Raw genomic sequence first — 63,799 nt, forward strand, 5'->3', positions numbered from 1 at the left:
GCGTCGCTCAACACTCCGCTGTTGCAGCGGGCCGCCCTGCAGGCGATCGACGACGTGAAGCTCTTCTCGCTCCACCTGCCCGGCGTGCTCGGCAAGGTGGAGCCGACAGAGGCCGACTCGCTCCTCGGCCTGTGGCAGCGCGCGGCGGAGGTGCGGGCAGCGGAGGCGCGCCGGCCGCAGCGCGGCCGGCCACGCCATCGCATCGAGTTCGCGCTGCGTCAAAACATGACGGGTAATCGTTACTCGGCCGCCCTGCGCAAGGCCGTGTACTTGTACCGCCACAAAAGCGGTACGGAGCGCTCAATCTCGATGCGCGGCGCTGCGTCGCTCGCTCGGGATGGCGCCACGCTCCTGTTCGACATCTCGGACGACGATATCGCACGCGTGCATAACATCATTGTGCATAACATGCAGGACCTCTCACCGTGGGCCGACAGCCAGGACGTGCAGGCGAGGGCGCCGATCTCGGGGATGACGATTCGCGCCGGATCGCTCTTCAACCGCTTCAAATCGGGAGCCCCCACCGGGTGGGTGGCGAAGCTGTTCGCGGGCGAGGCACCGACGGAGCGCAAGCTGGTCATGCAGCGCTTTACCGACGGCAGCGAGTTTGGCGGGCACTGGCACCAGCTCCTCTTCTTCGTCGACCAGAGACGGGTGCTCTACCACGAGCCCTATGGCGGCGCAATCGACTCGGGCATCGCGTCTTGCTTCCACCGGAGCCCCGGGCCTGCCGCCGGCTGGGCGCTGGAGGTGGTGGATGTGCAGCTGCAGTCTTGCACTCACGAGTGCGCGCTCTGGGTGGACTTTGTCGCGGAGGTGGCTGTCGACTACGTGAGGAGCGACCTGACTCGCTCCTTCAGCGAGTACCTTCGCGGGTGCGCTCTCCCTGTGTGTGTGTGTGCATGCCTGCGATAAGGCTGACCGGTGTCGCGCCGCCCCCGCAGGCGTGAGGAGATCACCCCGCTCAACGGCATGCGGCGGACTTGCACGGCGATGAAGACGGCGAAGGCAAAAAACAACGCCTTCGTCGCACAGCGCCGAAACGACGTGCGCACGCTGTTACGTCTAGCCTATGTCCAGCGCCAACTGCCGCACACAGGCTCCGCAACGCTGACCGCCTTTGGCGCAGCGGCGGAGCAGGAGCCTGCCGAGGACACAGACTCGGACTTTGAGATGTTGACCTAGACCGACGTGTGATTCAGATAGTTGTCTTCAGATGTGTGTGTGATTCAGATGTGTGTGCGTGTGATTTTCGGCACGGGTATAGATTAGAAGGAACGTATCGTCACACACACCCTCTTTGAGAGAGGGACACAGCGTGGTGCCACAGTAGCGGGCGCTTCTACAGAGGCAACCGGTCCGAGGGCGAGCGTTTCGCTCGCCCTGATGCGCATGAGCGACGTGGAAGCTCTCGACCGGCGCAGATGCCACGGGCGACACCAATCCCAGCCTCAAAAGGCGAGGAGGGCTGGTGGAGTGCCCAGACGGCAGTGGCTTCCGAAGAACTTTTTGCGGGTGACGCAAAGGATCCGAGGAGAGAGCACCTCGGCTGCCGGCGAGGCATCCGCCCCGCGCCCACACATCTGATGGAAAGTGCGATGAAGCGGTGGCGGCAGGCTAGCCACCGGTGGGGCACACGGAGCGATATGGCGTTCGGCTGCGATTTGAGTGCAACCGGGTGACGCATCTCCTCCACAGAGACGCGGGGACGGCGTGCCTGCGAGGCGCCCGATATGCGCCAACGGACCCAATGGAAAGTGCGAAGCGAGCACTCGACGGCTCGCAGCCTGTGGACGGAGCACGAGAGCTCGAACCTCGCACTCGCGTGCAAAATCGGCACCTCGGAGCGCCATTTTCACACCGCATTCGAGCCCATGAAAACAACAATGTACCCCAAGCAGCACGATCACGCCTCGCACCGGTGCGGTGGTGCCGGGCGGCTCTAGGGGGTCAGGCTGGCTGCATGGCACCACCCGTAGCCCGTTTTGCTGCCCTGGCATCACCCGGAGGGGGGATTGAACATAGTAAGCGGCCAAGGGAGGGATGGGAGGACGGCACGCCGCCACCACACAGGGATTTTAAGGAGAGGTGTGTGATGCGCTAGCCGTCGCCCACCCTGTATATGGGTTATGGCCAGCACTCGCTTTTTTTTTCGCGCTCCACCTCCAGCCCTGCGGGTCTTCAGTAGTACTGGAGCACTTGGAGCACTTGGAGTGCAGTCGGTAACCTCACATCCAGGGCCGGTGAGCTGAGAAGCGCATCCAGCGGGCCGGATGATCGGGATCGGGCTACGGGCTAGAGAGCCCTGACCCCTAGCTAGGGGGGTGCGCATTCGCAGGGCAAGGGCCTTAAAGTAAACACGGGTCTCCGAGGGTTAGTTCTGCGCTTTGGGTGTCCCCTAGCGGCGGAACGCCCCCTCTACTCGGAGCTAGTAAACACCAGACACTAGACACGAGCATGACGTACACTCTCACCCGACATCGCCACTCAGGGCTCCTCCGCCCGATCTCCCCACCCCCCATCCGAGGGGGCTCCCCTCTCCTCCCGGTCCTCCCTCCTGTTCGATTTCCGATGGTTCGGCGTCGGCTGCGGAGCCCGCCTTCCCCTCTTATACTTCTTCGACCGCGGCCTCGCCGCCGTCTCGTCTTCGGGGGCTATTCTTGTTGCCTCCGTCTCCGGCGATCCCGTGCCCGACTCCTCGGGCGAGGGCGGCGGCATTCGATCGCCACGCCGCCCCTCCCCGGGGGGTGGGGCCAGCTCTCTTCGGTCGATGACTCGCGCCCGCCCCCGCGGTCTCTCTATCGTCCTCGGCTCGTCCGTCCGTCCCGACTCTACTCGCAGAGGCCGCGTCAGCTCGTCTCTCGCCTCCTCCGACAGCTGACCCCAGGCCCCCCCCGGGGCCCTCCGGTCTCGGCCCTCCGGCTCGCCGGCGGGTTCGTTGTTGTGTTGCGGCAACTCCCCCCTCCCAGCTCCTTCGCCCGGGTACGCCAGCCTCCGGCGGGGCGGTTCCGGATCCCCCAGGTTATTCCGAGCGGGTCCACACGGTGGCGGCCCCGCCGGCGGCAGGGGTGGAGGCGGTGGCAAGGGCGGCGGGTATGGTGGCGGCCCTTGCGGTCCAAACGCCTGGTGTGGAGCCGCTGGGGCGGCCCCACGACCCTGCAGCCGTCCCAGTGGCGGGGGCGGAAGTGGCAGTGTGGGTGGCGGAAACGATGGCAGCACTGGCGGCTGCACCGCTTGGTGTGGAACCTCAGGGGCGGCTCCTCGACTCAGCGGTCGCTCCGTACTGGGCTGGGTTTTTAGGCATTGTGGGGTTGGCACTCCCATCGACCCTCATGACCTCCTGCGGTCTCTGAGATGGACACCAGTGGGTGTGGGACCACAGCCAGGATACACTCGAAGGCTGGGTAAGCAGTAGAGGTCGATACTCGACGCGTCCCACATGATCTGTGTCGCTGTCGGCACGCTGTCGACAGGACGTCGAGCGACACCGGTGGCAGTGCCACCCAGGAGTGGTCGGGCGGTCTCCCGTCATGAGAGAGCCACCATGTGATCCGTATGATGATTCCTGACAACCGCCTCAGTCAACTTTCGTCACAGTTCCCGCTCTGAGAGGAGCTGCGGGTCAGTTCGACAGCTGGAGCTGTGTCGCCGGCGTGCGGCGGCCTGCCTCCGGAGGTGCCTCTGAGGTGGACATTTTTTGGTCACCGTGAGAGAACGCGTTCGAATTTTTACTCCGGAACTTCAACTCTGCACGCGCACCGGCCAGGGCTACAACAGCGCCAGTGAGGCGGAGGCGCGGCCGCGACCGTCAAGTGTTCCCGTCATTTTCCTACAAGCGCTGTGAACCCAGCCACGTAGGACACCGGAGGGCTACGAAGCCTTCAGCTTCACACTCCAAGGCGCAAGGGGCTGGGCAATGGCTGCTTGAGTCTCACGTTGACGGAGAGAGATGTTCACGCAATATACTAGCCCTGCTCTAGAGGGAATCTTTCACAATATCGCAACCGCGATACCGCGCGATATTTGGCGATAAAATGCGATAAATGGCGATGTTGTGCGATGCCCGATGCTCGCGATCACGCGCGTCCGAACCACCGCGTGTCCCGGTCCACCGTGTCCCTCCCTCCATTCACACTCTCCCAGTCCTTTCTGGTCTAGTGCCCGTCTTCTCCGCCCGCCGTCGGGCCGATTCCCCTCTTTCGTCCTTTAGACGTTTCACCTACTGTTGTAGCCTAAAGTCTGTGCAGGTTGCGGAGGACACGATCCCGGCGTGAACACGACTAACTGACGTATCTGCTCCTGACAGTGGCACGCACCGCGCTGTGGCGCGTGCCACTGTCTTTGTTTGAAGTTAAAAGTCGAATCAGAGCGGCGTCGGCGCTGTCCTCCATTTTCATCCCACGGACCGCCCGTCCGGCACCGCTCCGGGACGCACGCCGGCGAAGCACCATCAAGCTGCTGTACGGCCCTGGCATCGCCTTCCCAGGCTTAGCTAGACTGAGAGATATTGTGCACATGGTTGGTCTCTACAATATATACACTGACACTTTACCTCCCAGAGCTCTGTGCATTGTATGGCTTGTGTGGCGCCGACTCCGAGGGCGCGGTCAGCACCGCGCCGGATCTCTTCTGAGAGCCGGCGCGGATCGCGGATGCGGCTCAAGGCTCTGCCGGCGGGTCTGTGGCCTGGCGCCTGCCAGACTGCGGGTCCAAAGTACCCCGGCGCTCGCGCGCGCCACCGCCCCCGGCGCGGGGTGGGATGTCAGTGCGTGAGTCCTGTGTCCCCGTCCCTGTGCTCCACCTTCTTCTCCCGTGTCAGTCCCTGAGAACCCCACTACATAGCGCCACCTCGTGAGCTGTCCTGTGAGCTGTGTGCTGTGTGTCCAGCAGTCCGGACCCGGTGCTACGGCCGGTGACTGTGCCTCGTGCCAGCTCCCGAGCCAATCGTGTGCAGCGTGTGTGTGCGTGTGGGCCCGTCCTCCATGCTAGGAGGCGTGTAACACTGACTGATTGACTGTGGCGCAGTGGCGGGGTTGCGGTTGAGCGTTGAGGCGCCAAACTCATCAATTTACAGCAACTACCTTTTACAACTTTGACAGAAAGAAAAAGAAAGATCGCAAACCCTCAAACGGACCCCGCGGGCTCCGCGCCGGGGCCCCGGGGCGTGCGAGCCCCACCCCAGCTCTGCTTCAGGCATCAGAGGGTACAGGGAACAGGGTGGGAGGCTTAGGCTCGAGGGCTTAGGTTAGCGCGGAGTGAGAGAGTGTCCACACAGGGATTTTAAGGAGAGGAGTGTGTGCTAGCCTCGCCCACAGCGGATTGTTCCAACCAAGCCGCGGTCGATTCTTCTTCCTGCGATTGCCGCCAAAAAAGAAATTCTTCATGCTCCCTCAGGCGAACTTCTCTCGAGGCCAATGTGCATTGTCTTCGCCGCCGCGCCGCCTCGCCGCCTCCACCACCGCCGCTCGCCTCGCCGAACACGCCGCCGCCCCCGCGCCCGCCCGCCTCCTCGACCTCTCCACGGAGCTCCTCGCTCGCGGCGCGCCCTGTTACGTGTTAGACCTAAAGGTTGGCGCTTCGACCAACTATAGTATACTCTATAGGCCACCTTTTGCGCGCAAAAGGTGGCCTACAGTTGGTCGAAGCGCCGACCTTTAGGTCTAACAAAACAGGAGCTCCTCTCGGAGGGCGCACCCTCCTGCCCGCCCCAGTCACCTCAGGACCTGGATGAGCCGGTGGCCTAGTTGGTCGAACGAAGCGCCGACCTTTCTTTACGCTTTAGGTCTATCACGCCCTCTCTCGCTGCGACCCCGCCGACAACGCTCGTGTCGCGGCCGTCTCGCTGCTCTTCCACGCCTCGCTCGCACGGGAGGGCATTCGCTTGTGGGCGCGAGAGCGCGGCTTCGAGCTGCCGGCGCTAAGAAATATAATCTGCCGGGCGGCCCTTTGTGTTTCGGCTATTTTCGGTCGCCCCGCGCAAGCGAGCGCGCCCCCTTTCGTTCGCAATATTCGGCCCACGCCGGGTTGCAGGCACCGAGTCCGCGCTCTCACACCAATGCCTGCGGTCAAGCGGCCCAGCTCGGCGCCGCCAAGCAAAGAATACCTGAACCAGATGCGCGCGCAGAATCATGGGGCTTCCGATCAGGCTGAGCCAGCAGCACTGTGCAAATGGCTGTCGGAGCTGTGCGGTGGCGGATCGTCCACCCGCGACACGACGCTCACCCAAACCTCACCTGGAAGCTTCGGCAACTCTCTCTGGGCGTCGTTATACCCCTCTGCGGGAGCCGCCGCCAAAACGTGTGGGTAAGAAGGGGGAGAAGGCGGAAGCAGATCTGGAGAAAAGCTTGACGCCGTGGTGAAGTTCTCCTGAAGCATGAAAAAGTTCGTCCCCACGGCAGGCTACGTCCCCTGATGAGTTGCAGGTCTGAGACGGCTGGCTCTCTGTCCTCAGTCTGTCGCTTGACTGCTGCATGCAGAACACGTCAATGACTCAACGTGGGTTAGAGCCGGAACAGCAATGTTGGGGCTCGACCCCGGCGACCCGATTCACGCATAAAGTTACAAACCACGGGGTCCAATCGCGCCCCGCACCCACGGACCCATGGCGCGACGAGAAGGGCGACCGAAACCGTTCCCCCCACGCCACGTGCACGACACAGCTCACAGGTGAGAAGACGAGGGGCCGGCCACGACGCGGCGAGACGGCGGCGCCCGGCATGTGGCGTCCGCGGGCGGCCATGTCGAGAGTAACGCGAGAGAGAGGTAGTCGCGCCCGGCCAGCGCATCCAGAAGGATAGACATAAGAAACTTTTTCGCGCAGTGGGGCAGAGTGAGTGTGAGCTGTGTGAGTGAGAGAGAGTCTGCGCGCCTCCCCCTGAGCCCTGTGTGCTCTCGCGCCTGGCCCGTTGAGAGCTAGACAGAAACAGACACTTGAGCATCGTGCAGCTCGGGTTCACACGGCTCAACTCACCTCTCACCCGCCGCCGCCCGCGGCCGCACACGAACCGGTCGCACACCGCCGCGCCCCCAGAGCGGTGTGTCTGCTGAAGACCAACGGCACCTTCCACAGATGCGGCTACAGCTACTCGCCCCGCGCAGCCTCGTGCTCCGGCGGCGGCCCTTTCCGACTCCGTCGGCTCCGCCTCCTCCACTGCGGCGGGGCGGCGCTGCCGCGCCCACTGCCACCACGCGTGCGGCCCCGACCCCTGCCGCTGCCTCCAGCCACCGCGGCGGCGGCTGCCGGGGCCTTGTGCGCCGCCGCCGCCTTGGCGTCCCACAGCGGGCGGAAGCGCCTCGCGAGCTTCTCCCCCGCGGCGCCCGACTCTGCCAGCTCTGCAAGCAGCGCCAGCCCGTCCGCCCGGCGGCCGGCACCGTCGCAGGCGCGGAGGGCCGTGTGCACCGCCCGCTCGTCGGGGTCATGGTCGGCGCAGAGGGCGCGGAACACGAGCAGCGCCGGGCGGACGTAGCCGGCGGCGCTCAGCGCGTTCATCACGGTCGTGTAGCCGATGAGGGAGGGGCGCACCTGTGAACGGGCGGAGCTTGGGGGAAGGGGGGAGGAGGCAGCCACGGTGGTGCGCGAGGAGCGACGGGCGCACGTGCGCTGCTCGCATCCGGCGCAGCAGTCGGAGTGCCGCGCGTGCGGCGGGTCGACCACCCGCGCGGCGGCAGGCGGCGATAGCGGTGTGAAAGGAGATTGCGTCTGGTGCTGCGGCCTCGTCGAGGAGGGCGAGTGCGTCGCGCCACGCGCCGCCAGCCTCGCAGGCGGCGAGGGCGCAGTTGGTCGAGACGGTGTTTGGTGACAGGCCCTCGTCGCGCGCGTCCTGCAGGAGCGAGCTTGGCGGGGGTCGTCAGGGGAGGGAGAGGGAGGAGGTAGCAGGAGGCGGCGAGAGAAAGAGAGGGAGAGAGGGAGAAGGAGGGAGAGAGAGAGAGAGAAAGAGAGGGAGAGAGAGAGAGGGAGAGAGAGAGGGGGAGAGAGAGAGAGAGAGAGAGAGAGAGAGAGAGAGAGAGAGAGGGAGGGAGGGAGGGAGAGAGAGAGAGAGAGAGGGAGGGAGGGAGAGAGAGAGAGAGAGAGAGAGAGAGAGAGAGAGAGAGGGAGAGAGAGAGAGAGAGAGAGAGAGATGGGGAGAGAGAGAGATGGGGAGAGAGAGATGGGGAGATCGTCCTGCAGCATCGACGCGGCGATCGGCCAGTGCGCTGGCGTCGCGCACGCACGCATCACCGCGTGGTAGTGCACGAGGCCTGGCCGAGGCACAGCCGGGATAGGGCCGAGATACAGCCGAGAGCCAGCCGAGACACAGCCGAGACGCAGCCGAGATGCAGCCGAGAGATGGAGCGCGCGAGGCCTGGCCGCAGCCCCTCCGACCGCATCCGCTCGAGCAGCCTCAGCGCCTCATCCGGCTGCCCTCCTAATCTCGGGGCGATCTCGGGTCACCTCGGGCGAGTCTCGAGGAGCCACACCGCCTCCTCCCCCCTCCCCGCCTCTCTCGCACGCGGAGAGAGCCGCTCCGTAGCTGTGTGCGTCCGGCGTGTTGCGCGGCGGAGGCACCTAGCTAGCGGCGAGGCAGGTGCGGCGGCGGGAAGAAGAGAGGCGGGGAGAAGTGCGCGGCGCCGGCGGCACCCGCTCCGCCATCTCGCCGAGCAGCCGCAGCGCCGTCCGCCACTCGCCGCAGCGCGAGCAGGCGGCGATGGCGGTGTTGTAGCTGATTCGGTCGGGCGGCGCGCTGGGCGAGGCCTCCATCTCGGACAGCAGGAGGAGGGCCTCGTCCGACTGGCCGCCGCGCTCGCACGCCGCGAGCGCCGCGTTCAGCGCGACGGTGTCGGGCTCGATGCCCTCGTCGCGCGCGTCCTGCAGCAGCGAGAGAGCCACCGGCCAGTGCGTCGCCGTCGCGCACGCCCGGATCGCCGCCGTGTAGCCGATCAGGCTGGGCGGCAGCGAGGAGGCCTGCAGCGTCTGGAAGGTGTCGAGCGCCCGCGCCGGCCTACCCAGTGCACCGTGCGCCCGGATCGCCTCGACGTATACGGCGGCGTTGTGGGTGCGGTTGCCCAGGGCAGCAGTGGCAGTGGCAAAGATCTGCAACGCCGCCGCCCAGTCGCCGCGGCGGTTGTGTGCGGACATCTCGCGGGCCGCGGCGGCGCCCCGGGACGAAACGCGGCCGCCACCACGGGCCCGGGGGGCCGCTGGGGACATTACCAGCGATCACGGCGCGCAGAGGGTCTGCCCCCTGGGTTCCAACTTTTCCGGGGTATGGTATGGTGCCTCAAGGCTAGCCCTCGACAGGGGTGGGGGGGTATGGTCCCTCGGCCCTCCCTCTACTGCCGCCGAGCCCGCAGCGCCATGAGGCAGGAACAGGCGCCCGTGTCGCAGAGAGAGCTGCTGCAGCTGCTCCACACTCCACTCGCCGACACCCTTCTGGCTGAGGGAGGGTGTAGAGGATGTAGAGTGTAGAGCGCTGTAGAGCTGTAGAGATACAGCACACAACACCCTATAACTGCGTCATGACCAGCCTGCCATGTGTCGCCGGTGCCGCATTCGTCGCTGTGCTTCTTTAGCAGGCGGTGGACTGTCGGCTGCGAGGACGGTCGCATTTGCGCGAGGCGAGGCGAGCATTCAGACGCGTTGCATGCGCCATGACTCGCGCCAGCGCGTGCGGGAGCTCCTGGCTGAGCGTTGAGTCCAAGCGAGTTGCGCTGGCCACTATCGCTACGCCGAGCCGAGCTGACGCGCCGAGGCGCCGGCCAGTCGCAGCCGTGAGGCATGCCATAGCAGCAGAGGCACCTGCCACCCATTGGGCGGGTAGACAGAAGGCCAGGGCAGCACTGGCAAGTGCAACGCGCCTCATGTCGGAGAGCGACCGTGCCTCGTTCGCCGCTTATGATGTAGAGTTTGTTGTAGAGATTTCACGTTGTAGAGCGCCTCTACATCGCTCTACAACGCAGGCGCCTCGTCCCGCGGCGGATGTAGAGCTCTACAGCTCTACAGCGCTCTACAGCGCTCTACATCTCTACAGCTCTAGTACAGCGCTCTACACTCTACATCCTCTACACCCTCCCTCAGCCTTCTGGTTGCGGAGCGCCTCAATGTCGCGCGAATCAACATAGCCGTCGCCAGGCAAGATCTCGAACGCCAGGCGCAGCCGGCCAACCCGCTCGAGGCGACCACCGGCGAGGCGACCACCGGAGCGGGCGCGGCACCCACCGGAGGGGCACCCGCCGCGGCACGGCGATGCCCATTGAGGACGGTGTGGCGGTGCGGTGGCCCGCGGTGCGGTGCGGTGCGGTGCGGTGGCCCGCGGGGCGGCCGGCGCGGCGGCCACCGGAGCCGCCCGCACGAGTTGGTGTCGAGGTTTGGTGTCGAGGTGTCGAGGCCAGGGCTCAGCAGGGTCCCAGGGATTCCCCTCTCGTGTAGGACAAAGTTGCACCCGGCGGCACGGGGGCAGGCGCGGGCCTCCTACTGGTTGCGCTCTCCTAGTTCTCCTGTGCTACTGCCAAAAGGGACAGCGACAGGTTCCAGCACGGTGGACTCCCTATTCCACTGGCGATCTCTCTCGACTACACGACTAGCGACCTTCCTCCGGCTTCTCACTGGCAGTCTCTTGAGCACTTGAGCACTTGATAGGGTCGATTCCGCATGGTACGGGACCCCTCGATCGTCTCGCCCTCCCTCACTGGTGTGTTCATTGGGGGGGGTCATAAGCTCATAACAAACACGGTACAGGATCGAGGTGCACGCTGCTGAGGGACCCCAGGGGGTAGATCGAGCAGTGTCGTCCCCCCTCTCCATCATCTCCCTGGGAGACGTCGGCGGCGATGGCGGTGTGACCGATCGAGCTACAACAGGAACTTGTTCAGCACGATCCGGGTACCGGGTGGGCCGAGCAGTTCCTCACTTCCTCAATGGGTGAGCTTCAGATCTCGTTGCCCTCACGCCGTCACGCCTCGGCTCATGTGGAGTCGAACCACGGCCGGGATGGAAGTTTCCTGCTTCGTGTGTGTGTGCATGTGTGTGTGTGTGTGTGTGTGTGTGTGTGTGTGTGTGTGTGTGTGTGTGTGTGTGTGTGTGTGTGTGTGTGTGTGTGTGTGTGTGTGTGTGTGTGTGTGTGTGTGCAGGGCCGTAAAGTAAACACGGTGCTCAAGGGATTTTTCTCGCGAAGCAAAGCCGCTCTGAGGTCCTCTACCGCAATCTGCAGCACCGCAATCTGACGATGTCAGCGGCGCGCGAAGAGGAAGAGGAGGAGGAGCCCGCCTCTCTCCTCCTGCGGCTCGAGCCCACCGCCTCGCGGCTGGCTGCAATCTGCAGGCTCGACCTCCGCAAGGCTGGCCTCAAGCGCCTTCCCGCCAGCATCGGCCTGTGCGCGACATGCCTGGAGCAGCTCGATGTGGGAGGCAACCCTCTCGAATCGCTCGACGGCGTGCAGACGCTAGGGCGGCTGCGCGTCCTCTTCGCGACGGGTTGCGCGCTCGGCGGCCGGGGCCTGCCGGCCGGCGGCCCACTCTCGCGAGTCGACTCGCTCTTCATGCTCTCGCTCAAAGAGAACGGGCTGGCCGTGCTCGACGGCGAGGCGCTCCCCCCAAAGCTGGGCTGGCTCATCTGTGCGCAGAATGCGATCGCCGAGGTGCGGGCTCCGCACCGACTGAGCCACGTGCGCAAGCTCATGCTTCCGCACAACCTCCTCGACGCGGTGGCGGCCGACTTACTCATTGAGGCGATCCCTGCGCTCGAGATGCTGCGCCTCGCCTGCAACCGCATGGAGACCCTCCCCGCCGCCGCCTTTCGCCACCCGCGGCTGGCATGGTTCGCGTTCGGAGGCAACCCGTACTCTGCCCGCCTGTGCGCTGCCGCCCTCTCCGCCGCCGACGCAGCCGCCGACGCGGTGGCGACTCTGAAGGACGCCTCGGAGGCGGGCAGAGAGGTAGATCAGATCGAGAGGCAGAGCGGCGAAGCACTGTCAGCCACAGCTGGGCAGCAGGCGGTATGGGGGTGGACGCTAGGCGAGGCGGAGAGACGGCCACACTGGAGCGACACAGACACACAGGACAGGACACACCTACCGGCGGGACTGTCACACCTCCCGAGTCTACGTCGCAGGTGGCTGTGGGGGAGGAGGAGCTGGGCCGCGGCTCGGGCGCGGTGGTCAAGCGCGGGACGTGGCAGGGTACGCCGGTCGCCTGCAAGCTGGGGCGGGCAGGTCTCTCACCACACCGCCGCCCGCACCCCTCCCACCTTTTTTTGAAGGTCGCCTGCAAGCTGTGGTCGGCGGAGCTGTTTTCGGACGGCGACGCGCGCGGCGAGTGGCTCATGGGGCGACTGACCGGCGGCTGCGCCAGCCTCGTCCGCACGCTCGCGGCGTGGGAGACGCCGTCGCTCGGCATGGCGGTCGAGCTGCTCGAAGGCAGAGCCGAGATCAGCCGAGATGGCCCGAGATGGCCCGAGAGATGGCCCGAGAGATGGCCCGAGAGAGTTGCGGGTGCGGAGCACCAGTAGGCGCTCCCGCAACACTCTCGCCCCCACTCCCCCAGCCTCGGCGGTGGGCGGCCCGCCGCACGTCCAATGACATGCATGTCCCCAGGCGCCTCTGCGGTGGGCGGCCCGCCGTCCTTCGCGTCGGTGACGCGCGACGCGTTCGTCGAGGGGAAGCACGCCCGCCTCACACCGGCACAGGCGCGAGGCGTCCTTGGGCCCTCGTCTGCGCGGCGCAGTGTCCGCGACACGACACGTGCCATGTGTGTCCACGACGGCCCCGCGGCCGTGCCTTGCAGGCGAGAGAAGTTGCGCGTGCCGTCGCTCGCGCTGGGGCGTGGCTGCACGCGCGCGGACTCGCGCACTGCGATATCTACTTGCACAACACGCTTCGCGTCGCGGAGACGGAGGCCCCCCCACACCGCGCCGAGAGGTAGCCGAGATCCAGCCGACCGACTGGCAGATCGTGGCCAACATGGGTCTGCGTGGCTTGGTGGTGGGGGCGGGGCGGCAATCGAGAGGGGCGCACCTCGGGCGCGTCCCAGCTGTACGGGCCCGTGGATATCTAGCCGACATCTAGCCGAGACATGGCCTGTCGACGTCGGCCGTTGTTCGGCCGCGTGCCTCGGCGTCCAGGCGTGGTCTGACCGTGCTTTCACTTCTCTCTTCTGTCTGCAGGTCGTGAAGCTGTCGGACCTCGGCGCCGCGTGCGCGTACGACCGGCACGGCCACACCGCCGTCGAGAAGCTCGAGGTGCGCTCGTTCGGCCTGCTGCTGCTCGACCTCCTCTCGCACCTGCAGGTCTCGCACGACGGAACCTTTGGCGGCGGCGAGGCGGCGGCGGCGGCGGCGGCGCTCCGACACGCGGCGGCTGCGTGCACAGCCGAGTCGCTCGAGGCCCGCCCGTCTTTTGCGGAGCTGTGCGCCGAGCTCTAAAGGCGGTCGGATCGGCGACCCCCCCGTGTATTGAGAATCGCCCCATTATGTATTTGAAGCCGTCGATTTCCTTGGGGGCTCAAACAACGGTGTGCCTTAGGGTGTGCTCGTTCCCTGTGTGGTACCTCTACCTGTTCCTGACCTGTCGGTGTGAGATCGCGACGCGCCACGAGTCCCGTGCTCCCGTGCCCAGTGTTGACTGTTGTGGCTTGTGGTTGCGCTTTCCGGAAAGCGGCAAAGGCATCCAGTTTTTTTGCGGTTTGGTCGTGAAAGATTTTGCTAACCCCTGCGGAGTCGTGCGGGGGCGGGGCTCCTCTTTGCGAATACTCCCATACATCTCGTACCCGTTCTACGAGCTTCTACCAAGAGAGCTCTCTTGGAAGAATTTGCTAACACGGAGAGATTTTTTGCTTCGCAGTCGCCAGACGACGCAGGGCAGACGACGGGGAGGCGGAGCAGACGCGCAGGGCGAGACGAGGGAGGGAGCAGGACTTTGCGGAGATCAGCAGGAGGATATACGAAGAGATTGGAGCAGCAGGGACCCGAGGGACCATGTGGAAGACGGCTAGTGGTAGTGCTAGTCCCCCATCGGGAGGACGACCCCGGCTAGTCGCCGACCACACCCACAAAGAACCCTGCACAAAGATCGCAGGGCGGGGACCTGCCTTTTTACCCATCTCCTAGTAGATGTCCGTTTTATTTTATTGCTTCGCACGTTTGTAACCGTCGGCGTCGCTGGCTGCTCGAGTTTGTCGTGTCGAATGCGCCGATAGCGTTTGGCCGCCAAGCTCAATATGCGCGCGCTCCGCCGCGCCGCGCTGCTTCTGCGGTCATTCTCGAAAGCGGACATTGACCCTTCCGCTCAAGCGGAGGACGCCCTGTGGTGGGCACTGAGGGGAGACAGCGAGGCTCGCACAGTGCGGCGCAAATCTAGACAGGCCTTCCTCTGCACCGGCGCATGCTGCACTTGCATTGCCGTGGGGGTCGCGGTCGCCTACCGCGACCCGCACTGCCCACTCCTCGGCATTGCCGCCTGCGCCACACTGCTCGCCCTCCAGCCGACCGACCCTCCTCGCCTCATCCGCGGAATCGCAGCGACCGCGGCTCTCGCGTATGCCATCGCTCTTGTCCAGGCAGTCTTGCAGATTGCTGATGCCGACGTGGCGTGCACCCCAGCAAGGTTTGCATTTCCGCGCCGGGTCCTTGTCTACTGGGCCGCCATTGCTGCCGTTGCTTGCGCCGTCGTGCCACTTCTCGCTCGGAGGGCCTTCTTCTCGCCCTGCGCTTCCAAAGGCAAAGGCAGCAGCAGCAATTCTTCTCGCCCTGCGCTTCACGCGCTCTGGCTCGCCGCGCGTCTCTTCTACGGCGTCTCGGCCGCCGCGCAGATCGGATCTTCCGTGGCTTGCCACGCGGACGGCCTCGCCGGCCGGCTGTGCGTCAGTCTGGTCTCGCTCATCCTCCTGCTCGTCCTCTTCTCGTATCCCGTGCGCCGCGCGCTGCAAGCGTGGCTCGCCAGGTTTCTGACCGAACGGGAGCGGCGCCGCAGGAGACGGCGGAGCATGTCCATGGCGGCCGGGGTCGCGAGGGACGTGATGGAGGGGCGCGAGCACTGGACTAACTCGATGAGTGTCGCCGAGCTCGTGGGGAGGCGCCGGCCAACCTCGCAGCTACTTCAGCTCGGAAAGGCTCGGTTCCGGGCGCTCCCCTTCTCCAAGCTGCGGCGCGAGGACCTACAGACCAGCGCCGACACGGGCCTGCACGAACACACCGGGGCTTGTGAGCTCGGGGCTTGTGACGCCTTCATCTCACACTCATGGTCCGATTCTCCCGAGCACAAGTGGAGGAGCCTCTCGCGGTGGGCGAGGGAGTTTGAGGAGCGCGAGGGGCGCGAGCCGCGGGTGTGGCTCGACAAGGCCTGCATCACGCAGAGCGCCATCGACGAGCAGCTCGGCTGCCTGCCCATCTTTGTTGCAGGCTGCCGCGAGATGATAATCTGCGCTGGGCCGACGTATCTGGACCGACTTTGGTGCCTCATCGAGGAGACCATTATCGGCGTGAGCTGCTGCTCGCGCACTCTTCGGAGAAATTTCGCAACCTTGATATAGGTGTACTGCTTCTGGCAGCTGGCGGGCGTTGAGGATCGACTTGTGCTGCTTCCGCTGCCGCCCAGCTGCACGCCGCTCGAGCTCGATGCGCGGACACAAAAGGCGGTCTTGGGCGCAGCGCTCAAGCGCTTTGAGCGGTGCGACGCAGGTAGCGCCAAGTGCTTCCACGAGCGGGACCGGCAGCAGCTGTTGGGCGTGATTGAGAGCGGGTTTGGGAGCGTCGAGCACTTCAACGAGAGGATGCGCACCGCTTTTTCCACGCTGCTCCAGGCGAAGTACATGGCCTGGGAGAACTGGAGCAAGGCGAAACTGATCCCCCACCCATGTTCCGCAGCAGCAACCCTTGGGCTCGCGAGCACGCCGCCCCCACGCTGAAGCATCTCCTGCCATCCGTGTGCCAGGTCGAAGACGCCGTCGTCGAGGACGAGACGGCCTTTGCGGAGCTCGTGCGCTCGATGCTCGGCAGCAAAACGGTTCGCGGGTCATGGCCGGGGTGGGGATCGGGCAAGGGGCTCAACTCGTTTCGGCCGCGTGCGGCGAGCCGGATCCACCCCGCAAGGACGAGTCGAGACCTGAAGCGAGCAAAGACCCTGCCACTGCCTGCGCGCGCGCGAAACGCGAGGAGCGCCTCAGACTCCACCCTCTTTGGAACGTCGTCTGAGCGGTCCTCCGTAAGCGAACCGGGGTAGCCAAAGCCGGCGTGCCGTGACGCGCTCGTTGGTGGCAGCATGGGATCGCTGGGATTTTCTCGTGTTTGGCACACAGTCTCTCTAAGTTCTTGCCCCGGGTGTGTTTCTGTGAGCGAGACTTGTATTTTAAGAATTCTCTACGTTAGTCTCGGGCCATCGCGTATTGATCATGTGGCACTGATCACGCGGTCCCGCGCTACTCTCTCTCTCTCTCTTCTCGATATCACAATTTTTCCCATCCCCGACCAATGTCCCCGGAAGTGGGGACAAGAGCCCGAAGCCCAACTGGCCACCAGGTCGGTCGTCGGGCACAACCCGCATCTCAGTGGCCACCTCCGCCGCCGCCGCCGCCACCACCACCTTCGATCATGGTGAGCTCGAACTTGGGCATGCCCACGCCGTCGATGACGAGCGCAAAGATGGAGAAGAAGCCTTCGCCGAGCACGAGGCCGGAAGCTACCATCAACATGTGCGTATCGTAGTGCTCTGGGGCGCACTTGCGCCAGACCAGCTCCCAGAGTGAGCCTGCATCGCAAAAGGAGGCGGCTGTGGGAATTCGGCGTTGGCTGTGGGCGCGAGCGTCCGTCCAGCGGCGGCACCGACGAAGCGCGGGAAAATCCAGTTGGGCGTCACGTAGATGCCCATGCCAAGTGCAACGCCCGAAGGGAGGAAGGCGTGGAGTGCCGTAGGTAGAATCTCCTCGAGCACGGGCAATGCGATGCCGGCGATCACCAAGTAGAGGCCCACCTAGGACCGAACCGGGGGGGGGGGGTGGCATGCGAGTTTCCTGGCCGGCCAGCTGGGGGGGAAAGGCGGGTCAGGGGGAGGGGACAGCAATATGCGCTGCTGCTAGACGGTGCAGCGTAGCGCCCACTCACATCCATGACCGATGGGTCCAGCACGTCGGTGCCCTTCGACAGCACCTCGGCCATGTCCCTCCAGATGTGCATGGAAGGGGCGGGGAATCCCCCGTTGGGGTCACCGATGTTGTAAATGTTTTGGTAGAGGTTATAGGCCGCCACGGTCACGAACGAGGAGACCGATGCGCCGATGAGCTGCCCCATGAACATGGCGCGCGGCGAGGAGCGCAGGATGTGGGCCGCCTTCATATCCTGCATGAGGTCGCCTGCCTGGATCGCGGCCGACTCGGCGATGCCACCGGCAATAACGTTGGTGACCACGCCAGTGCCGGGGATGGCGGCAAAGATGAGCTGGGAGAGCTTCCCCACTCCGGAGGCGGGGTTGAGGTCTGTCGCACCGAGCGCTCGCACAGCGAGGACACCGATGAAACACGACAGGAACACCGACAAAATCGATTGCCAGTAGGGAATGTTGAAGAGGGGTGAGATGGTGCCGACGGTTGCCGCGGAGGCGATGAGCAACCCGGTCATCCACCAGGTGGCTGGCACACGCTGCTTCAGTGGAGCAACCTCCACGTCGTCGGTCTATGGCACGGGGCGGCTCCGCGTCGCGCGCGCTGCGCGTAGTGCTGGGCAGCCCCACGTCTCGAGTCGCACGGGGCTGGAGCCCATGTGCCTAAGTTCGCAGGTGGGGGCGGTGCGCACCTCCGCTCCGTCGCCGCCGCACGCGGCCTTGCAAGCGGGCCCAATCTGCTTGAGCGCAAGAAAGGAGAGCGAGGTGAGCGCCTCGGCGAGCATGATGGCGAGCGAGAGCCACGTGAGCCAGCCCTTCGCGCCGTACTCGTAGCTGCTCACCGCCTGTTCGCACTCGCTGAGGTTGGGAGGAGTGGTGCTGTTAGCCGGTCCGCTCCCCTCGCCTCGCACCGATGGGTCGATGGTGGGCGCACACACGCCGGTCTCCTCGTCGACGACAGCGTCGAACAGGATGTCCGGATAGCCGCCGTACAACTCGATGTTGTCCGGGTACCCCTCGACATCTGGCTTGTCTTCTGCCGTGAACCCGACCCAGGCCTTCGTGAGTGCCATTGGCCCGAGAAAGCCCCACGCAAGGGCGCCGCCAATCATGGAAGAGCCGGCCACTCGGAGTCCCATGATCATACCCTGCCCCACGTACGCGAGCGACGGCTTGAGCGTCCAACTCAGCATGGTCAAGTTGGGGTAGCAGTAGCTGGTCAGGATCGGGATGTTGGCGAGCTGAGGGATCTGAGAGGGCGGGGGGTTGCAAACGTTTTGCTCGCGTGAGTAAGATCTGGTGTGAGCCGGCACGGGCGCGGGGCACAATGCTCTGGATGAAAGAGGCGAGGAACGAGATGGTGAAGGACGTGCTCAACGTGCTGAACCGCGCAGACATCTTTGCCCTCTCAACTTCATCGTCCCCCGAGGCGTGCAGCGTTTCAATGATCTTCCCGGTGGCCATGCCAGATGGAAACCGGAGTTCCTCGACGAGGATCACCTAGGGAAAGGATGCGATGCCAAGTGAACCCCCCCCCCCCGCCCCCCTCATCCCCGCCCTTTGGCGGCCTGCTTGCGCAGCGGCACGACGAAGAAGATGCCAAAGTAGGTAAGTGCCATGCTCCACACGAGCTGAACGACGGGATCGACGCCGATGTTCGCTGGCCCGGTGCAGAGGAGGTCCGGATTTGCCTCCGTCTCGCAGCCCTCAGGGACCTGGAGGCCCGAAGTGCCGGAGGGGAGGTCGGGGCTAGGCGAGCGCCAGGGCGACGCGCGTACAGAGGAAAGGGGGGGGGGGGGGGGAGCAGAGACGTGTAGGAGAATATCGGCAGCCGCGGCAGCGGAGCATCTAGCGCCGACAAGGGACTTCAGCGCCGGGACGATGCTGATAAACCCAGCCGAAAGAGGCATGGTCGCCGTTGCCACGCCAATGGTCTGCAGCACAACATTCTCGTGCTGGTTGAGCGGGCGAGTCGGTTTGCAGATCTGGAAGATGCCATAGCCGACGACAGCACACTGGATCGAGCCCATGGTAATCTGCCGTTTCACGGGCGCGAGGTCAGCCGGAGCCACTCCGTGCTTATTCGCTGGCGCCGGGGCAGCATCTCCTCCCTGTGCTTTGTGCAACGCCGCTGCAATAGCGTGTGTGACGTGAGTACCCCCCCCCCCCCCTTCCGGCATCTATGCACGGGCCCAGCCCGTTTGGAGGCCAAAGTACATGTTGGTGAAGCAGAGCATGACACCGACACACAGGCCCGCCATCACCGCTCGGCACGTGAATTGCGGCACGTCGTCGCCGGGCACCGTGGGACCGCCAGTCTTCAACCCACCAGCGATGCTGTATCCAGAGACCCCATCTCGCCCAGTCTTGGACTTCCCGGTACTGAGAGAGCGAGAGAGACTGGCGTCCATGCTTCTCGTGGATTCGCGGGTCGGACGTCCCCTTATTTGATCGGCCGACGATAACGCCATAAGTTCGTTTTAGCGAGGGGAGATAAGGTTCATTTTTCTTTTTTGGCCCATGGGTTTGGGTGAGCCCAGCTGGGTGAGTGCCTTCAGTCTGGTCCTGCGTTGCTAGCGAATTTTCGTGTGTGGCTTGTGACCATGTGTCCATCCTGGCTTCGAACAACATCAAACAAATGACCTCGGGGGGGGGGGGGGGGGGTCCTTTCGCTTGATTAGCGCCTGGCGCTGGGGACCAGTCATGGCACACTGATCACTGCTGTGGTCAGCCTGCAGGCTCACTGCAAGGTGTGTTCAGCTGTGTTCACCTCTCCATATATCCATCTGGGATGACAAAGACTGGGATCATACAAAGACCACTACTGTTTTTTGTACTGCACGTTACTGCTGCCACTGCTGCGGCCGAGTCACAGCAAAACAGTCGCGGCGACTAGTCCACCCAGCTCGGCGCACCGCTCGCGCGCATCCTCGGAGCAAGTTTTGGCGCGCAGGATCGCGCTGGCGGTCTGCGGCTCGCCATTGCGATGGACGATTGTGTCTGTGACGGCGCGCAGCCGCCACCCACGGCAGATCCTTTCGAGCTGCCTCGCCGCATTGCTCCCGTCCGAGCCGGCCGCAATGGCAAGGCCGTAGGGGCGGCCGGCGAGCCGTGAGGCCTCCGACTCGTCAAAGCAATCGTAGTAGCTGCGGTGAAAAAACTCGAGCATCTCGCCGCTTGCCGACGCAAGGTTCTCCTATCGATATGTGGTCGAATTGTTGCACTTCGGCGCGAGCTTGGCTGATCGGGTGGGCAGGCGGAGGAGATTACTGGTCCGCAGAAGATATACCCGTCGCTGCCCAAGACGTCCTCCACCGTCGCGTCGCGTGCTCGCCTGCGCAGCACGCTGAAGTCACTCTGGCCGCAGCCCATCTCCTCCGCTGCCGCGTGCGCACCCATCTCCGCAGCGTCGGACATTTGCCGAGCGAGCCCCGTCCGGCTGTGCCAAACGATTAATATTCTTTTTGTGAATACGGGCGCTGAGCTCAAGCCCCGTCGGCAGATGCGGAAGAGGCGCCCTGCGTCTCCTGAGACGTGCCGCGCCATGTGCATCGCCACTCGTCGCCACGTGCAGCTCGGAGGGTTGTGCTGACACCAAAAAAGAATTTTTCTTCGCAGCACGACGCAAGGCACGGGACCACACCCCTCTCCTTAAAATCCCTCTGTGGTGGCGGCGTGCCGTTCTCCCATCCCTCCCTTGGGTTGTCCGTTTTCTTTCTTTCTTTTTGCACGGGACTGGCGCGCACTCACAGCACACACTGGCACTTAAAATCCCTGTGTGGTGGCGGCGTGCCGTCCTCCCATCCCTCCCTTGGGTTGTCTGTTTTCTTTCTTTCTTTTTGCACGGGACTGGCGCGCACTCACAGCACACACTGGCACTTAAATCCCTGTGTGGTGGCGGCGTGCCGTCCTCCCATCCCTCCCTTGGCTCTACCTGACATGCAACGAATGGGGGCTAAAGTGCATAGCGCCAGAAAAGTACACTGTCATCGAGATAATGAAATCAATCGATGTCGACAAGTCGGGCACCCTCAACTGGGAGGTGAGCGCTAGCTGCTCTAGCACTGACGCTGGACGAGCCTCACGCTGGATCTGGCGCCCGCCCGATTGCAGGAATTCAAGCAGATCTTCATGGTCTTCTCAGAGCAGATTGGCATGCGGGCCCTGGCTCAGCTTGTCTTCACGCTGATGTGTCCGTTTGTCGCGGGCATTATTTGCTCCACAATTGCAATGATCTTTCGAGGGGTTCCCAGCCTCCTGCTGCCCCGGAGCGTGATCAAGGTGTTTTCGATGGTCCCGGAGGCCGTGCCCGTCCTGGTGTGCAGCCAGCATGAGGCGCACCGCTCGTCGCACCCACGGGACCAGCCCCCACGCGAGACACGTAGGCGCTATCGACCATCCTCTTCACCCAGCTCACCTACCCGCTCGATTGGGTGGACCAATTCACTGGGAATAACCGTGCGACGCGCTATCGCAAGTCACTTCAAAAGGAGTGCCTGACCCGCCCGGGACCGTCCCTTGACAATCTCTCGCGTCGCACCCCTTCCCATCTCGCCCCCCGCAAGGACGAGGATACCAAAGCCCCGGAGGCGGCGAAGAGCGACGAGGCTGCCGACGCCACGAGCGAGACGGAAAAGCTGCGTAGCAACATCGACACCGAGGGGCCATCAAAACCTGAGAAGGTGACTGGCGAGCGAGACCTCACTGCTTGAACGGATTTATTAGTGCCGAGACATTTAACGGTTCGGTACATACGTTTCTCGGGCACTATTGCGAGGCCGGGAGATAGAGCCACGCGCAAAAGGCAGAGTGCGCGTCTGGACTGCGGCGCGCCCCCCGCCTAGCCCCCCGCCGGCGCGGGTCGGGTCCCCCCGCGTAACGCGCCGGACCGCGGAGGACCGGGGCGCGGCCGCCGGCCGTCGCGTGTTAATGTTCCCCGCCCCACGCCCGTTCGCGCCGGAACTTACACGCCGCGAGACGCGACAAAATTATCGACGACACGATCAGGGCAACGTTTACACTCCTCTGCCGACACCTTTTCGCTTGGCTTAATTTGTTTTTTGTTTCATGGTGTTTGCGCTCGCCCCGCGTTTTTTGTGTGCCCCAGGCGGTGCACCAAAAGAGCTCGCCGCGGTATAATATAAAGCAGCTGCCGGCGCGCCGCACAGTCGACAGCACCGCTCGCGGACACACGAGGGGTGACTCCAGCCCCAGGGGCTCCCAAGATCCGAGCGCTCGAACGCGCCGGCCCTCCACACTATTCCCACCCGTGCATGACACCAAACTTGCCCTCCCTTCGCATGCGCAGCCGCACCCCGCCCCGCCCAAGCCGCGCTCTCCCAGCCGCCACCACGGTGTGGCGGGTACACTGCCCGCGCGGACGCCTCGCTCCTTCCCGAGGCCGCCTCGCCCGCGCCTCCCGCCACCCGCCTCACGCCGCGAGGGCAGCAAAGCCCGCCTCGAAGCCGTCCTTGACTGCCTGCGGGACGGGGTGGCGGGCACGTAGCACGAAGCGCGGTGAGGGGAGACGGTCTACCACCCGGACAGCGGCGGGGCAGCCCTCGCGTCCCACGTCGCATCTCCACGTCCCAAGACAGGCGGGCGCTGCGCCGCATCAGGTGCAAGAGAGAGTCTCTCTCTCTCTCTCAGGTGCACGGCCTCGAAGCGCTCGAGCTGCGCCGCGCTGGCCGGGCCGACCAGAGAGCCGAACCGCACGGCGCGCGGCGCCACAGTGTGCACGTGGCCAGAGCGGGGCCGGCGCGCGCGTGTGAGCGAGACCTGCGAGACGGGCTGCTTCCCCAGGTAGACACCGAAGAGAGCGAGGCACAACCCTTTGCCGCCGACGGTCTGCCCCGGCGCAGCCGCGTCCGACACGTACAGCGAGTCCGCCTTGCACGTGAGGTACCTGCGTCAGGAGCACACCAGAGCACTCAGAGCGGCACACACCATGAGGCTACGAATACAGCTGGAGACAGCCGAACACGGCTCAATGCAGCCGAATACAGCTTGCCCGGGTGCCTGCTCGAGTGCACGAGAGCCCGTATCCCGCATCTAGGGACGAGCACAGCTGCGCGCCACGCGCGACCGACTCTCCGAGCACAGCCTTGAGCGCCGCCTGAAAGAAGAGCTCTGGAGTGAGACAGAAGGGCGGGCACCCCCGCCGCCGCCTCTGGAGCGCGCCTCGAAGCGCTCCACCAGCGGCTTGCTCACGCCCTTGAGCGCCTGAAGGGAGGGTTCCGAGAGGGGTCCGGGAAGAGGGGTCCGCTCGCCCAAGCGGCTAGCTCACGTCGCTGTCGAGCGCGTCGCGGAGGGCGTCGACGACCGCCTTCCCGCCCACGGACCGGTGGAACCGGAGCAGCAGCGTCTTGGCGGTGCGGCTGCCGCTCACCGCGTCAAACAGCGCCTGGCCACGCTTGCCGCTCCGCTTCAGCGTCGCCACGCCGCCACTGTCGAGGTACACCCCCACCGCGTACACCTGCGGCGCGGAGCGGCCGCTGAGCCTCGGCGGTTGCAGCCGCTCAAGCGCGCCGCCCGGGCCGGGGTCGCACCTTGACTGCGCCGTACTTGTAGCGCGTGCCTCCGCCCATGAGCTGCTGCGTCGCGCCAGCCGTACGCAGCGACTGCGGGAAGGCGAGGCCGTCGATGACCAGCTCACCAGCCGCACCGCCGCCGCCGAGGGAAGACGCTACGGCGATCGCGGCGATGGCGGCCGCGCAGACAAGGAGGCCCGTCGACGCGCCCGTCCTAGGCGCGGGGAGGGGGTGTGGTGTGAGGGCTCGGGCTTTGCGAAGCTGCGGTCCTTCTTACTCGCGCGGCGATGTTACATGAGCTGCTCATGCCGCTTCGCCGACATGGGATTGGGCGTATTGGAATCCCCGAAAAAAAAAGCTTGATGGCTTTCTCCAAGAGTCATTAGGCAAAATCCTGCAAAGGTGGGGACGTGTCTGTCCTCGACCCAGCCCTAGCTTGGGATGTCCGTTATATTTATTTATTTATTTAGGCACGGGACTAGCGCACTAAGGCCCTGTGTGGTGGCGGCGTGACGTCCTCCCATCCCTACCTTAGTTTACCTGTTTTCTTTCTTTCTTGAACGCTGTCCTCTCGGTCTACCCGTCACTACGCGACACCGTCGCACTGCGGGGCATGCCCCTGTCCCCGGTGGCAGGGGAAGAAACAGTGCCGATGCTGCAGCACTTTGCGCAGCACTACAATGACATCAGCCAACGGCGTGGGCCGGGCGATGTCGCGCGCATCTACGCGGTGCAGGCACAAGACAAGGAGTTTGGCCTCTGCCACACGTACGAGCTTGGCCGCTTCTGTCCGTCCATGCTGCCGTCGGCGCAGCGCATCCCGCCTATTGGCGACCTCTTCACGCAGCAGAGCACCTCTCCAGTCCCGAAACAGGGCACGCTCGCTGCTGTCGGGGCCCATGAAGCGTGGATCGCGTGCCTGGGAGGCGGCGTGCGAGGAGGTCGACAAAAACATGCCGCAGTCGGAGGCGATCAAGTTCAGGGACGCAACTCGCTTCATCTCGATCTCCCAGTTCGGCGCCGCTGGATGGCTCGACATGCGCCCTGATGGACTCCACCACACGAAGATGGTGTCGGCGATGTTCCTGACGGCGATACAGCGCAGGCACGGGCTCTACTTGTCGGTGATTGCGCCCACTCTCGTCGAGAAGGCTGCCGCGGGCGAGCACGTCACGGTGGGAGAGTACAAGGGCGACTTCCTCGCCAACTCCAACAAGGGCGACCGCACCTCCAAGCACAACGGGGTGCTAAGGGCCGCCCAGAATGCCATCCGGGCGCGCTCGGTTGGCAGCATCATCCTCGGGGAGAAGGAAAAGCCCGAGGTGACGCGGCACCTCAACGACACGTCCGTGACTGACATCTGCGAGATCGGCGGCGACTTCGCCACGATGCGGGACGTGCACTACGAGGTCAAGTGCTGGAACTCGCTCACCAAGTCGACGACGGCGGGGAGGGGCTCGTGGGACAATGGTGGCAATGTGGCGTCGGTGGGCCACCTCTACGGGTTTGGAAACACGCTGGACAAGGCGTTGACGGGACGGGAGTCGTGGGGTGCAAGGAGCGTGGCCGTCAGGTGGACGGACCGCTCGACCACTCGACTGGAAAGGGATGGGTCAAAGACCACGCGTATGGAAAGGGGTGGGTCAAGACGGATACGGGCTGGAAGTGGATGGGAGCGCAGTACTACGACGCGAAGTGGGTCAAGAAACCGCACTTATCTCGGGTGTGCAAGCCCACACCGGCTCGCGATGCCACGGAGAGGGCTCGACGCTTGAGATTGGACCCCATCCGCGGCGATTGCGAGGGCATTCCGGAGGTCATTATCGGCGCTACCGACCGCGATATGTCCCGTCCCGCAGCCCTCATGCACCAGGGCCATGGGTTCAGTCATAACATGTAGGCCTTCTCTCCCACAGTTTTGAGCAATCGCCGCAAACATGCGCTTCTTGCGCACTTGCTATCGCGACACGGTCACACGCGGACTCTCCAGCCTCGCAGCTCACCACCTCGCCTTCTCTGTCGCTCTCCTGGCCCAGGCCCATCGGTAGCAGTCCTGGGGTGTCTGAAACCGCACTTATCTCGGGTGTGCAAGCCCACACCGGCTCGCGATATGCCACGGAGTCAGAGGGCTCGACGCTTGAGATTGGACCCCATCCGCGGCGATTGCGAGCTTAGGGGACCCCTAGGGTTCTGAGGGCCGGACTTTTTAAGACCTTTTAAGAATTCTTAAGATACAAGCCTCTCTCACAGCACACTGGCACGACAAGGGCGCGGACTGGCGCGGACTGGCACACACACCGGCTCACGAGGAGGTTTGGGGGCTTAACTTGCCATTTAAGAGATTGCAGGCACGGGGGTCCCTCTTTTAAGACCGTTCAAGAAAATCGACACATCTGTAAGTCTGGTGCACTGGCAGGAGCCATACTCGCATAGGGGACGCGTGCTAGCTGACTGTAGCCAGCTTCCCGGCCTACGGCGTCTACCGGGAGAGCTCCTGCGGCTCCTCCCGTGGACCATCCATCGACCTCGGGAGCTCTCCCGCACCGTTTAAGCGTTTAAGACCGTTTAAGGAATCGGCGGCCCAGGCAGCCTTAAAAAGGCCCGGGCCCGTTTTAAGCCGTTTAAGCCGCAGGCGCCCCAGGGCCCACCCTTTTAAGCCTAGGGGTCCCCTAAGATTGCGAGGGCATTCCGGAGGTCATTATCGGCGCTACCGACCGCGATATGTCCCGTCCCGCAGCCCTCATGCACCAGGGCCATGGGTTCAGTCATAACATGTAGGCCTTCTCTCCCACAGTTTTGAGCAATCGCCGCAAACATGCGCTTCTTGCGCACTTGCTATCGCGACACGGTCACACGCGGACTCTCCAGCCTCGCAGCTCACCACCTCGCCTTCTCTGTCGCTCTCCTGGCCCAGGCCCATCGGTAGCAGTCCTGGGGTGTCTGAAACCGCACTTATCTCGGGTGTGCAAGCCCACACCGGCTCGCGATGCCACGGAGAGGGCTCGACGCTTGAGATTGGACCCCATCCGCGGCGATTGCGAGGGCATTCCGGAGGTCACTATCGGCGCTACCGACCGCGATATGTCCCGTCCCGCAGCCCTCATGCACCAGGGCCATGGGTTCAGTCATAACATGTAGGCCTTCTCTCCCACAGTTTTGAGCAATCGCCGCAAACATGCGCTTCTTGCGCACTGGTGCGGCACATCGCCGCGCGACACACGGTCACACGTCACACGCGGACTCTCCAGCCTCTCAGCTCACCACCTCGCCTTCTCTGTCGCTCTCCTGTAGCAAGCCTGAGAGGTGTCTGAAACCGCACTTATCTCGGGTCTTCAAGCCCACACCGGCTCATAACGATCCACATACGGGCTCTCACACACGCACATTACAGATCACATACGCCACCGAGCCCGCCGCCCGGACGCGCGGGTACGCCGCGCCGCGCGTGCCGTCGCCGTCGAGCGAGCGCCATGGTGCCGGTCGTCGCCGCGCGCGAGCAAGCGCGAGCAAGCGCGGCGCTCCTTCTGCTGCAGGCGCGGCGGGCAGTGCCCGCTGCGACGCCTCGCAAGCTGAGCCTCGGCGGCGTCGAGGTCGATCGCGCTCGCTCCCGCGGGCGCGGCGGTCGCCACCGATCCGGACGCGGTCATGGCGGCCCTCGTGGCCGGCACGCACGCCGCAGTGCGCGCACCAGCCACGCTCAGAGCAATGCGGCGGCCATTGGGCGAGAGCGACGAGTGCCCTTCCTGGGGCTGTGGCGGTGCGAGCGGGGCGTAGCGAGGCACCTCGGCCCCCGGGCGATCGAGTCGGTCGAGCAGGGCAGCGGAGAGCGACCGCGGGCGTCGTGGCGGACCTGCGTGGTGGTCGCCGGCCACGATGAGCGGTCTTGCGAAGGGGCGGATTAGGCGCCCTCGCGGGGCGGTCCCTGGGACGCCCACGGCCGACCTGGCGCGGCGCATACCCCGGGCTGGATGTGTATGGGCGGTGGGGGTCCTTTGTTTGGTCACCTTTAGGCCGCAAACACCCGCACGGAGGTGCACGTCATGTGATGTGGGGTTTAGAGCCAGGCTATAAACCCCACATCTTGACTGCGAGTGAAGATCCACAGTACCTGGAGCGAAAAAAAAGCAAGCGAGCTCTGTTGCGCGCGCGCGCCGCTTCTTTCCGATCAGTTGATCGGGGTCGCAAAAGCGCATGCCGAGCACCGCCTCAAGAATCTTGTAGCAGAATGTCGGTCTAAGGCGCTGGACATTCCTTCGGTGGACACCCCATGTGCACTGCACAGCCGCACAGGAAAACTCGACATACGACAAAAAACCGCCGCGGTCTGTGCGTATGTATGGCAAGATCCAAGGATCACTCGCCGCTCGGAACCTCGGACGCCCCGGGGAGAATCACAAAGAGACAATGTAGGACCTAGGACGCCGAGCCACGCCAACTCACGCGCACGACGGGTCTTCGAATTCGGCGATGAGGCCGCGCCGCCGCTTGTGGCCAATGTACAACCCGCGGTCCTGCGGCGGGATGCGCGTGCCGCAGAACCATTGACTAGCGTGCTCGCGGAAGCAGCGGCGGAGCGGGCGCAGCAGCGCGTCGCGCAGCCGCCCCTGCGAGAAGGTGAGGCCGCGCTCCTCGGAGAGGTGGTCGTCCCGCACCTAATCTCGGACGAGCTCGGGTCATCTCGGGAGGAGCCTCGCTCCTCGTAGAGGTGGCCGCCCCGCACGTCGAGCCGCGACAGGGCGCCGTCGAGGTCGATCAGCTGCTGCATCAGCCGGCCCGACTCGGCCGTCCACCCGCCGTGCCTAATCTCGGGTGATCTCGGGTGATCTCGGGCTGATCTCGGGTGCCCGACTCGGCCGTCCTCCAGCCGCCGCGCCGCAGCAGCGACGCGGAGCAGCGCGAGATGTGGCGCGCGAGCGGGGCCTCTATGGCGGGGTGCAGCACCACCGCCGAGCGGAAGGCGGCGAGGCCGGCGGCGGAGAGAGTTGGCGTGTGCTGCACGTCCGGCAGCTCCGAGCCTCGCTGCGCTGCCACGCGGCGCGTGAGGGCGCCGGTGCTGCCCGCGACCTCGGCCAGCCAGCGCGAGTAGGTTTGGAAGCCAGCGAGCAGTCGGCCCAGCAGCGCCTCGTCTGCAGCCGCCTCCTCGCCGTCGCTGCCGCCAGGAACCGAGGCGGAGGAGGAGGCGGAGGAGGAGGCGGAGGCGGAGGCGGAGGTGGAGGCGGAGGCGGAGGCGGAGGCGGAGGCGGAGGCGGAGGTGGGCGGGAGGCGCCCGTATGCGACCGGATGGATGGTTGCCCCGAGCGTCTCTGCGCACTCGAGCTGCAGCAGCTGCAGGCAGCGATAGACCAGCTCCCAGTCGCGCCCCGTCAGAATACCTACAGGAGAGGCCATTTCCAGGCTCCTAGACCTCTCCTTGAGCAGGCTCCCCGTCTCGCGGCCACTCGGATGCCCGCGAGCTTGCGCGCTTGCCCCCCGCGGCCGTCGGGAGCCTCGGGCCGCCTCTCCCCACAAGCCGGCTGCAGCAGCAGCTCGAGCCGGTCCCACCCCTTTTGCAGGTCGAGCCACCGCCGGAGGGGGAGCGAGCGGACGCCCCACGCGTACTGCCAGAAGGCGAGATACCGTGGCGGCGGCGGAGAGAGCGACCCAGCGCCGCACGGCCGGCGAGGTGGTCGGCCGGAGAAGCGCGGGTCCGCCGCGCGCAGCGCGTGCCACAGCGCGTCGCTCGAGGCGGCGCTGTGCCACTCGCGGCCAACGGCGCGGGCGACGCAGAGGTCGGCGGCGGAGTGGTGCGCGAGCACTGCGAGGAGGATGTCGCCGGGCCACTGCCACTCCCATCCCGCGCTCGCCTCGGTCGCCGATTCCAGAGCCACAGCCGCGTCGTCGCATGGAGCAGGAGATGCTGCTCTCGATGCGCCCTCGTCGCTGACACTGAGGGCATCAAGATCCGCATGCCAGTCGCGTGCGGGTGCGGGCGGTTGGTCCTCGCTTGGCAGCTGGTCCGAAGACCAGCGCCAGCCCGGAAAGGCCATCGCGAGGCCGCGCGACATGCAGTCGCCTGGCCTGCAACAGCGGAAGTTTGTTTCTTTTTTCTCCCCCGCACCCTGCTCCCGCTACTCCACACACATCGCGCCGGCTGCCAGGTAGGTGTATGCTACCTCTCATGGCTGGCACACTTTCCTCGGCCGCCGCGCTCGCGTCCGCCGCGTCCCCGGACCGAATCGTTCTCATCACCGGCTCGAACAAGGGCATCGGCAAGGAGATTGCGAGGGCGATCGGGTCTCTGCCCGACCACACGGCCGTGCTTGCGTGCCGCGACGCGCAGCTTGGCGCGGCGGCCGCCGCCGAGCTCGCCGCCGACGGCTGCAGCGTCGCCTTCAGCCGCCTGGACCTCACCGATGCCGCCAGTATCGCGGCGACGCGCGACTATGTCGAGGTTTCGTTTGGTCGGCTGGACGCGCTGGTCAACAACGCGGCCATCTGCTTCAACGACCCGACGCTCTACGGCAAGGTGCCGCACACGCCCTTTGAGCAGCAGGCGCGCCTCACCGTCGAGACAAACTACTTTGGGTCGCTCGCCGTCACCGAGGCGATGCTGCCACTGCTGCGCCGGTCGCGCGCCTCGCCGCGGGTCGTCAACGTCGCGAGCGCCGCCGGCCGACTGCGCGGCTCGCCCGCCATCCAGCGCGCGATCAGCGACCCCGCCCTCACCGTCGCCGCGCTGGGTGCGCTGATGGAGTCGTTTGTGAGCGCCGCAGAGGAGGGAACCCACCTCGACGCCGGCTGGCCAAACACCTGCTACGGCGTCTCCAAGCTGGGATTGATTGCACTGACGCGCGTGATGGCGCGCGATGAGGCGGCCGCCGCGACACCCGATGGGCTGGCGGTGAGCTTCGCCTCGGTCGACCCTGGCTTCTGCGCGACGGACCAGAACAACAACCAGGGCCACGTCCCCGCTGCGCAGGGCGCAACGACAGCCGCGACGCTGGCCGCGGCTGGTGATCAGGGTGGCGGAGCCGGCATGAGCGGGCGGCACTTTTACGAGGGGAGAGAGATGAGCTGGACGTACGGCGTGCCGCTGGCCTAGGGCCCGATGCGGCGTTTTGTAACTTTTTGTCTCGTGAAGGGGAGGCAGGGGGCGCGTGCCGCGTGTAGGAAACGTGGGCAAACGACTCCTCGAGGCAAACTCGCGCTCCGACCGGAGCTTCAGCTACGATCGAGGGGTCCGTACCATGCCATGGGCATGGCATGTGCGGACTCGACCCTATATCCAGTTAGTTACCACTTACGTACCAGTTTTAGTCGCCACAGTTAGAAACGCAGTGTTGCTGAGCAACGAAATTGTTGTGCACTCGCACATTAGGCAGCTCAAGCGGCACGGAGTTAGCAACGCCGAGGCAATCTGCGGCACCTACATAAAGAAGCTTTGGGCAACGCTTGGCGAGGAGTGGTCGTGGGGGAACGTCCCAAAGATTGTGGCCTCTGGGCCGGCGCGGGGCCCCCCGGAGGCACCGTGCGCCGCGCCGCAGTGCGGAAACGGGGCTCCGGCTCTCAGAGTCTCTCAGAGCACCGACTTCCCGAATGATCACGGTTGATCAGAGGGCAGATTTGGAGAGATCTCGAGGAGTACATACAGATAGACCCTCCAATCATCAGAAAACTCCAACCTGATCGGTCGTACTGACCGCCGACAGATCACTCCAGACAGCAGACAGGCCGACGTCTGCACGCGGCCGGCCGGGCGAGAGGCTTGACACGATCCGACCCTGCGACCCTGACGCTGCTGCTCTAGCCATCAGCCATGCACTGCTGACTGCTGCCACAATGTGCGACCTGTGCTGGCCCACTTGGCGGCCTTCCCGGTCAGTGGTGAGGCGCAGTTCAGAGCTGTCGATGGCGCGATGCCGCACTGGTCCCACATTGGTGACACGAGACCACCAAGTTTGCCGGTCCAAGAGAGAGGCACCGGCGCTGTCCTGAGAAGGTGCGTGGTCCCTCTTGACTGCCCATGCGCGCGAGGCTGTGTAGGCATAGCCTCGAGAGTGCCAGCAGCCAATCCGAGGTGACGCGCATTGCGCCAGAAGCGTGCACACGATGGAAGGACACCTTCCTACTGACCGTAGGATCAGGTCGTCACTGAATGCTTGATACTAAGGCCGCGAGCTATGCAGGTGATCAATTGTGCATCATGGCACGGTCAGCTGCGCCGACAGGCTGTCGCAAGGCGTGATAGCATGGCCGCCGAATTCCCACGAAAACAAGTAAAAAATCGCGAAAAAATCGCGAAAGAAAAAAATCCCGAAAAAATCGGCGCCTGCGGCGGGCCATGGGATCCCATCTCCCCCCCGCATGGACACCCTCTGGGGCCCCCGCGCCGGCCCAGAGATTGTGGCCGAGATCACCACGAGTCCAACGAATGCCGGACGGTGTGCAACGACATCCGCCAGGCGTCGGTGATTGTTTTTGAGGAGGACGAGAACACACTGCCAAACTTCAAAGATATCTTGCTCACCGTTATTTCCAAGGTTTGCGGCTACACGGGTCCTGAGCCAGGTGCCAACAAGCAGTACATCTTTGTGCGCGACCAGCGCCAGCTCGGTGGCATCGAGCTTCGAGGTCGTGGACGGCAACGGTCGCGACGTCAACAACGTCGGTCTGCTCCCGGGCGGTGTTATGGCTGGCGGCGGGCAAGCCAAGGAGTCGCTTTGCTTCGAGTCGCAGGTTACGCATAAGTTCTACCCGGGTCAGCCTGTCACGGTCTCACCACGCCATTTTGGTGACGAGGGCCGCTCGCCTGCAGAGGGGACGGTGGTTCGCTACAGTACAGTGCGAGGCGTGGCGATAGAAATCGGGGCGTCGGCATCCAGCAGCCGATTTCTGTTTCGGCGAGGGAAATCGGGCAAGCCAGCAGCCGATTTCTGTAAGCGATTTCTGCCAAAATTTTCTTCGGCGCTGCGCGCCGGTCACTATACGGTCTAGATACTAGTACACTAAAAGGTTGCCCTGAGATACGAATTCAATCCTCCCGCTTAACCTTTATTTCGTGTGTGCGTGCTCGCTCGTGCCTCGTGCGCCGAACCAAGTTCTGCTTCAACAAACCCGTCGAGAGGCCACGTCACGCCGGTGTCCCCTTTTTCTGCATCTTTGTGAGTGTGGCAGCCCACTTTGCCAGTCCCTAGAGGTGTCTTTGACATTTGACTTCGATGTCTGGTGGGGGACGATTTATGTCTGGTGGGGGACGCACGCCCGCGCACGCGCGCGCACGCCCGCGCACGCGCGCGCACGCCCGCGCACGCGCGCACGCCCGCGCGCACGCCGCACTACGCGGCACTGCCCAGGTTCCCTCACGCTCAGATTCCCTCACGCTCAGATTCCCTCACGCTCAGATTCCGTGCAAGGGGGTGCCGAGGTATGCCGCAGGCCGGGATGGAGTGAGATCTTGCGGGGCAGGGCGTGGGCTAGCGCGTGAGGGCGCAGGCAAGTGCCCGAGGGTATGGGGGTGGGCGCCACCCTGGGGCTACCCGTAGCATTGTCGGCTCAGTGATGGGTATCCCTACATCCTCCCGATTCACAATATACAAAAAAGAAATTGCGGCGTCGTGCTGCCGCTCGGCCTCGGGCCCGCTGCCAGGGCCCAGAGCCGAGAGGACCGAGAGGAGTTCGAGTCAGGTTCGAGTTCAACCGCTTGGCAATGTTGAGCGTGTGTGCGCAGTGTGCGCTAATCCCTTCTGGCACGCCGGAGCGAGTGTGGGCAATCGGCGACCTGCATGGCGACGTCGGCTGCGCCCTACATTGGGTGGAGCGCACGGGGCTGCTGCGGAATGCATCGTTGCCAGCGGCGGAGTGGGAGTGGACAGAGCCGTCGAGCCAGCTGGTGTTCTTGGGCGACTACATCGACCGGGGACCGGACTCGAAAGCCGTACTCACCCTGGTGCGAGAGCTAACTTTGCGCTTCCCTGAGCACGTGCATGCTCTCCTCGGAAACCACGAGCTGAACCTCCTTCTCGACCGGGCGAGGAGCCCCAGCGGCGGCCGCTACCTCGAGTACGCCTACGCCGCTGCTCACCCGGCGCAGTACGAGGCGTGGCTGCCCGAGGGTGAGCGGACAGAGGACCTTGACGGGGTGCTGCGCTCGCTCCACGATGCGCTGCTCTCCGTCTACAGACGCGGCCTGCATGCCCAGGGCGTGCCGATGGCGCCCGACGGCCCGTCCCAAGGACCTTGCAGGAGCCTTCTGGGAGCCTTCCTACAGGCGTGCAGATGGTGCCCGACGGCCCGTCCTCGATCGTCGAGTTCGTGCGCCCCAAGGCCGCGCGCCCGCGCGTTGCAGACGCCCTCCGCCGTTGGCAGCGTGCATACATGCGCGGCGTGAGCAGCGACTCCCCCCTCGGCGAGTTCCTGCACCGGCCTCTCTCCGTCCACCTGGCAGGCGGCTTGCGCGGCGGGCGGTCGCAACGGGGATGAGCCGAGATGAGCCGAGATGAGCCGAGATAAGCCGAGAGTATAGGCACCGTGTTTGTGCACGGCGGGCTCGCAGAGGAGCTCCTCGACAGAGAGCTGCCGCACTCCCCCTCCGCCCCGGTGCGGCCGCTCGACTCGCTCGAAGCCCTCGACGAGCTCAACGCGCGCTGGCTCAACGCGACCGGGGGACACGCGCCGCCGCGGCCAGGCGAAGAGAGCTATCACTGCAATAGCTATCACTGCTACCTCGGCCACTTCGGCCACCTCTCGGCTACCTCTCGGCCACCTCTCGGCCACCTCTCGGCTACCTCTCGGCTACCGCTCGGCGGTCGCTCGGCTGCACTTGGCCGATCTGTCGGCTATCTCTTGTCTATCTCTCGGCCGCCTCTCGGCCAGGCGAGACGCGTGCGTCGGCAGAGGCCGCGGCGCTCGCGCAGTCGGACCTCGTCGCCTTCGCGTCGGAGATGGTTGAGTACCGAGGGCTGCACGGCTCGTACGCAGGCAGGTACGCCGACCGCCACTCGCGGCGTGGTCGACGGCGCGCCGCGCCTCCGGAGCAGGTTGCGTGCAACCTCCCAAAGGCCAAGCAGCACCGAAGCTGCAGCACCGAAGCAGCAGCACCGTGCCTGACGTCCGCAGGTTGCTTGCGACCGCGTCGCGGCGGTGCTGCGCCGGCTGAACGTGTCACGCATTGCGGTCGGCCACACGCCCGAGGACAGCGTGCGGGTGCGGTGCGGCGGGAGACTGCTGGCGCTCGACTCGACGCTCTCGCGCAGGCGCAGAGGCTACATCTCGATTGCATCTCGGGCTCTACCTCGGGCTTTTCCTCGGCTCTCCTCGGCTTTTCCTCGGGCTCTACCTTGGCTCGCCACTTCCCCCCGCTCGCAGCTTTCGGGCGCACGGCAACTACTACTGCGACGAGCAGATGGAGCGCGAGGAGTCTCCGGGTAGGAGGGGCTAGGCGCGGCGAGGCCCCGAGATCACGCGTCGAGATTGCCTGAGCGATTAGGAGCCGAGGATCTGCGCGCCGCGGCGCGAGGCGTGCGAGGGGCAGATCGTGCGCCTCGAGCGGAGGGACGCGCGGGCGGCGTGGGTGCTGCACGTCGTGGAGAGCGAGCCGGACATCGAGCGAGACGAGGGCGCCGTCGAGGACATGAAGCTGGAGCTGCGGTGACACCGGCCGGCGCGCTGAACCGCGCCATCCTCGTAGTCGTACCTCGACCGCCGTGCAAAGCTCGCTTCCGAGCTCTCACGCCGCGCGTAGGGCCTTTACACCGGAGGCCGGGGACCGGATAAGAAAAAATATGTGCGCAAGACATAGAGATAAGAGAGAAGATGAGTCTTGTCAAGTTGTATGACAAGAAGAGGCTCTTGTGTGCACACACGACCCTCACCCGCTATGCAGCCCCTTGGAGTGTGAAGGCTTCGTAGCCCTCCGGTCTACTAGAAGATCCGCAGGACTGGAGCGAAAAAAAAGCAAGCGAGTGCCCGCTATGGGTATGGGACCGGCGAGGGCGACTCTCTATACACACTGTAATTTAACCCTTCGATCCGTGCGCGGCAGCTTCCACTGCATCGCCTCCAAACGCCTGCATTCCTGCTTCTGCTCTCCCCCGCGGGGCTCCGTCCTCGTCCCTTCTCAGCTCTCTACATGGGTTATCGGCTACGGTGTATCTCTGGCGGGCCCTGCCGGCCAGCCAGGGCGCCACAGCGGACGCCCGTCTTCGGCGCGCCTAGGACTCGATGCCGGTGAGCCCGTCCTCGGGCGCGGGGAAGTCGTCGGGCATGATAGTCATCAGCTCGTCCTCCGACACCTGCTCACACGGGCAGCTGCTGAAGAGACGCCGCTCACAGCCACGGCGGTCGTCGCTCGTCCTCCGATACCATCCCGTTGGACGAGGGAGACATCTTCTCCTCGAAGACGCGGATGGCGGAGCCCATGCGCGCGAGGTCGATCGCGTTGCGCACCTGCGCACGCGCGGAGGGCGGGGCTTGAGTGGCGTGTGCGCTGCGTGTGACGACAGCCCCCAAACTACGGACGCATCACGCGACCTTCAGCAATGCTGCGACGGAGGACATGGTCCTTGGTCCGTGGGCTGCGCATCTTGGGTGCGCACCGTGCGCGCGTTGGCAAAGAAGGGCATGCGCTTGCGCTTGGAGAGGTAGTCCTTGAGCGCCGGCTCCGCGCCTGCACGAGAAGGGTCCGAGAAGGGTCCGGGAAGGGTCCGAGAGGAGGCTGCTGCTCGAGCTGCTCCGCGCCAGGGCCGAGCTTGTATTCGAGCTCGCGGCACATCACCTGCTCGCCGAGATTAGCCGAGATCAACCGAGGTTGTCCGAGGTTGTTGATCGCCGAAAGAGTGCTCGAGCTCTCGCGGCTCATCACCCGCCGTCCGAGAGGAGCCGAGAGGAGCCGAGAGGAGCCGAGAGGAGCCGAGAGGAGCCGAGAGGAGCCGAGAGGAGCCGAGAGGAGCCGAGACGAGAGCCGAGAGGAGCTGAGCTTGTTCTCGGCGGCGCAGCACCTTTCCAATCTCGACGAGCTCCTCGTCCTCGTAGTCTGGGAACTCGATGTGGTTGCCGATGCGCGAGGCCATGCCGGGGATGAAGCCGTAAAAGGCGTCCATCTTGTCCTTGTACCCGGCGAGCACGACGATGATGTCCTCCTTGTTGTTCTCCATCACGTTGAGCAAAATCTCGACCGACTCTTGCCTATGTTTAATTATGAATTAATTATTCATAATTAATTTAAATGCCAGATCTCGACCGACTCTTGCCCGTAGTCGCGGTCGTTTGCGGCGTTGTACAGGTAGTACGCCTCGTCGACGAGCAGAATGCCTAGAGCGTGAGCAAACCGCAGTCAGCTTTCGGAGCATCTCGTGAATGCATACGAATACAGTGAGCCAATACAGCGGAGTGCGTGTCCTCTCGAGCGCCAGTCGGCAGACAAGACTACGTCTTCCCCAGCTAGGGAGCAGCATGCCGCCCATCGCCTTTTTGACCATCTCCTTGGTCTTTGGCGCCTACGCGACATGTCTCGGACGTGTCGTGGACGTGTCCTCGACCTCCCGACCGCCTGCCCGGCCTCGGGCGCCGTGTGGCCCACGTACTGCCCCACCAGGTCGTCGCGCGTCGCGACGACCACGTGCCCCGTGCGGCAGTAGCCCATCCGCTGCAGGATCTGGCCCATGCGCAGCGCGACCGTCGTCTTGCCGGTGCCGGGCGCGCCTGCAGGAAGGGTCCGAGAGGCTTGCGCGAAGGGTCCGAGAAGGGTGCGAGGTCTCTCCCTGCCGCGCCGGTGAAGCCCATGTGCAGCGACGGGACCGACGTCTCGAGCCCCAGCTTGAGCCGCATCTTGTCCACAACCAGCAGCGACGCGATCTCGCGCACGCGCTGCTTGACCGGCTTCAGGCCGATCAGGTCGTAGTCGAGCTTCTCGAGGATGTCCTTGACGCCCTCCTTGTACATGAAGTCGTCGACGGTGCCCGCCGCGACGTCGTCGGGGATCTGCCGCATCAGCGCGATCTTGCGCTCCTATGGGGCATGTCTCGGACATGTCCCGGACATGTCCCGGACGGCTGGTCGTGCCGCTTCATCAGGGCAGTCTCGCGCTCCTTCGCCTCGCGCGCCAGCTGCGCCGCGTTCTCGCGCGCAAAGATCTCCTCCTCCTCGAGCCTCCTCTCGACGTCCGCCTACCCACCAGATCAGCCGAGATCAGACCAGCCGAGATGAGGTCGCCTCCTCGCGCCTCCTCCCGACCTCTTTGAGCCGGTCCGATGCTCTGCGGTAGTTCTTGACGTTGCCGTCGGTCACAACCTTGTCTCCGGCGGCAGTGTGGCCTTCGAAGTTGCCGTGCGCATCTGTCTTCAGCCCGGCATCGTACTGCACAGCTGGCGGGCCGGACGGCGGCGCGGCGGCCGCCTGCTTCATCGAGAAAGCCCAGTTGTCGTCCGGGTCATCCTCAACGTCCGGCGTTGGGCCCGTGCCAAAGCGCTCCGGTGCCTTCTTGCCGTCGCGCGTGACTGTGTCAGCCCAGCCTCCTTCGTATTGTCTGATTGGTTTCCTCAAGTGTGCGAGCATGGGATTGCCGTCGTCCGAGGGCGGCGGCGGCAGCTGCATGGCGGCAGGAGCGCCGCGGCATATGCCCACGCGGCGATGTCTGGCCGCAGCACTGTGGGCCTGCGACGGCTTTAGAGCCGACGGCTGCGCCACGAGGAGCGCGAGCATCGCCCGGCACGACGGAGGCCTGCGGAGATGCAGCGTCAGAAGAAAAGAAAAACGTCAGTTTCCTAAGAGTTACAAAATATGAAAAAGCAGAGTCATCCTACGGGAATGTACGTTAAGAGCCACATACAACGTAAAAAAATGGAGGAGGATCGGGAGGCGGGAGAATAAATCCCCCACTCTGGCCTCCGGACCCTCCGTCCCCACAGACAGCTCGTCGGCAGCACGACCACGAGGACACGTCTCTGCTGATCCTGTGGGACCTGCTGGTGGTGCTCAACCTCTCGGAGCGGAGCGCGCGGTGTCGAGGTTGGATACGAGCTTGGTCAATGGAATCGGGCTGCAGGGGGCATCTCACCGTCGCGTGGGCGCACGTGCCACCACCTTTGCAGGATTTTGCAAAAGCGAGGGGGGAGGGCGCATCGCCGCGCGGAGAGGGCTGGGCATAGGGCACAGGGGATCTCTCTCGCATAGGATATGCACTCGGCGGCACGAGGGCAAGGCTGGGCGTCCTATGTTTGTGCTCCCCCCCGGACCCCAGGGTCAGCCATTAAGGCGACTCAGATTCTCTTTTTTGTCGCACCGCCATCAAGCTCCGCCCGACCTCGAAGCCAGCTGGCTCGAAGCCGACCTCGAAGCTCTCGTGGGATGCTCCTGCTGCTCGCCGTCAGCGCGCTCCATCCTCCTCTCGCCGCCACGGTCCAGCGGCGATGCCGTCGACGTGCGGTGTATCTCGCGGAGAGTCCCGGCGCCAAAAAATTGACGCTCATCCGGCACGGTCAGTCCGAGTGGAACCTGGCTAACCGCTTCACCGGCTGGGTGGACGTCGACCTGACCACCCGGGGCATCCAAGAGGCGCGTGAAGCGGCTCGTGCACTCAAGGCGGACGGCACAGAGTATGACCTCGTCCTCACCTCGTGTCTCCGCCGCGCCGTTCGCACCTCCTGTCTACTGCTGTCCGGCGCAGGGCGCCCTGCGGTGCCGATGGTCAAGGACGCGCGGCTCAACGAGCAGCACGCCGGCGCGCTGACCGGGCGGAACAAGCGGTCGCTCGCCAAAGAGCACGGCCACGAGCAGGTCATGCGCTGGCGGCGCGGGTTCGCGGTGCCACCGCCGCCCATCTCGACGAAAGCTCCGCTGCAGAGCGCCATCTGCCGCGACGAGAGGTACCGGCGGCGGCCTTGCGCAGGCGGCGCCAGCGGAGGTCCGAGCCAGGACGTGGTCGTTCCTCGCGGGGAGACGTTCCGCGACTGCCTGGAGCGGGTGAGCGAGGTGTGGTCTGGGGCACGGCCGAGCACTGCCTCGTCTACACGGCCCTACCTCGGCTGCACCTCGGATGTAGGTCTGGTCCGACACGGTGGAGCCGGCCCTCCGCGACGGCAAGAACGTGCTGGTCGTGTCTCACGGAAACGCACTGCGCGCGCTCATCAAGCTGGTCGACGGCGTCAGCGACGAGGACGCCGCCTCGACATGCCCCCCCCACGTCCACACATGCCCGTGACATGACATGCACATGCACATGCACATGCACATGCCGCATGTGCATGTGACATGTCCGAGACATGTCCACAGGACGCCTACCACCTCGACATGCCCACCGCCTGCCCGCTCGTCTACGAGGCGCTGCCAAGCGCCGGCCCCTCGGGCGTGAGATTCGGCGACGCGCACGGCACGTGGGGCACGTCGAGCGTGCTGCGGCACGGCCGCTTCCTATACGACGAGGGGCGGGTGCAGCAGGCGCAGGAGATGATGCGCTCTCAGGTGCTTCGGGACATCGCCGTCTCGACCATCTCTTCGACCGGCACGAGCGGCATCGCGACGTGCGACGCATGGTCCCGAGGACGGGGTGGCGCCGGTGCGGCAGGCGGTGTCAGCTGTGAGTGACCAGTATGGGTGGCTGAACAGGTCCGAGGAGGGGGTCTCGTCGGTGCGCGTGTCGGTTGGTGATGGCGAGCCCTCAAGCAGTGTGCGGACGAAGATTCGGAGCTACTCATGGGAGATGACCTTGGACCACGGATTCCTCGTCAGGCGAGTCCTTCAACGTGCGCACGATGGGCAAGCCGGAGCGGCAGCCACAGGCGGGCGAGGGGGACGGGGAGGGGGGAGAGGAGGACGGGACGGAGGTGCGCATCCTGCCGCCGCCGCGGCGGAACCCGCGCTACGACGGCGTGGGAGGTGCGGCGGCGAGCTCGGCGGAGCTAGCGGCGCAGGCGAGCCTCGAGCTTGCCATGTTTGCGAAGAGCCAGCGGCAGCAGGCGGCGCAGCAGGCCGCGGCGCCGGGTGGCCGCGAGGAGGCGGCGGCGCGGCGGCAGTCACGGGCGAGCCTGATCTTGCTGCGGCACCCCCTCGCCACGTCGATGCTGCATCACGGCGTGGACGGCGTCTCTTCACAGCTCTCGCTGTCCACAGGCACGGCTACTCGGCTTGGAACGAGGAGAACCGCTTCACCGGCTGGGCCGACCCGCCGCTGACGAGCCGGGGTCGCGAGGAAGCGCGGCTCGCGGGCTCGCTGCTGCGCGAGGCAGGCGTGCGGCGCGTCGAGCGCGTGTTCTGTTCGCTGCACGAGCGAGCAATCAAGACGGCGTGGCCTCCTGCTCGGCGAGGTGGAGATCTCGGGGCGATCTCGGGTGATCTCGGGTACTCTCGCGCAGGCGTGGCTGCTGCTCGACGAGATGGAGATGCAGTGGGTGCCGCTCAGCTACACGTGGCGGCTGAACGAGAGACACTACGGTCCTCACCGGCCGCGGCGGCTGCCGAGACCGGCTCTTAGCCACTACTCGTGAGGACCACCTCTTCTCGTCAGGTGCCCTCACCGGCCGCAACAAGCGCAGCTGCTCGGAGGAGTTTGGGCTTGCGCAGGTGCAGCGGTGGCGCCGCTCTGTCAGCGAGGCGCCGCCGCCGCTCGAGGCCGAGGCGGCGGCGGCGCTCCTCGACGGGCGGTGCGAGCACGTGGCTTGCGCCCGCGCGCATTGACCATGACCCTTTGAAGTCTTTGAACAACGAACAGGTATGAGGGCGTGCCGGCGCCCGCGTCCGAGTCGCTCCTGCAGTGCGCGGACCGGCTGCGCCCCTTTGTGCGAGGCGAGCTGGCGGAGGCGATGCGGCGGGCGGTCGACGAGTGCGGTGTCGTGGCGGCGGAGGAGGGGAGGGCGGTGGAGGTGCCGAGCTTCGTCATCTCGTCGAGCGAGAACGTGCCGCGGATTCCTCGAGAGTGCACTCGGCAACTCTCGGAGCGCACCCTCGGCCCCCCTCGGGTCGTCTCAGGTGCTGCGCGCTCTCGTGCGCGACCTCGAGGGGCTTGCAGACGAGGAGACGCCGCTCATCGACGTGCCGCTCGCCAACCATCCCGCTGGTCAACTCTGCCAAGGTGATTCGTCTTCAGTCCTGCCTCTAGGTGCCGCACGCCATCCCGCTCGTCTACTCGCTCGACGCGGACCTGCAGCCCATCCCGTCGGGGCTGGCAAAGGCGCCGCTGCGGGCTGGCTGGTACATGGCCGACCCGGACCGACTCGCCGCCTCGCAAAAGTCCATCCGCGAGGAGGCGGGCTGCCGCCGCCGGGCGCGAGAGCCGACTCCATGGCACGTCCCTCACGCGTCCCGACATGTCCGCAGGTGGACTGCCGGTTGGGCGAGGCGCCGTGCGACGTGCCGCCCGAGGAGTGCTTTGTGGAGAGTCTGCCTCGCCCGCCGGGGGCGCTGGAGTGGGTCTGTGAGCAGGCGCAGTGACGTCTGACGCGAGGGAAAGAATGCGCCTGCAGCTTCACTTTAGTTGCCAGTGTGGCAGTGCGCGCGCGGCCAGCGTAATGCGAGACCGGCGGCCGTTTCCATTGTGCATTGACAAAACGATATTTATTTGTGATCCACCCCCCGAAGCGCGAAGGAAGCCCGATTTCACTCCCTCTACCGTATCGATCCCCGCCGCGCCTCTGCCTCCTCCTGCCGCCGCCTCGACCAGTCCGCGTCGCTCTCCCGGAAGCGGCCGGAGATGAGGTGCCGCTCGCGGCGCGTCGCCTGCACCTCGTGCTCAATCGTCGAGTCGTAGATGACCAGAGAGCCGGCGGTGGGAGGCAGCTCGCGCGGCGCGGCGCTCGCGTCGTAGACGACGAGCGAGCCGCCGTCGGCGGCGCTCCAGTCGTCCGGCGTCAGGTAGAGCAGAAAGCTGATCGAGTTGCGCCGAGGCTCCGACATCGCCGGCTCCTAGAGCGGGAGCACAGGGGACGGAGCCCCGCGGTGAGTCCAAGGGCTGCGAGTACAGCGAGTACCGTCGAGCACAGCCGAACGCACATCATGTCTACCCGAGGTGACTGTTGTGTGCCCAAGCAGCACTGCCACCGCCGACGTAATCTCTGTGCAGCACAAAGGCAACGGCGCACTCTCGTCAGCACAGACGTGCAAATCACGCAAGGGGCTCGGACACGTGGGTCTGGTTCTAGTCCGGGCACGAGGGTCTGGTACTCCGTCGTCTAGGCGCCGGCTCCTCGTCGCGGTGGCGCATGAACTTTGCGCCGGGCGGGTAGCGCATCAGGTGGAAGCCGCCACCGCCCAGCAGCGAGCGCGAGCTGTGGCGAGCCAGACCGCCGCGGAGCTCGTCGAGCTGCACGAGAAGGTTGCCAAACGGGAGCGCCGCGGCGTCGGCGAGCTGCGCGCGAAACGCTGGCTCGAGCAGATCGGTCTGTATCGAATCCAGGTCGTCGCCCGCCTGAGGTATGTCGGCGAGCACGCGCACCATGGTTTCGCGCGACTCGACGAGTTCGTCGCCTGAGAGCCAGCCTTGCTCGACGTGCGCAAACCCGTCGCGCATCGCCGCCGCGGCACGCGCAGCGAGCGAATCGATGTCCGCTCGGCGGCTCGGCGTGGCGGGGCCGGCAGTGAGGCCGAGGAGCGGAGGAATGACGTGCAGCACGCACATACACCTTCTCTCGGAGGGCCGTTGGATCAGTGCCAGTCGACCTCTCGAATTCACTCCCGGCGTCTCTCACAGCACACTGGCACGACAAGGGCCCGGACTGGCGCGGACTGGAGACACACCGGCTCACAAAGAAAGAAAGAGGACGTACCGCCGCCACCACCCTTGGGTTGTCCCATCCCTCCCTTGGGTTGTCTGTTTTCTTTCTTTCTTTTTTGGGTTGTCTGTTTTCTTTCTTTCTTTCTTTCACACAGGGATTTTAATTAAGGAGAGGGGTCACGACGACTCTCGAAAAAGAAAGAAAACAGACAAACCCAGACGAGGGATGGGGGAGGAGGACAGGGTCCCCACCTGCACGAGCAGGATTTTGGAAGGACGATCAGGGGGACAGGTGGGGCTCTCCTGCTCCTGACAAGGGACGACTCTCGAGCGGATTGGAGGTGATAGCCGAACTTTCTTTTTTGATTTTTTTCGTGATTCTTGTTGGTTCTCGAGGTGGACATCCTTTGGCCGCGTTGGGTAGCGAGGATTGGGAGAGAGAGAGATTTTTAGCAATACCATTGTTTTGTAGGATTGGTGTGACGCGATCCACGCAGGCGTGTTTTCTGGCGGCCGACCGTCAGTGCACGGAGTTGCCCCTTGCTTCGGTTTGCCTGTTAGTGCTAGCACGCGCCAGTCCGCACCTGTGTGTCGAGCCTGTCTGCTGGAGAGAGAGTTGTTTTCGGTTAAATGTTCTTTTCTGTGGTGTTTTGTGTTAGTGCCAGTGCGCGCCAGTCCTGTGCCCAGTGTCGCGCGAGAGAGAGTCTCGTTATACGTTAAATTTCTTTTTTGTCGTAAACTTCTTTTTTACCCTTAGGGCTGAGAAAGGCCCTCCCGCATGGTGGCCAAATGTCCAGAAAAGAATTTCCGGGACGGCTCGCATCCTATCCAGGAGGGCGAGTCGGCAACGGCGGCGGTGAGGGCGGGGGGGCGGCGGACTGGGAGGTGGTGGCGGCGGCGTGGGCGGCGCCGGCGGGGAGGGCTGCGCAGGGGGCGGCGAGGGAGGTAGCGGTCGGCAAGGGCTCGGGCGAGGGTGGTGCCGGCGGTGGCGGTGCCAGCAGCAGGGGGTGCGATGGGGGTTGGGGGAGGCCGCCCCGCGGCGTGCTGGTGGGCGGGTGGAGTCTGGAGAGAGGGCGGCAACGGCGACGGCGAGGGCGACGGCGGCGGAGGGGACTTTAGTGGTGGCGGTGGGGCGCGCGGCGGGGTGGGCGCCCACAGCCACACCGACGTGCCTTTAGACACGCGGCCCCACCCAAATAGAGTATACTCGCTGACAGGGATAGCTACACCGTGCCTCACGCTCCGGGCCAAGTTCCGGGCCCCGCCACTCAAGAGAGAGACTCAATCACACCGTTCACTCAGCGCAAAAGCGACACGCCACTGGTCCCTGCGAACGCCGGCGTACATGCGCTGCGCGCAAGGGGCGGGCGCGCCGCCCGATCTCGTGGCTGCGCGCGCAAACGGCGCGCAGAAGACGAACTCGCGGAGCTCGCGCTCCTTCGGCCGGCTGCCAGCGGCGGCGAGCAGCGCCGGGCCGAGCGCCTACAAGACCAAGAGCTCGTGAGGAAAGAAGGCTGTTCAGCGCGATCGCCCTGGTCTCGTAGTGCGTCAGTGCGTTGCTAAAGTTGCTGCAGTGTGCGTGCGCCTCTCCGTCTCCCCAGCGCCCTCCTGACCGCCCGGCGTCCAACTCTGCTGCAAGTCTAGCATCTCTCACTGCGCACGTCGTTCGGCCCACAGCGCCAATCGTACGGGTGTAAGTGGTATCACTGACTGACTGACTCATCTAGACCTCCCATCGCCTGCCGCACGTCCGGCTCGAGCAGCACTTCGGTCGGATCACCACCCGCTGCCTCCTCCTCCTCGCCGCCGCCGCCGCCGCCGCCGCCGGACGGCAGCGGCGGCGCGACGGACGGCTGGCCGGACGCCTAACAGAGCAAGCTGCGAGTCCAGACGGGAAGGAAGCTGTGAGGGCGATGTGTCGGCCGGCTGCCGCGAGCAGCTGCCGCACCTGCGTCACGAGTACACGCAGAGGCGGGGTGTGAGTACGCGCGCCGTGTTTCCGAGCATCGCGCGAAGGGAATGGCTGAATGCGGCTGAATACAGCTGAACACGTGTGCCCTCGAGCTCTAGTCAGGACACACAGATCCTGCCCCGCATCTAGGCTGACGCACCAGCGAAGTCTGGCCCGGCATCCGGGCGGAGAGCGCCCCCGCCGCTGCGAGCGACGCCTCGAAATCCGCCAGGCGGGCGACGAACGCGTCGGCAGCCGCCGCAGAGGGGGGATCGCTCGCGGCGCCGCGGCCGCCGCAAGCGGCGCGGAGGCCTTCCCAGAGCTGCGCGGCGCGCTCCTAAAAGCAGAGAGCTGTCGCTGAGAGGCCGCTGTGATCGGAGGTCCCAGAGCCGCGCGGCGCTCCTCCGCGCGCGGCTCAAGTTTGGCGGCGGCGCAGCGGGCCATCGCGTCGAGGAGGTGGGCGATCGCGCCTCAAACAGGAGAGCTGTGAATGAGGGCACACGGCGCGCTGGTTGGCCAACACGTTGGGCGCGCCTTCAGAGAAAATCTGCGAGTGCACAAGAGAGACAGCGGGGGGTGGTGCTTGGGGTGTCGGAGCGCACCCATGCAGAGCTGCGAGAGAAGCTCGGGCAGCGGGGACGCGTCGAGCGCCTCGAGGGCGGTTGCGGCGGCGGTGAGGCGAGAGAGGCAGCGGTGAGGGTTTGCACGCACCGGTGTGTGCGTATGTGTGTGTGTGTGCGAATGCGTGTGTGCGTATGTGCGTGTGCGCACGTGCGCGTGCGCGTGTGTGCGTGTGCGTGTGCGTGTGTGGTGAGACATATGCGCCTCGAGAGCGATGTGCGCCTCGCGCGCGGCGTCAAAGAGCGGCCGCTGCTCCGCGGCGCAAAGCGCGCTCGTGCCCTCCCACAGCACCGCCCACAAGTTGCCTATCGGCGGGCCTCGAAGTTCCTAAGGGGGCTCCTAAGGGCGCCACAGCACCGCCCACGAGTTGCCTGGCGCGCGCATCCGCTCGCTCAACACGCCCCGCACATGGCAAACGCCGCCGCCGCCGCCGCCGCCGCCGCCGCCGCCGCCACCCTCCGCCGTCGCCGCTCCCTCGTCCGCGACCCAGTCGTGCGGCGACTGCCAGCGCACAAAGTCGGCGAAGGTGGACGGCGGGTTGGCGGCCTTGAAGGCCTGCATGCCGGAATTGATGACTGACATCTCGGGCAATCTCCGACAATCACTTACATCTCGGTCAATCTCGGGCAATCTAATCTCGGCTGATCTCGCCTGCATGTCGGACTTGATGCGCCCGGCCTCGGCGGCCGCGAAGCTGGCAACCTGAGGACGAACGCCGCGAATCCGTCAGGGCGGTGACCGAGATGCTTCGGCGGTCGCCGAGCCGCCGCCTGCCCCTCGCCCCCCCGCCCCTCCTCGGGGTGCCGCGCCGGCTCAGGTGCGGCGAGCTGCGGGAAGGCCAGCTGCGTGATCGGCTCCCACAGCGGCTGACCAGACACCTCGCCGACAAGCCCAGGGAGCGGACGGAGGCAGCCCCGCCCCGCCCCGCCGCCGACACGCTTGGCCGCAGCCGCGAGGCAGCGCTCGTCCGGCTCCTACGACAAGAGAGCCCTCGACTAGAGGGAGCTGTGAGCGCAGATCTGCCCAAGCAGCGCTGCTCCGGTGCCTCGCACTCGGCGAACTCCGCCTCCTCTCCCGCCGCCTCCGCCTCCTCTCCCGCCGCCTCCGCCTCCTCTCCCGCTGCCTCCGCCTCCTCTGCCCCCTCCCCCGCCGCCGCCGGCGGCGGCGGCGGCGACACCGAACGGGGCACACGGCGCGAGGCCGCCTGCGAGGGCACGCCAGGGACGTGTCGTGGACAAGTCTAGGGGAATTCGCTGCACACGGCGCGCGCATGCGCCTCGCGCCGCACGCACGCATTGAGGAGGTACAAGCGCTGCTGCAGGCTGCAGCCGCCCGCGGCGTCGCAAGGCAGATGGGGCAACTCGTGCAGCCGCTCCCACGCGACACGTGCCTGGCCGAGGTGCAGCCGAGGTGCAGCCGAGGTGCAGCCGAGGTGCAGCCGAGGTGCAGCCGAGGTGCGGCCGAGGTGTGGCCGAGAGTGGCCGAGAGTGGCCGAGGTGCAGCCGAAGTGCAGCCGAGGTGCGGCCGAGGTGTGGCCGAGAGTAGCCGAGAGTAGCCGAGAGTAGCCGAGAGTAGCCGAGAGTAGCCGAGAGTGGCCGAGAGTGGCCGAGATGAGCCGCTCCGTCGCCTCCTCGCGCAGAGACAGCCACAGCTGCAGCAGCACCGCCGCAGGGCTGTGTCTCCCGCCTACCCCGCCGCCGGACGCGGCCGAAGTGGCGCCGCTCGCCGAGAGGGCGACGGCGGCGATGCGGCAGAGGAGCGAGTCGCGCGCGAACGGCGCGTGTGGCAGCGGGCGCGGCTCGGCGGGGGTGTGCGGGGCGGGGGGAGAGTGCTCCGGCGGCGGGTAGGGCGGCTGGGGAGAGAGGAGGCGGCGTGTGGCGGCGGCGGCGGCGGCTTGCTGCAGCCCGCCCGGGAGCGCGGCGAGAAGGTCCACCACTCCACGCGCGCCTAAGATTCATCAACTATTCCGCCTCCACTCTTCATTCTTCTTTGTAGAAGGCCAACCACGCAGCACGCGCCTGCAGGGGCGTACCGTGGACGCGTCGCGGACATGTCGCGGACATGTCGCGTGGTCGCCGCGCCGCGCGCCGCTCTCCGCCGCCGCCGCCGCTTCGACCCACCCCGCCAGCAGCGCCTGTCGGACGTGTCCTGGACATGTCGCAGGACGTGCCCCCGGACGTGTGCCCCTCCCACCCGGCAGCGCCTTCGCGGCAGCGGCGGCGCCCTCGCCCCCCGACGCGAGGCATGCGGCGGCGGCGTCGCGCTCGTGCGCGCTGAGCGGCATGCGGCGCAACCTCCAGCCTGCAGGCACCAGGGTTCAGGTACGGTGTGGGTGCGGTATCGAGCCTGCGGTCTCAGAGCACCGCGGGATTGCAGCGGCGCGTGATTGCAGAGTGCGCAGCAGGCAGCGACGTGAAGCCGAGTGCGCGTCTGCTCGAGAGCAAATCGGAGAGCAGATGGGGTCTGTGTTCCGCATCCAGACCCTCGAGATAGGGGGGAGATATCCGCATCTAGGGCCGCCCGCTGTGAGCGGTCTCGGACGACAGCTCGGGCAACGGCGGCGCCTGTTCACAGTTGGACGTGTGATGAGACGCCGCCTTCACGGCCTGTCTTCACAGCTCGACCGACGGCTCGGGCAGGGTCGGCGCCTCGCCCTCTTGCTCCCCGCCCTCTTGCTCCCCGGCTCTCAGCCACTCCTCCGGCGGCAGCTGCAGCGACCACTCGCACGAGAGGGCGAGAGAGTCGAGCGGCGAACCTACCCTCGCCGAACCTCGCCCACTCTCGGCGGATGGCAGAGCGGCCTCGCCCACTCTCGCGGGTCGAGCGGCGCACCCGCGCCCGACAGCCAGTGCCGCAGCCCGCCGCCGCGCCACCCGCCTCCTACAGACTTGCTTCTCGGGCCGCAATCAACTCGCGCGGTACGGACCGGGGGGCCGCCCGCCGCCGCGCCGCCCGCCGCCGCGCTTCGGCGCCCGGTCGCTGCCCCACGCGGCGAGCGGCAGCGCCGCGCCGCCAGAGAGGGGCACCGTCGAGAGCGAGGCGACGGCGGCGGAGTCCCAGGCGTCCGCCGCGCCTGCGAGCAGGCAGCTGCGCATCATCGAGGAGGAGAAGCGGCGGAGGGGCAACTCTCCCCTCTCGTCTGCCGCGCGCGCCGCCGCGAGGCCACTCGTCGAGGACGAGCGTGCGGCGGGCGGAGACGCGCCTGTGGGGACATGTCTCGGACATGTCTCGCGCAGGTTGTGGAACTGTCCTTGGACAGGACGAGCAGGCGGCGGGCGGAGGCGCGCAGAGGTTCGCAGCCGGCGAGGAGCAGCCTGCCGCTCGCGTCGCGCGGGCCTGTCCTCGCTCCGCCCAGTACCTTGGAGGCAAACAGCCGCAGCAGCGCGCGGAAGCAGTCGTCGCCTCGGAGGCTCGCGCCGACCTCGTCAAAGCACTTGACGTCGAAACGACAGCGAGCAACGCCTCCGCCGACGCCGTTGATGCTCATGGCGCGACCGCACAAGCCGGCGTCTCCCGCCTCGTGCGCCACAAAGGTGGCGGCGGCGCAGCGGGAGGCTGCGGCGGCGGCGCACAGCGCGCCTGCAAGAGAGTCTGTGGATAGAAGGAGCAGCAGAAGGCTGTGGGACCGTAGCGGCGCACGGGCGCACCCTGCAGCGACGCCATCTCGGACGCGTCGAGCACCTGTCGCGGAGGCTGCGGCGCGAGCAGCACGAGGGAGGAGAGGCCGAACCACCGCTGCAGCCGGTCGACGAGGGACGGCGCAAAGGTGTCGCGCCGCAGTGAGTCGTCGCCGCAGCTCAGCAGCTGCCGGCAGAGCGGTGTCAGCTGCTCGCCATCGGACGCGAGTTCGTTGCGCGCGACGGCGGAGCCTGGCTGACCGCGGCACGTCAGCACGCACGGAATGTCCAACTCCCGCGCGCTCGGCGCTGCAAGTGGTGCGGATAGCTGGAGTGGAGCCAGTGACTCTGGCCGGGCGCCGTCCTCGTCGGCCTGCCACTCGCGGAGGCGGGCCTCGATGGCAGCGACGAGATGCTCCCACGGCGAGGCGACCGAAAAGTCCTGGATGTCAAAGGGCTCCTCTTCGGGCGTCATTGAGCCGTGCCGAAGGCCGTGTGCGCGGCGAGCGCGCGTCAAAAAGGAATAACGCCGCGGCCAGCGGAGCTGGGAAGAGGACCGCCGCAAGCGGCGTGGCGTGGAGCGGTTGTGCATCCCTCCGGGGGCCCTCTGCGCCGGGGAGGCGTTGTTGGAGGCTAGGACGCAAGCGTCCGTCGCCCTTTTCAAACTCGGGGCCCACTCCGCTACGCTCCGACCCGAATTTGGAGGGCCTAAAAGTTTAAGGTGTTGCTGCGCAAAAGGGGTCGGACACCGGGCGCAGCTCATGCTAAGAGCTAGAAGAGGAGATAGAGAGAACAACCACCCTGTCCCGTTATTGCGTACACCAACAAACACCACAAAACGCTCTCTCTCTCCTGTCCTCACTCAGGGGGGTCACAACTACCAAGGACCAGAGAGGCACGACGTCTAGGACATCGCGACAGACAAGACGCGCCGACTAAGGGACGTCCACGTGACAAGATTGTGGCACCGAGGGTGTGAGACTGGAGTATCGACATTCATGGGGCACGGCGCAGGATGCGCCGTGCTAGTACACCGTGTGTAGCGTGTGTGAAGGGTAGCACAGGCGTCCGAATTCAGACGTCCCCCCCAGGACCGATGCTGAAGGCGTCGGGGATGTACCGTAGATCGCGACGCCTGTGCGGGCAAGGCCGAAGGCGGCACGAGGAGGGAGTAGTTGACATTCGAGAGTCGCCCTTGACGGAGGCGAGGCACGGCGCGGAGCCGAAGATGGCGCGGGCGCTGGGGCGCAGGCCGGAGACGGCGCGGGCGCGAGGGGCCGAGGTCGCCCTTGACGGAGGCGCGGCGCGGCGCGGAGCCGGAGGTAAAGCTATGAAAGCTGAAGTGTGAAGCACTGGCTGTGCGATGTGAGTTGTCACTGACTCTCGATGACGGAAGCGAGACTCGACGGTGATGGAGCATGGAGGCGGCGACGGCGCTGGTGGTGGAGGCGCTGGCGGAGAGCTCGGCTACCCTCGCCGTCGCCGTCCCGCCTCGCCGTCGCCGTCCCACCTCACCATCACCATCCCACCTCACCATCACCATCCCACCTCACCCACCATCACCATCCCACCTCACCATCACCATCCCACCTCTTCATCACCACCCAAAAGAAAAAATTCACCTTTTGAGCAAGTGCATTCTTGCGTGCAAGTTGATTTGCCACCAATTGTGGAATGGTCGCTTCTGCGCCGCACCGCGATCGAGTGGCTGCCTGTTCGAATCGGTGCTGTCAGTGCCCGGCCGCCCTCATAGCTCAGTTGGCAGAGCGCGAGACCTTTAATCTCGTGGCCTTGGGTTCGATCCCCAATGAGGGTGCCTTTTCCCCCGGCTCCGCCATCCTTTTGCACAGAGCCCCGTCCTGTTTTCGTATCCTACCCGTATCTGTTTTCTTCGGCCAGCATGCACTGAACTGGGGGCACGCGGCACGGACGGGGCACACACGCCAGGCGAGTAAGAAACCCATCTTCCTGTCTTTTGTTAAAGAAGAAAAAAGCGGCGCTCCTTTCGGAAAGACGGCCGGCCGCTCGCTCTACACTGAACAGGCCGCCTCTTGCGGGACCACTTTCAGGCATGGAGGTGGTCGACCTCAAGCTGGTGCTACTTGGCCAGCCCGGCGTCGGCAAGACCTGCCTGGTGCGCGCCGATTATGCACGCAGCCGACGCGGCGCAGTGTCGTCACACCCCGCCGTCGCTGGCTCGCCTCGCACCCCGCCGTCACGCTGCGAGCGCGAGCGGAGAGAGGAGCTCCCGTTCGCCTCACCTCTCCCATACGCCTTCACCGGGCCGCCGCAGGTGTACCGGTATCTCTACAACACATTTGGCGAGACCATCTCGGTGCGCGCGCCCGCGCAAAATGCGCCCCGCTCCGACTGGCAGCCCCACCGACCGTGCCGCCGCCACGCTCCTCAGACCATCGGCGCGTCCTTTGCGATGAAGAAGATTGAGGCGCGCGCGGTTAGCCGTAGACGTGGCTCTCGCCCTCGAGCAACTCGTGTGCAGCTGCTCTGCCCGTGGGCCCGGCCGGTCCACGCTCGCCGCGCCACCGCCTCCCGCCCTCCGCCTCCCCTCGCCACAGTCCAACGGCCGCCCGTGCAACCTCGGCATCTGGGACACCGCGGGCCAGGAGCGGTTTGACTCGCTGTCGAGCTTCTACTGCCGCGGCGCGCGCGCAGCCATCATCTGCTTCGACCTCACGGACCGAGCCTCGTTCGAGTGCCTGCAGAGCAAGTGGGTGAAGAAGGTGCCTCGCCTTTTCGTGGGCCGCCTAGGGCGTCCCACACCGCAGCCCACCCCACGCCTCCCCACACCGCCGCACCGGCACTGCCCGACCTCTTCGGCCGCTGCCCGACGACACACGCCCCGCCGCGGCCTCGCCTCAACACGAGACACGAGAGGAGGGGTGTGTGTGTGTGTGTGTGACTCAGGTGCTCGACGAGGCGGAGCCCGGCTGCCACATCTGCATCGTCGGCACCAAGCTCGACCTCGTGCAGGAGCCGCATCTCTCGGCCCCATCTCTCGGCCGCAGCTCGGCCTGATCTCGGCCGGATCTCGGCCAGACAGACCTCGGCCAGATCTCGGCCAGACCTCGGCTGCAGCTCGACCCAGCTCCGGAGGGCTTGCACCTGCACTCGCTTCGAGACCTCGAGACGCGTCGCTCGTCTTTTCAGCTCTTCCCCCGTGGCCGGCAGGCGGGCCGCTACGGGCGCGCGGTGTCGGAGGAGGAGGTGAGGGCCGTGGCGGCAAAGCACCACGCCGACGTCTTCGAGGCGCCCACCCCTGCAACCCCCCGCCAGCCGCCACCCCCGCCCGCACACACGCTCCTCGGTGCCCTGGCGTCGCTTTGCCGCGACACGGGCGCCGAGTCGCACACGGCGCAACTCACAGAGCGGCGACTGCTCACGCCCCTCCCCTCGCACACGAGTCTGCACGCGACAGCTGCCACCCCGCGTGTGCAGGTGTCGTCAAAGGCGGGGACAGGTATCGGCGAGATCTTTGAGGCGGTGGTGCAGCACTTCCACTCGCGCGGCGCGAGCGGCGGCGCCGGCCACGGTGGACTGTCGGTGAGCGGCGTGCAGGCGCGCGAGGGCGGCGGCTGCTGCTGAGGTGCGTCGACGTCTTGTGTTGCGCGCAGGCAGGGGGGGCTTGGGTTTGGGGGGGGGGGGGGGGAGCGCGCTACCTGCATACAGATAGGCGACGTGGGGTTGCAATCATTCGTGGGTTGTTCAGTCCAGACGCGTGCAGGGAGACCGCTGACCCGTGACCGGCCGCGTCGCGCGACCGGAGAGGGGACGCCCGTGTTTTGTCCGGCGGGCAGAAGCGGCGGGTCCACTATAGACGCTACGTGTACAATGTAAGAGGACCCAGCGGGGCGGGGCGCAGAACAAGCAAAAATCCAAGCAAATTGTGTGAGAGCCTTATGGTTATGTGCTCGAACGATTTCGATTGCGACTCCGACTTTTCTCTTTTGCTTGTACTGTGTACATAAACGAAATTATTGAATTACCTTACAATTTGGTCAATGCACAATGCCCCGGACCGCAGGTGAGCAGGACATTTCTCATTTGGCCAACGCGCAAATGTGGCACAGAATGTGGCGGCGCTTGCGGCTTGGCCCTTGGGCCGCTTGGCCGGCGGTGTCGGCGCTGTCGAGCTGCGTCGTGAGTGTCGGCCCCGGTCCCCACATGTATGTACTCCTCTTAGAAATGTGCCCCCCCCCCCCCCCCCGGCCCGCGCTCCTCTCCGTACACCGTTGACCTCTCACACATCTCGGGCGCGAGACGACAGCGAGCAGTGCGGAGCGTCGTCGGTCGCGCCACCACTGGAGTAACAAAACATGGTGTGTGGTATGACGTGCGCCGCCACTACAGCGCATGGGCATGTGGAGAGAGCTGGGTCCGTTGGCGCTAAGCCCTCAGCACGCCGGCGAGCGCACGAACCTATTCAAGAGATCCCCGTGATGCGACCGCGCAGTCATCTCGAGTGAGTGCGCCGCCGATCCAATCGCGCCAACTGCGGCCCGCCCCCCTCCGCTAAATCGGCGGCGGTCGCGGCGCGCGCCGCCTCATCGCATCGCACGCGCAGCAGCGCCTCCTCAAGGCCTTTGAAGGGGCAGGGACGACAACACTGAGACGAGGCGGGGCTCGCGAGCTCTCTCTCTCTTGAGCCCTCCCTCTCTCGAGCCCTCTCTTCTAGCACCCTCTTCTCCCGAGCCCTCTCTCTCGAGCCCTCCCTCCTCGAGCCTGGCTCGTGCGCGCCGCCCGCTCCGGCGCCGGCGGCGTGCGCGAGGTAATAGACGGCGGCGGGCGGCTTCGCGAGGCGTCCGACTCGTCGCAGCTGCAGCGGCGCGCCATCGAACGTGTCGTAAAAGATGGCGGCGCTCGCCCCGGCGCAGAGCGGGTGCAGCGGCGGCGAGTCCGACCCAACGGCGAGCAGCGCGACGGCGAGGCGGCTGCCCGGCAAGGTCGCACGCGGCGGACGCGAGCCGGGCGGGTCGAGCAAGGTGTGCCGCCGGCTGAGGACCTGGGGACGGGGCGAGCGGCGCGTGGCGTCAGCCCCGACTCTCCATCGTTGCGCGGCCCCTCGGGCGGCCGCCGGCACCGCGCGCTCGACGATTGGGATCGCGGGCGGGGGGACAAAGAGGAGGACGACGGAGGTCGAGGCGGCGGCCCCGGCCACCGCAACCCCGCGCGCCGCCCGCTCGAGGCGGGCGAGGAGCGCGAGGAGCGCGCGCAGCTTGGCGGACGTCCCGACCAGCGCAGCCGCACTCGTCGTCGGGAAGAGACGCGGCGGCGGCGGCAGCGAGTGCGGCGGCAGCGGCGGCACGGAGGTGCGTGGAAAGGCGCGGCGCGCTGGGTGGATGCGAGGCAGCGCGACGATGAGCGCCGCCGCCTAGTGGTGCAGCGCCACGGAACGAGTCGCGCAAGTGTCTGGCCGCACGCCGCAACGGCTCGAGGGCGGGGGCTACCTTGCCAACCGCGCCGCCCTGCCACGCGGCATCGGGCACTGCGGCAGCGGGCGGCGAGGCCACGGCACGAGGCAGCACGAGCGAGAGGGGCGCGCGGAGGGCGAGGAAGAGGGCGGCCTGCAGGGGCGGTGCATCGGAGCCGGATGAGAAGCGAGCAGCTGGGTGGGGAAGCGCGAGTCGAAAGAGGGCCTCACCGCTGCCTTCAGCGCCCCCTCGCCACCGGCTGCCGGCGCGGGCAGCAGCGCCGCCCACGGCGTGTACGCCGTGCCAGGCCAGAGGGGCGCCTCGAGGGAGGCGCTCACCTACACGCCGCCCGCGCGCACTCTCCTCCTCGTGAGCCGCGTGCAGACGAGAGGCCCGCCGAGCCGAGGGCGGGGGCGGGGCGGAAGGCGAGAGGGCAGAGAGGCGAGCGGGGCGTCACCTCTGCCCGCAACCTCTCCAGTACCGTTGGCACGCGCAATGCACCCGCCGCCTGCGCCACGGCTCGCGCCACCCCGCCCCCGGCCGCTCCGCCACCGGCCGCCCGCCTGGCTGCGGCGCGTCGCTCCTCGGCGGCGGCGGCGGCGAGCCACACTGGCGTGGCTGCGAGTACGTGCAGCAGCGGCCGGAGCGGAGTCACGCTGAGCGGACCCGCGACGCGCGTGCCTCCGCCGACTGCAGGCAGGCCGAGGGCAACAGGCGGCAGCGGAGGCCTGCTCGCGGGAGACGGCCGAGTCGCGAGTGCAGGGCGAGGAGAGGAGGGGGTCGGGCAGAGGCGCCTCATCAGCCAGCGGTGGCAAGCGCCCAGCCGGTAGGATAGGAGGGGCCGCAGCTCCGCCGCCGCAATGCTGGAGGCGGGAAGCGAGGAAGCCGCCGCCGCCGCTTCCGCGAGGTCGCCTCCCGGCGATGCGCCGCCGCGAGGGACACGGAGGAGGGTAGCCTGGGGGAAAGTGGCAAAGACGAACGCGCGTCTGGCGGCGTCTCGGCGGGCGTCTCGGCTGCATCTCTGCGCTCATCTCACCTCTTCGCTGCAGAGCGCAACCAGCCGCTCGAGAGCACGCTGAGCTGCGGACGGCTCTGCTCGCGCGGCCGCCTGCCTGCGCCAAGCCGCGTGCGCAGCCTCGCGCCGCTGCGCAGCCAGCTCCGCCTCCCGCGCCGGCGCGCTGGCCTGCACGCGCAAGAGCCGCTCATGTTGCTACGGCGTAGTGTGTAGTGCGGTAGTACAGTGGCGCTGGCCTGCATGTCGCGCACCAACCGCTTGCAACGCAGCTGCACCTGCGACGGCGCGCCGACACGCTGCGCAGCGAGCGCCTTGCGCCGCACCTCCTTCTGGGCGGCGAGCGCGGCGCGCTTGGCCACGGCGAGCACCTGCGCACGACAGAGGCGAGCCCGCCTCAGGCGATCGAGCGAGACCCCCCCCCCCCCCCCCCCCCACTGCTCCCTGCCCGTGTGTGTGGGCCTCGCCTCGCGCTGCTGCGCGGCGATGGCTCGCTGCTGCTTTGTGACGTCGCGCCGCACAACAATCGACCAGCATCGCCTCCACCGCTCGTCCTCCTACAGGACGGCGGAGAGGCGGCTCGGGCAAGGCTTCGCCCCTAGCACGTCGCCTCCACACCTTGCCCGCCTCGCGCAGCGCCTCCATCGCCGCGTCCTCGGGCCCGTCCTCGCCGCCCGCCGCGATGGAACCGCCCGCCGACCCCTCCAACCGGGCGCGCTTGAGCGAAGGCGCCGCCGCGATACCGCGCCGAGGAGGCTCCTTCGGCCCCTGGTACGGCCTGCCCACCGGCGCGCGCGCCTGCCCGTTCCCATTCGGCTTTGCGGCTGCGGCAGGCGCCTGCGGTCGCAGAACAAGCGCGTGCGTGGGGCCCCGTGCCGTCTTTCCCCACTGAGCCGACAAGCGGCGCGCGCCCCAGAAGCGGCGCGCGCCCAAGCAGCGTACGACGCGAACCCCGGCCGAGGCACTGCCGGAGCCGCCGCCGGCCCGAACGGCTCCTCGAGCCCGTTGTCGCTCGACAGCGCGGGGATCTTGTAGTACATCCCGTGGATATTCCACCACTCGCCACCGCCGCCTGCGGAGGAACAAAGAGCTCGCGGGACCACGCAACGAAGGGGGGGGGGGGGGGCACGCGCCACCGTCGGCGCCGCCGCCCGCAAGCGACGCCAGCGCCTGCGCACCCGCCTCGACACGTCGCGCGCCGGCGAGGGACTTTTGCGACGGAGGCCTTGCGGGGGCGCCGGCGCCGGCGCCGGCGCCAAACGCTGCCCCCGGAGCGAGAGGCAGCGGCACCTCCCCAGCGCCTTGAGCAGCCTGCGGCACGGCGTGCGGAGTCCGCGGGCTCGACTGGACGAAGTGGAGCTGCGCAGCGCTCACCCCTCTCGGCTGCAGCGCCGGAGGCGACGGCTGCGCCGGCTGCATCGCCTGGGGCGGCCATGGCTGCCACTGCTGCTGCTGCTGCCGAAGCAGCTGCGCTGCACCTTCGAAGCTGAGCTGCAGCTGGTGCGACGGAAGTTGCTGCTGCTGCTGCTGCTGCTGCTGCGACCCTCCGGGTGGTGCAGAGGAGCACGAGGAGCACGAGTGCTGCGCCTGCGATATCATCGCCTGGATCTGCTGCTGCTGATGCATCTGCTGCTGCTGCTGCTGCGCCTGTGCCTGCGCCTGCGCCTGCGCCTGCGCCTGCGCCTGCTGCTGCTGCTGCTGCTGCTGCTGCTGCTGCTGCTGCTGCTGCTGCTGCTGCTGCTGCTGCTGCTGCTGCTGCTGCTGCTGTTGCAAGAGAGCGTGGATCTGAGCCGCCTATGATCAGGCGCGACGAGGCTGAACGGGGACGCGCCGCCACCTCACACCGCAGGAGCAGCGCAGGAGAGGCGGGCAGGAGAGGCGGGCCTGCAGCTGGTTCTGCAACGCCGGCGGCAGCTGGGCGGGCGGGTAGGAGCAGGCGGGCATGCAAGCGCAAGCCGCCGGTTGCGCCTGAGCGCGTGCGGGGGGAGGGGGGGGGGGGGGGCGGTGAGCAAAAGGCCAGGTGGCCGGGTCCTAGTGACAGCCCGCACCATTCCAGCGGCGTACGCATACGCTGGCATCTGCATGGCGAGAGGATGGGCCGCGTGCAGAGCTGCAGGTGCCGACGCGGCCGTGCCCTGGTGAGGGAGGGGGCGGGAAGCTTGAGGGACGGAAGCGGTGGTGTGGGGCAGCTGGCTGACACGGTGCCGCGGCGAGGCTGCCCCAGCTGAACGCTGCGCCGCCCTGCGCCGGCCCGCGCTCCTCTGGATTCAGGGGCAGGATGAAGAGTGCGGCTGGCTGGGCGGCGGAGGCGTGGCCTGTTGGGGCTCGCAAGGGTGGAGCAACGTCGGGTGCGCGGCCCACTCCTCGCCCGCGGCACCGCTGCTGCTGCTGTTCGAGGGCACCGACATCAGAGCAATGGGCGCTCGTCGACCCTTCGCCGCGCCGCGCGCTGCAGGTGGTCTGGCTAGCGCGGACACGAACCCGCGCGCGTTCACAGGCTAACGCGCTTCCTACACGGAGCAGGCGCTGCCATGGAAAAAAAGAATCTTCGCACGCAGAAGAAAACTCGCGCACTGGCACAAACACAGGTTCACGAATTTTAGAAATCCCCCCATAGAAAAAAGAAGTAGGCCGCACATTGCGGATTTGCGGTGCAGCTGGCGTTGCACACCAAGGGAGCCGCCTAAAAAAGAAAGGGTACATTGTTTTCTTTCTTTTAGACTTCGCGCCCGTGCCTGCATCCCTAATACCTCCTCTTGCAAAAGTTATTAGGGACACCCCCCTACCGCCGCCCAGTACGTGCTCCGCAGCTGAGCCCACGCACCCCACAGCAGCTCAGGGACACAATGAGCTCGCATACAAGTGCTGGTACGCACAGCTCGACGCGTACTCGAATGCGGCTGCCACTGTCATTCTAGCCGTTGAGCGGCGGCGTCACAGCGTCGACTCTCGCATCGCGATGAGACGCACTGCTTGCCCAGACGCGCGCCTTGGCGCGCTCCTGTGGTGCAGGAGGAAGGCCAGCGGTCGTGCTGCGCAGGCTCGGCCGTCTGGCTGAAGGGAGCAGCAGCTGGCGCTCAACACGGCAGCGCTGTCCGAGCAGCGCAGCCACACCACACTCCCGCCAAACCACGTGTCATTTCGCGCCAAGATTTGGCCAAAATGGCACTTTAGTGTCCACCTAGCCACGTGGTCGCGGCTTGAAGCTCCAAGCTTCTGGGACTGAGGTCCCACATCACAGGGCTCCATTTGTGTGCAGGCAGGCGGCACCCTTCCGATCGTTCGCCGATATCCGAAAACCGGCATGTTGCTAAACTTTTGGAAGAGGAGGTACTAGAGTAACAAACAAACATCTCTCTCTCTCTCTCTATTGAGTACCAGTGCACGCCAGTCCCGTGCCCAGTTTTTAGGAAAGATTTGTCACAGTGTGTCTGTGTGTGTGGCTCTTACGAACATACCCGGAGAGAGAGAGAGAGGGGCCCAGAGGGGGCTGGTGCATGGTGGGCTGCTGACAGGGTTATGCGACGATCTAGCTTTTTCGGTGACAGTGTCTGTGGCTCTCACGAACATACCCGAAGGTGGACTGCTGACGGGGTTCGATGAGGAACGACTCCGAAGGGGACTACCGAGGCAAGGGCGGCCAGCGCAGCTGAGCCAGACTGCTGACAGGTTTGCGATGAGGAGCTTTTGCTTTTTGGAGCAGGCATCTCCAGCCAGGAGAGATGGGCGACGCACGAACACAGAGGCACACACAGTGCGCACCCCGCCCCGCTCGCAGGGCGTGCATCACACAGGCAGGTGGACTGTGTGACTCCTCGGGGTTTCTGGGGACCACACTAATCGTGTGCTAGTCGCTACAGTCGGACGGTTCCGGCACGTCGTCTGAAAGGCAGTTCGGGTTCGGGCTCGAGCGAGGGAGGGCCGCGGTCGCGGTCGCGGCCAGTGCGCGGGGCCTGGCTAGGGCTGTCGGGCGTGATCTCGACCCACGCGCCGGAGCGCGAGTAGTGCTTGATCAGCCGGGCGGTTTTTGGAATTCTAGAAAGACTTCTAGTAAAATTCTTCTTTTGACTACGAACTCGACACCCGGCTCCCCCCCCCTACCTAACCTATGCTGACAGAGCAGACCGAGGCAAGGGCGGCCAGCGCAGCTGAGCCAGCGCTCGAAGACCAAGGGCAGCTTTGCTGTTCTTGCCTCGGTATGGTCTGCCGCTGGGCAGAGCAGCCCATTGCCAACGATGCAGAGCGCGCACAGCGGCCGTTACGGGCTTGGGTGCCCTTTCACCTGGATTTTGAAGACAATCGCCTACACTGGGCACCGCTAACCAAGATCCAACTCGAGAAGGCAGACTTTCTGGATTCACGGCTCCTTCAGAGTGCGCGGCCTGACATTGTAAAGCGCACCTCTCTTGACTGCCGGGTTGAGAAAGCCGACTCGGAGATCATCTGGCTGTTTCACTTTGGGCACTGCGGCTCGACGTCTCTCTCACGTGCGCTGGGAAAGTCTCTCAGTATTCCAGCGTACCGCGAACCCGGTGCCATGTGGGCATTCTTCAGTCGCTTTGAGATGGCGCAAACCCTCACTCCATCCGACGTCAAGCTCGCGAAAGCTCTCATCTCAACCATGACCCGCGATTCGGGCTCATCGCTTGTGAAGCCCTCAAGCTTACATACAGAGTTCGCCTCATCCCATCTCGTTGACCCAGCCACATCAAACGCTCTTTTTTTAGTCCAGCACTGGAGAACGTGCCTGCTCAATGGGCTCAAGAACATTGAGCGGGGCGATGAGCTCGGCGGCGACTATCCTGTGTATGAACAGGTGGCCTGGAGGTTTTGGAAACGCCACGACGTCGATGCTCGAGCCGTGGCCGACCTCAAACAAGCTCTCCCCGCCCCTGTCGGCACACTTCTAATCGGATGGTTGGGCAAGATTTCTGCTTTCTATCGAGCATGGCAAGAGCTGCATCAGGTGAACGCGAAGCTGGTCTGCTCTTTCGAACAGTATCTCGCTGCTCCTAGTCAAACGGTCCAACGTATCGCCAACAGACTTGAGCGCCGAGCATCAGACTTCCCAGAGGTTGACATCGGTGATCTTGGCAAAGGCCAGCACTACTTCAATGCGCGATCCTTCGCGCAAAGATTAAGCCAGATCGAATCGACACATAAATCGTCTCTCTTGAAGTGTGATGCTCTAATGAACGAACTCCTTGAAGACAGTGGAGAACTTGGCGACGCTCTACGATTTTATTACGACGCAGTTGGAGTATAAAGCCGTTCCGCCAAGGCCCTTGCCAGCGTCGCTGGCGGCGAGGCGGTGAGGCGCCTCTTCACACCTGCGTGTGGCTGATTAGGCCACGCCGGCCTCGGCGGGGATGCGCTCGATTGGCTTCTACTTCGGGATACCGCAGGACTGAGGAGAGTCCGGCCGCGGCTAGCATGGAGCGTTAGCGCAATTTTTTTTCCTTTTTTTCTCTGTCCGCATTATTTTGCCCGTACGTCTGCCCACACATCTAGAGAGAGAGACATCTACACATCTACCCGCGTAACCGTTATACACAGCGAGAGCCCCCCGTAAGGATCTCCCAGAACCAGCAATCCTCTCCCAGAAGCGACGATAAACCTACCCGCGCCAGGCGGAAGCGGCGAGTGAAGCCCCTTCCCGCCGAGGGCCCGCACCCAAGGGCGCAGAGACGGAGGCGGCATGGCAAGCCGCAAGCCGTGTAAAGCAACGCAACACAACAGCAAGGCGCGCATGCAAGGCGCGCATGTAATTTGCAGATCGATTCCCCGACCACCCCTGCATGCGCGGGCCTTGGTCCGGTGCCCCGCTGGCCGAAAGGTAAGGGCTGGACGGCATTGGGCCAATCCTTGAGTGGCGCTGAACACTGACTGTGCGTGAGGGTGTGGGTGGAAGCCTCGGTGAGGACCTAGAAGTGTCTGATTGTGGCAGTCTAGTCTAGCGTGCGTGCAGCGGTGGCTGAGAGAGTGTTAGCGCATTCGCTGAGCCACGGCCTGTGGCCGGCTCGCTTCCGGCACGGGGCCCGCAGCGCTGTCAGCCTACGTCTCTGGACTGCCGTGGCCATTGTCGTTTCTCTTGCGTAGATTGGGTGGATGTACCGCGTTACACCTCGTCTCGATCTCCCACACCCGGGCCGGCGCCGACACGCGGCAGGCGCCATCAGTACCGTAGCGCGCGAGTTAGGCGAGTAGCGAGTAGCGGGACGCTCTCTCTGGCCTAGTCTCTGGCTGTGTGCTGTGAGCTCTCTGTGTTTGTACTAGTTATCACTAAAATTGGAGAGCAGGCCTCTCCTAAATCGTGACTCCGTACTCGAACCCAAACTCATACAAAAGAGAGACACCTTTTCTCCCAGTAAGCTTAAAAGTACAAAAGAGTTCCCCTCCGGGGATACGTACATCACTGTCAACACTCACTCGTGCGAAGTACCGGCCGTGGAACGTACTAAACAACCGCTAACACGAAAGGCCCGTGAGTGCCACATAGTTGACTTTGTCAATGCCATTCAAGCCACGCTCCAAATCGGCACCTCCTAACGGCGACGAGCACTCGTCGCCGGCGCCGGACGCCACATCCTTCCCAGGCGCATTCACCCCCGAGTATTGCTCGCTCAACAAGCCACGCTTCAAATGGGCCATACCGCCTTGCTGCCTCCACGGCGATGTGCGCCTGGCGATGGTACGCGCCGCATCCTCCCATTCCCGTACATTCGACCCCTCGTGTACATAATGTTGACTTTGCGTGCGTTGGCATCGACGGGGAGGGTTGCCCTGAACGGTAAGGCACTGCGAGTCGTCGAGCTGCGTGAGCTTCGATACGCTGGAGGCTGGCCCAACATGCGTTCCATCGGGGACGTGCAAGCCAGGATTGACCAGAGCAAGGTGCGAGAGATGTACGCCGGCGCCAATCGTCAGTGGAGGAAACTCCATGTAGCCCTTTCCAAAATTGTGCGCGTAAGCCGACGCTGCCCCGTCAGTGCTGAAGCATTCGCCAATCGTGATCAACGACGTCTCCGGCTGCATGGGGTATAAGCCACCACGAGCAGGAACCTCGGAGTGCCGTCCGACGGTGGCCCCCGCTAGTCGGAAGAGAGTGCGCGGAAAAGACGTGCCGGTCCATAGTCGAGCTATTGGCATTGTTAGAGAGGTGGCCGTTCTCGCGTTGAGTGCCAACGCGCTGGTCCAACGCGAATGCTCCCTCGTGTGCCAGCCGTACGCCTTGCCAGGCTGCGCGAGAGAACCCATTAGCGAGCGAGAGAAGAGGACGGAGCACACGGCGTAGAGTGGCTGGACGAAGAGCGGTTGGATGACGCATGCGGTGCAGATGGTGATGGTAGAAAACATGACGAAGGTACCCATGTCCGCGCCGCGGTCGAGTAGGCCTAGTAGCACGGGGCCAGAGGTAGTCGCGTGCCGCTGAGCCCACTCAACGGCGTCCGAAAGCTCGGCCTCAGATGTGACGCGGCGAGCTGGTGCACCAACGGAACGCGCGAGCGCGCACGCATCGAAACCGTTCAGAACCGTGCAGAACGGCTGTTGGCCGGCCGCGCGCTGCAGTCCGGACATCATACCGAGCTCGCCATCTGTCAGCACAACAACAATCACGGGAAGTCGGGCGCGCACCGCAGACGCGAGCTCCAGGCCCGTCATTCGCCACGCGCCGTCGCCCACAGTCGCAACCGCGATCCGGTTGGAGTCGGAGACTCGAGTTTGGCGCACGAGGGCGAGCGCTGCGCCGAGCGCAGCAGGGACTGCGAAGCCCATGCTCGAGTAATTGACGGGCCCCATATATCGCGCGCCACGCACACGGAGCGACTCGGAGCCATATGTCGTGCCATTGCCCGAGTCGGTGGTGAAGGTGGCGTCTGGCATGCACGCCTGCAGTCGCC

General features: G+C 65.6%; 16 protein-coding genes across 16 annotated transcripts in view; 6 read left to right on the forward strand and 10 right to left on the reverse strand.

Moving 5' to 3' along the window:
* The first annotated feature begins 5,981 nt into the window (after window positions 1-5,981).
* Window positions 5,982-6,935, forward strand: EMIHUDRAFT_351383 (hypothetical protein). The gene has a single exon (XM_005791789.1). The coding sequence runs from the start codon at window positions 6,056-6,058 to the stop codon at window positions 6,305-6,307; it is 252 nt and encodes an 83-aa protein (XP_005791846.1). The 5' UTR covers window positions 5,982-6,055; the 3' UTR covers window positions 6,308-6,935.
* A 62-nt stretch (window positions 6,936-6,997) lies between these two features.
* EMIHUDRAFT_462125 (hypothetical protein) lies at window positions 6,998-9,187 on the reverse strand (the record flags this gene model as incomplete). Its single annotated transcript, XM_005791790.1, has 3 exons — window positions 6,998-7,522; window positions 7,596-7,820; window positions 8,618-9,187. The coding sequence occupies 3 exons, from the start codon at window positions 9,185-9,187 to the stop codon at window positions 7,082-7,084; spliced, it is 1,236 nt and encodes a 411-aa protein (XP_005791847.1). The 3' UTR covers window positions 6,998-7,081.
* A 2,014-nt stretch (window positions 9,188-11,201) lies between these two features.
* EMIHUDRAFT_199859 (hypothetical protein) lies at window positions 11,202-13,393 on the forward strand (the record flags this gene model as incomplete). Its single annotated transcript, XM_005791791.1, has 6 exons — window positions 11,202-11,448; window positions 11,530-11,969; window positions 12,086-12,160; window positions 12,233-12,373; window positions 13,136-13,258; window positions 13,355-13,393. The coding sequence occupies 6 exons, from the start codon at window positions 11,202-11,204 to the stop codon at window positions 13,391-13,393; spliced, it is 1,065 nt and encodes a 354-aa protein (XP_005791848.1).
* A 2,961-nt stretch (window positions 13,394-16,354) lies between these two features.
* Window positions 16,355-19,090, reverse strand: EMIHUDRAFT_199861 (hypothetical protein; the record flags this gene model as incomplete). Its single annotated transcript, XM_005791792.1, has 8 exons — window positions 16,355-16,364; window positions 16,571-16,712; window positions 16,787-16,934; window positions 17,066-17,632; window positions 17,705-18,310; window positions 18,387-18,560; window positions 18,647-18,775; window positions 18,872-19,090. The coding sequence occupies 8 exons, from the start codon at window positions 19,088-19,090 to the stop codon at window positions 16,355-16,357; spliced, it is 1,995 nt and encodes a 664-aa protein (XP_005791849.1).
* An 839-nt stretch (window positions 19,091-19,929) lies between these two features.
* Window positions 19,930-20,477, reverse strand: EMIHUDRAFT_199862 (hypothetical protein; the record flags this gene model as incomplete). The annotated part of the gene is made up of 2 exons (XM_005791793.1): window positions 19,930-20,256; window positions 20,331-20,477. 2 exons carry the CDS (start codon window positions 20,475-20,477, stop codon window positions 19,930-19,932), a joined length of 474 nt encoding a protein of 157 aa, XP_005791850.1.
* A 1,700-nt stretch (window positions 20,478-22,177) lies between these two features.
* EMIHUDRAFT_433374 (hypothetical protein) lies at window positions 22,178-23,672 on the reverse strand. The gene is made up of 6 exons (XM_005791794.1): window positions 23,609-23,672; window positions 23,362-23,535; window positions 23,241-23,282; window positions 23,126-23,175; window positions 22,839-22,965; window positions 22,178-22,539 (listed from the first exon to the last, which is right to left on the reverse strand). Exons 1-6 carry the CDS (start codon window positions 23,645-23,647, stop codon window positions 22,492-22,494), a joined length of 480 nt encoding a protein of 159 aa, XP_005791851.1. The 5' UTR covers window positions 23,648-23,672; the 3' UTR covers window positions 22,178-22,491.
* Window positions 23,673-26,982: 3,310 nt separating this feature from the next.
* On the reverse strand, window positions 26,983-29,616 carry EMIHUDRAFT_199867 (hypothetical protein; the record flags this gene model as incomplete). Its single annotated transcript, XM_005791795.1, has 7 exons — window positions 26,983-27,333; window positions 27,793-27,841; window positions 28,037-28,242; window positions 28,311-28,389; window positions 28,476-28,729; window positions 28,868-28,936; window positions 29,029-29,616. The coding sequence occupies 7 exons, from the start codon at window positions 29,614-29,616 to the stop codon at window positions 26,983-26,985; spliced, it is 1,596 nt and encodes a 531-aa protein (XP_005791852.1).
* A 131-nt stretch (window positions 29,617-29,747) lies between these two features.
* On the forward strand, window positions 29,748-30,671 carry EMIHUDRAFT_199868 (hypothetical protein; the record flags this gene model as incomplete). The annotated part of the gene is made up of 1 exon (XM_005791796.1): window positions 29,748-30,671. The coding sequence occupies one exon, from the start codon at window positions 29,748-29,750 to the stop codon at window positions 30,669-30,671; it is 924 nt and encodes a 307-aa protein (XP_005791853.1).
* A 2,604-nt stretch (window positions 30,672-33,275) lies between these two features.
* On the forward strand, window positions 33,276-35,219 carry EMIHUDRAFT_199870 (hypothetical protein; the record flags this gene model as incomplete). Its single annotated transcript, XM_005791797.1, has 5 exons — window positions 33,276-33,681; window positions 33,837-33,952; window positions 34,465-34,605; window positions 34,685-34,771; window positions 35,055-35,219. The coding sequence occupies 5 exons, from the start codon at window positions 33,276-33,278 to the stop codon at window positions 35,217-35,219; spliced, it is 915 nt and encodes a 304-aa protein (XP_005791854.1).
* A 371-nt stretch (window positions 35,220-35,590) lies between these two features.
* Window positions 35,591-38,227, reverse strand: EMIHUDRAFT_351387 (hypothetical protein). Its single transcript, XM_005791798.1, has 10 exons — window positions 37,636-38,227; window positions 37,336-37,555; window positions 37,134-37,267; window positions 37,023-37,062; window positions 36,817-36,877; window positions 36,554-36,751; window positions 36,305-36,330; window positions 36,163-36,233; window positions 35,930-36,013; window positions 35,591-35,859 (listed from the first exon to the last, which is right to left on the reverse strand). The coding sequence occupies exons 2-10, from the start codon at window positions 37,553-37,555 to the stop codon at window positions 35,779-35,781; spliced, it is 915 nt and encodes a 304-aa protein (XP_005791855.1). The 5' UTR covers window positions 37,636-38,227; the 3' UTR covers window positions 35,591-35,778.
* A 792-nt stretch (window positions 38,228-39,019) lies between these two features.
* On the forward strand, window positions 39,020-41,708 carry PGAM (phosphoglycerate mutase; the record flags this gene model as incomplete). The annotated part of the gene is made up of 3 exons (XM_005791799.1): window positions 39,020-39,535; window positions 39,606-39,746; window positions 41,658-41,708. Coding segments are annotated over 3 exons (708 nt in total), but the record flags the coding sequence as incomplete, so codon positions are not given.
* Window positions 41,709-42,092: 384 nt separating this feature from the next.
* On the reverse strand, window positions 42,093-43,275 carry EMIHUDRAFT_351388 (hypothetical protein). Its single transcript, XM_005791800.1, has 2 exons — window positions 42,735-43,275; window positions 42,093-42,454 (listed from the first exon to the last, which is right to left on the reverse strand). Exons 1-2 carry the CDS (start codon window positions 43,170-43,172, stop codon window positions 42,164-42,166), a joined length of 729 nt encoding a protein of 242 aa, XP_005791857.1. The 5' UTR covers window positions 43,173-43,275; the 3' UTR covers window positions 42,093-42,163.
* A 1,274-nt stretch (window positions 43,276-44,549) lies between these two features.
* On the reverse strand, window positions 44,550-49,932 carry EMIHUDRAFT_462128 (hypothetical protein; the record flags this gene model as incomplete). Its single annotated transcript, XM_005791801.1, has 15 exons — window positions 44,550-44,750; window positions 45,017-45,133; window positions 45,380-45,556; window positions 45,622-45,689; window positions 45,822-45,870; window positions 46,045-46,145; window positions 46,212-46,395; window positions 46,719-46,814; window positions 46,893-47,044; window positions 48,034-48,141; window positions 48,673-48,720; window positions 48,767-48,913; window positions 48,993-49,042; window positions 49,128-49,419; window positions 49,488-49,932. 15 exons carry the CDS (start codon window positions 49,930-49,932, stop codon window positions 44,550-44,552), a joined length of 2,235 nt encoding a protein of 744 aa, XP_005791858.1.
* A 1,596-nt stretch (window positions 49,933-51,528) lies between these two features.
* Rab20 (Rab20, rab family GTPase) lies at window positions 51,529-53,060 on the forward strand (the record flags this gene model as incomplete). Its single annotated transcript, XM_005792100.1, has 7 exons — window positions 51,529-51,591; window positions 51,751-51,792; window positions 51,868-51,903; window positions 52,034-52,198; window positions 52,383-52,448; window positions 52,647-52,724; window positions 52,914-53,060. The coding sequence occupies 7 exons, from the start codon at window positions 51,529-51,531 to the stop codon at window positions 53,058-53,060; spliced, it is 597 nt and encodes a 198-aa protein (XP_005792157.1).
* An 801-nt stretch (window positions 53,061-53,861) lies between these two features.
* EMIHUDRAFT_462129 (hypothetical protein) lies at window positions 53,862-58,398 on the reverse strand (the record flags this gene model as incomplete). The annotated part of the gene is made up of 16 exons (XM_005791802.1): window positions 53,862-53,894; window positions 54,154-54,477; window positions 54,556-54,846; window positions 54,923-55,039; window positions 55,117-55,224; window positions 55,344-55,614; window positions 55,681-55,841; window positions 55,923-56,069; window positions 56,138-56,269; window positions 56,517-56,735; window positions 56,864-56,970; window positions 57,035-57,199; window positions 57,377-57,692; window positions 57,741-57,866; window positions 57,947-58,033; window positions 58,214-58,398. Coding segments are annotated over 16 exons (2,788 nt in total), but the record flags the coding sequence as incomplete, so codon positions are not given.
* A 3,968-nt stretch (window positions 58,399-62,366) lies between these two features.
* The window catches only part of EMIHUDRAFT_199879 (hypothetical protein), a gene marked incomplete at both ends in the record, with an annotated part of 2,679 nt that continues 1,246 nt past the window's right edge, over window positions 62,367-63,799 (reverse strand). The window contains one exon of the mRNA XM_005791803.1: window positions 62,367-63,799. This exon is cut by the window's right edge and continues 1,246 nt beyond it. Within this exon, the coding sequence (XP_005791860.1) occupies window positions 62,367-63,799 (1,433 nt within the window).

Source organism: Emiliania huxleyi, assembly GCF_000372725.1.
Source record: "Emiliania huxleyi CCMP1516 unplaced genomic scaffold EMIHUscaffold_11, whole genome shotgun sequence".
Taxonomy (NCBI): Eukaryota; Haptophyta; order Isochrysidales; family Noelaerhabdaceae; genus Emiliania; species Emiliania huxleyi.

What these genes read in the sequence shown, in the direction of transcription:
- EMIHUDRAFT_351383 (XM_005791789.1), top strand. Translation starts at nt 6,056, where the DNA reads ATGCCTGCGGTCAAGCGGCCCAGCTCGGCGCCGCCAAGCAAAGAATAC.
- EMIHUDRAFT_351387 (XM_005791798.1), bottom strand. Translation starts at nt 37,555, where the DNA reads ATGCGGCAGATCCCCGACGACGTCGCGGCGGGCACCGTCGACGACTTC. An exon ending in GGTCAAAAAGGCGATGGGCG is followed by an intron (nt 36,878 to 37,022) that starts GCATGCTGCTCC and finishes CTCACGCTCTAG; the next exon opens with GCATTCTGCTCGTCGACGAG. An exon ending in CGAATACAAGCTCGGCCCTG is followed by an intron (nt 36,234 to 36,304) that starts GCGCGGAGCAGC and finishes CTTCTCGTGCAG; the next exon opens with GCGCGGAGCCGGCGCTCAAG.
- EMIHUDRAFT_351388 (XM_005791800.1), bottom strand. Translation starts at nt 43,172, where the DNA reads ATGTGCGTGCTGCACGTCATTCCTCCGCTCCTCGGCCTCACTGCCGGC. An exon ending in GCCACCGCGACGAGGAGCCG is followed by an intron (nt 42,455 to 42,734) that starts GCGCCTAGACGA and finishes CTCTAGGAGCCG; the next exon opens with GCGATGTCGGAGCCTCGGCG.
- EMIHUDRAFT_433374 (XM_005791794.1), bottom strand. Translation starts at nt 23,647, where the DNA reads ATGGGCGGAGGCACGCGCTACAAGTACGGCGCAGTCAAG. An exon ending in ACAAGTACGGCGCAGTCAAG is followed by an intron (nt 23,536 to 23,608) that starts GTGCGACCCCGG and finishes TCCGCGCCGCAG; the next exon opens with GTGTACGCGGTGGGGGTGTA. An exon ending in GGAAGCAGCCCGTCTCGCAG is followed by an intron (nt 22,540 to 22,838) that starts GTCTCGCTCACA and finishes CCCGTCCCGCAG; the next exon opens with GCAGTCAAGGACGGCTTCGA.